The sequence below is a fragment of the Manis javanica genome, chromosome 9, assembly GCF_040802235.1.
Source record: "Manis javanica isolate MJ-LG chromosome 9, MJ_LKY, whole genome shotgun sequence".
Lineage (NCBI taxonomy): Eukaryota > Metazoa > Chordata > Mammalia > Pholidota > Manidae > Manis > Manis javanica.
In genome coordinates this window covers 42,470,608-42,542,696 of record NC_133164.1, presented here as the reverse complement: position 1 = coordinate 42,542,696, position 72,089 = coordinate 42,470,608, and positions in this window count along the sequence as shown.

Here is a 72,089-nt window from a genome sequence, read left to right as displayed (position 1 = left end):
AATGAATTCTATTATGACACACACTGATTTTGCATATGTTCTGATAGAGAATTTCAATAAGAAAGTAGATAAACTGGTATGGTCATGAGAGACATTTTGGCAGACACATAGACTTGAAGTATAGACCAGTAGACTATACATGGAAATAAAACCTGATAGTGAGTAAGATACTAAGAATATAACATTTGAAAATAAAGCAACAAAGTACTCAAAGTTCAAGAAAAAAGGTAAATAAATATTTTTAGGTAACTAGCTGTTTTTGCCAAATATAGTGAAAAGGATGCTTATGCTTATGCTGTTTTGCTTTGTTTTATAATGATAGAGAAGTTACATCATTCATATATTGAAGAAAAATACTTGGGGAGAGAAACAAAATTTGAAAGCAAGGATATAATTCAGAAAGCAAGACTTTGAGAAGTAGAAAGTTAAAACAGATCTAGAGAAATATCACAGGAAACAGCCTTAAAACAGGAGAGAAAACTTTTGTTTATTGAGGAGGAAATGATGCTATAAATGTAAATAAGCTTGTTGAAGGGAGAGTGAGAATTTTGTATTTTCATTTTTCTCCCTGAGGTAAAATGTGGTCACCTACTGAGATAGAACTAGATGTGGTATGATAGGGATACCAGAAACCTGTGGATTTTACAGTCTGCATAATTGGGTGAATATTTTTCAGCTACTCATCAGCTAAAGTATAAACGGGTATCATATATCTTCCATTTTCTTAACATAATATGCTTTTTAGGTAAGTAGCAAACAAAATAAACAGTTTATCAACATGTTAAATTGATGAATTGCTGTGTGAGGGTAAAGGGAACAAATCATAAAAGTATCAGAGGAAAGCATAATTTGTGATTTTGAATAAAGTTCCTATCATGATTTGAGTTCTCTCTAATTTGAAAACCACAGTCATGAGAACTGAAAGGGAGAATAAAATTTTCTTACCTGGACATTCAGTTCAGTTTCAGTTAGAATCAAATGGGGAGTAGATCAGGTTGGGGAGAGTTCTGTTGGACAGACTCTACTCAAGCTTGAACAAAGGATGTCTATACGTGGGAAGTTCCTCAATGGTGCCTAAGTGATTGAGTTCACCAGTAAATGCTAATATTCAGCTACAGCACCCAAGCCATAATAGTGTTTAAGAGTAGGTGCTTGTAAAGAATTTTCACCAGAAAAACTATTTTCTATTTAAAAGAAAATCAAAGAATTATTTGAGAGATAGATCATTATATGATAATTAATGCTAAAGTGGGCTGAGCATCTTCAGTTTTTAAAATATAACTGCAGTTTAAAAAACTCTATGTATTTCAAAAGTGAGTTATGTTAAGTATTCAGAGCTCAAGGAATACACACAGAAATCCAGACCATTGACCACAATTTGTATTGGTCAGTGAAGATATATAATTTCAAAATAAAAAACTGATTTTAGAGGAATGTCACCTGATAGTATGTCTAAATAACTAACGTTCTTACTGGCATACAGGGTAATGTCAAAGGTTCATTTTCATAAGTGAGAGAGAAAGACTTGAAGTTGTAAGTCAGTCTGGCCTAATGGAAGGAATATTTGACTCGAAATTAGAAAAGCTAAATTCACATCCTATTTGTGTCTAACCAGACCATAACCATTTCCCCGTTTTGGACTTGCATTTTATTATTTGCATATTAGAGAAAATAATATTGATCCTATTTTTGCCAAACAGCAGATGCTAGGATCACAGTTCAATAATGAAGGGTTGTAAACTTCTCTCATCACTCTGTGGTCTCAAGGACTTTCCAAACAATTATAGTCAATCCAAGCAGCTTGTTTTGTCCACACATCTGTAGAATCCAAAGGACTTTTGACCTGTAAAAGAACAGCATGGTCTAACCAATCTGAGTAAGATTTCTTCAGATGGTTCTGACTGTAGAGAAACAATCTGAAATCCTTAATCAGAAAGAACAACCCCATTCCCCCATGGCTGTCCTATGGTTAGATTCCTGAAACTGCTTTGTATTTCTTAAGCTGGGTTTCACTCACAATAAATAAATTAGTCCTTAAAATGTTTCTTTCTCATGCTCATAGAAGCTCTACTTTCTTTAAACACATGGCAACTATTTGGGTTTTCATTTTCTCTACACCTCCAGCTGTGAGCACTGCTTCATATTCATTTGGCTTTGTTACATCTGTTGACAGGGCAACTATGCTCAAGACCCTGCTATCCTAAAAAATCTATCTCCTGACTCTCTTTCCCTAAAAGGATACTTTATCAATTTATTTTGTAGAACATCCAATAAATGTAAACACTGATCTAGTCATGATTTTATAGAAGAAAGCATGGCTGTGGTATCAAGAAGTCTAAAAAATATCAATCCTTGCCTAAATAGGTCACTACAACATTAACAGTGATGTGTAAAATTGGTGAAAGTAATTGAGGTCTCTTGATAATATGTTACTAAATACTACATTTATTCATAAACAAGAGGGAAAAACATTCACAGCTGACATTTTCACTTCAGTTTCTGTTCTTAGTCATTATATATATATATATATATACACACACACACATATATGTTTATATGTGTGTATATTATTTGTTTGCATTTATTTATATTTATACATATATGTATGTATTGTTATATATGTTCTTTGAACTAACTACTACACTTGATAGTATTTTCAAGAACCAGCTCAGGGAACATTTATAACTCAAAGAATGTTTACCTGATTACACTGAAAGAATCTGTTTTCAGTGGACATTTATTTTTTACAGTCATCCTTCACCAGTAACCTCAGCCCTGTCAACTTCTTTGCTTATTCCAAGCTTCTCTGCATGGCCAAGCAGCTAGGTAGGTCATTTGTCACAGAACATAAAGGAAAACAATTCACTACCTTTGAAGTGGGGAGACTGAACCTACCAGCCTGTCAGTAATTCTTGCTATAATTCCATCTTTGCATAATCAGGGATATGAGCTGCCAGCAGTCTGCTGATGTGCAAAAGTGCAGTCACATCTTGGAGTTAGTTTTCCCTGGATACCCATAAATTTTTACGAGTGTATATGTTCAGATCAGCAAAATGTATTTAAAGAAAAAAATTAAATATTCCTTTATAAAAATGAACATACTTTATAACAAAAACACAGTTACAACAAGGGTCTTTATTTTGAAGGGCATCTTTTTTAGTGAAGGTTTTGATTCCAGTTTGAGGCCATGTTCTGGATTTTAAAAGAGCTGACACTCTGTTCTCCTTCTGGTCAGACCAGGCCCGGCAGGCTCCATGAGCACTCAGCAGAGACTGAGGGAGAGAGAGGAAAAGAGGAAGGAAGGGGGAGGCTTCAGGGAGTAGGAGCTGGGGGACGCTTCTGTGCCACAGGAAATTTCCAAAGAGCTGATGAAGATAGGTAAACTATCAGAAAGACTGTAGCACTGTTACGCTAGACTAAGATTGGATTAAAGATGGCTGTGTGAGAGTGAGACAGAGACCTCTTCCTAAAACCACATATAATATGAAAATATAATTAATACAAATAATCCTGAAAGAGCAACACAAGAAGGCTACACCAGACTGCATACACCTGGAGAAAAGAGCAGACCTCACAGAACAGGGTAATGTACCAAAGCTGTGAGCTGGTGGGACCCAAGCCCTTCCCCCACTGGTGGGAGGAAGAGAACCAGAGAGGTGAGGGAGTGGAGGCCTGGGACTAGGGAACACCAAGCACTGGAGATCTGCTCTGGGAGCATGAACCTACATTGCATGGTGCCTTGGTGATTTAGTGGGGTCGGAAAGTTAAGACAGGTGGATAAATGAAATAGAATTAGGGAAGAGGAATACAAAGAAGCTGAAGCACAGAGAGAAAAAAGGATCTCTAAGAATGAAAGAATACTGATAGAACTGTGTGACCAATCCAAATGGAACAGTGTTCATATTATAGGGGTACCAGAAGAAGAAGAGAGAGAAAAACAGGTAGAAAGAGTCTTTGAGGAAGTAATTGCTGAAAACTTCCCCAATCTCGAGGAGATAGTTTCTCCATGTAGGTGCACAGACCTCCCAACACAAGGGACCCAAGGAGGACAACACCAAGACATATAATAATTAAAATGGCAAAGGTCAATGATAAGGACAGACTACTAAAAGCAACCAGGGAAAGAAATAAGATCACATACAAAGGAAAACCCATCAGGTTATCGTCAGACTTCTCAGCAGAAACCTTACAGGCCAGAAGGGAGTGGCATGATATATTTAATGCAATGAAGCAGAAGGGCCTTGAACCAAGAATACTTTATCCACCAAGATTATCACTTAAATTTGAAGGAAGGATTAAACAACTTACAGATATGCAAAAGTTGGGAGAATTTAGGACTCACAAATCATCTCTACAGTGTATTTGGAGGGACTGCTATAGATGGTAGTGTTTCTAAGGTTAAATAGCTGTCACCAGAGGTAAAAAAAAAAAAGGGATAGACAAAGAGTAAGAATATGATACCTAATATATAAAGAATGAAGGAGGAAGAAAAGGAGTAAAAAAAAAAGAAGTTTTATACTGTGTTTGTAATAGCATACTAAGTGAGTTAAGTTAGAATATTAGATAGAAGGAAGTTACCCTTGAACCTTTGGTAACCATGAATCTAAAGCCTGCAATGGCAATAAGTACGTGCCTAGTGATAATCACCCTAAATATAAATGGTCTCAATGCACCAATCAAAAGACATAGAGTCACTGGATGGATAAAAAAACAAGACCCAACTATATGTTGCCTACAAGAGACTCACTTCAAACCCAGAGACATACACAGACTAAAATTGAAGAGATGGAAAAAGATATTTCATGCAACTAATAGGGAGAAAAATCAGGTGTTGCCTTACTTGTATCATACAAAATAGACTTCACAACAAAGAAAGTCACAAGAGACAAAGAAGGACATTGCATTATGATAAAGGGGTCAATCTGACAAGAGGATATAAACATTATAAATATCTATGCACCCAACACTGGATCACCTACATATGTGAAACAAATACTGACAGAATTAAAAGAGGAAGTAGAACATAATGTATTAATTCTAGGAGACTTGAACACTCCACTCACTCAAAAAAACAGATCAACCAGACAGAAAATAAGTAAGGAAACAGAGGAAACAACACACTAGAACAGATGGACCTAACAGACATCTATAGAACTCTTCACCAAAAAGTAGCAGGATACACACTCTTCTCAAGAGCACATGGAACATTTTCAACAATAGATCATATACTAGGCCACAAAAGGTGCTTCAGTAAATTCAAAAAGATTGCAATTGTACCAACCAACTTCTCAGATCACAAGGGTATAAAACTAGAAATAAATTGTACAAAAAAAACAAAAAGGCTCACAAACACATGGAGGCTTAACAACATGCTCCTAAATAATCACTGGATCAATGACCAAAATCAAACAGTGATCAAACAATATAATGAGACAAATGAAAACAACAGCACAATGCCCCAACTTCTGTGGAACACAGTGAAGGCATATAAAGAGGGAAGTATATAGCAATTCAGGCCTATTTAAAGAAGGAAAAACAATCCCAAATGAATAGTCTAAATTCACAATTATTGAAACTGGAGAAAGAGAAACAAATGAAGCCCAAACTCAGCAGAAAGAGGGACATAATAAAGATTAAGGCAGAAATAAATAAAATTGAGAGGAATAAAATAATAGAAAAATCAATGAAGCCAAGAGCTGGTTCTTGGAGAAAGTAAACAAAATAGATAAACCACTAACCAGACTTCTCAAGAAAAAAAGAGAATCTACACACATAAGCAGATCAGAAGTGAGAATGGAAAAATCATGACTGACACCGCAGAAATACAAAGAATTATTAGAGAATACTATGAAAACCTATATGCTAACAAGCTGGATAACCTAGAAGAAATGGAAAACTTTCTAGAAAAATACAACCTTCCAAGACTGACTCAGGAAGAAACAGAAAATCTAAACAGACTAAATAACAGCAATGAAATTGAATTGGTAATACAAAAACTACCCGAGAACAAAAGTACCCCAGAGCAGATGGATTCACTGCTGAATTATATCAAACATTTAGAGACTACATAATACCATTCTCCTTAAAGTTTTCCAAAAAACAGAAGAGGAGGGAATACTTCCAAACTCATTCTATGAGGCCAGCATCACTCTAATACCAAAACCAGGCAAAGACACCACAAAAAAAGACAACTACAGACCAATATCCCTGATGAACATAGATGCAATAATACTCAACAAAATATTATCAAATTGAATTAAAAAATATATCAAGAGGATCATACACCATAATCAAGTGGGATTCATCCTAGTGATGCAAGGAAGGTACAACATTTGAAAATCCATCAACATCATCCACCACATCAACAAAAAGGACAAAAACCACATGATCATCTCCATAGATGCTGAAGAAGCATTCAACAAAATTAAACATCCATTCATGATAAAAACTCTCAACAAAATGGTATAGAGAGCAAGTACCTCAATATAATAAAGGCCATTTATGACAAACCCATAGCCAACATCATACTTAGCAGTGAGAAGCTGAAAGCTTTTCCTCTAATATTGGAAACAAGACAAGAATGCCCACTCTCCATGCTTTTATTCAACATAGTTTTGAAGGTCCTAGCCCCAGAAATCAGATAACACAAAGAAATAAAAGGCGTCCAGATTGGTAAGGAAGAAGTCAAACTGTCAGTGTTTGCAGATGACATGATATTGTACATAAATAGCTCTAAAGACTCTACTCCAAAACTACTAGATATAATATCTGAATTCAGCAAAATTGCAGGATAAAAAAATTGATACACAGAAATCTGTTGCATTCCTATACACTAAAGATGAACTAGCAGAAAGAGAAATCAGGAAAACAATTCCATTCACAATAGCATCAAAAAGAATAAAATACCTAGGAATAAACCTAACCAAGGAAGTGAAAGACCTATACCCTGAAAACTAAAAGATACTCCTTAAAGAAATTAAAAAGGCTACTAATAAATGGAAATTCATCCCATGATTTTTGGTAGGAAGAACTAATATTGTTAAAATGTCCATCCTGCCTAAAGCAATCTACAGATTCAATGCAATCCCTATCAAAATACTGACAGCATTCTTCACTGAACTGGAAAAAATAGTTCTAAAATTCATATGGAACCACAAAAGAACCTGAATAGCCAAAGCAATCCTGAGAAGGAAAAATAATGCCGGGAGGATCTTGCTTCCCAACTTCAAACTCTACTACAAAGCAACAGTAATCAAGACAATTTGTTACTGGTGCAAGAACAGACCCATAAACTAGTGGAACAGACTAGATCATCCAGATATTAACCCTAGCATATATGGTCAATTACTATATGATAAAGTAGTCATTGATATACAATGGGGAAATGACAGCCTCTTCAACAACTGGTGTTGGCAAAACTGGGCAGCTACATGTAAGATTATGAAACAGGATTACTGTCTAACTCCATATACAAAAGTAAACTCAAATGGATCAAAGACCTGAATGTAAGTCATGAAACCACAAAACTCTTAGAAGAAAATATAGGCAAAACTCTCTTGAAATATAAACATGATCAACTTTTTCATGAACATATCTCTACAGACACATACATGAACAACATTGTGGTGACTATATTCCCCCCATTATCAAGTTCCCACCACATACCCCATTACATTCACTGTCCATCAGCGTAGTAAGATGCTATAGAATCACTAACTTGTGTTCTCTGTGCTATACTGCCTTCCCCATGCCCATCCCCATCACAAGTGAACAAGTGGGACTATATCAAATTAAAAAGCTTCTACAGTATGGGAGAATATATTCATAAATGACTATATCAAATTAAAAAGACATCCTACAGTATGGGAGAATATATTCATAAATGACATATCCAATAAAGGGTTGACATCCAAAATATACAAAGAGCTCATGAACCTCAACAAACAAAAAGCAAATAACCCAATTAAAAATTGGGAAGAGGATCTGAACAGATACTTCTCCAAAGAAGAAATTCAGATGGCCAACAGGCTCATGAAAAGATACTTCACATTGCTAATCATCAGAGAAATGCAAATTAAAACCACAATGAGATATCACCTCACACCAGTTAGGATGGCTACCATCCAAAAGATAAACAACAAATATTGGCGGGGATGTGGAGAAAGGGGAATCCTCCTACACTGCTGGGGGGAATGTAAATTAGTTCAACCATTGTGGAAAGCAGTATGGAGGTTCCTCAAAAAACTCAAAATAGAAATACCGTTTGACACAGGAATTCCACTCCTAGGAATTTACCCTAAGAATGCAGGAACCCAGTTTCAAAAAAGACATATGCATCCCTATGTTATTCGCAGCACTGTTTATAATAGCCAAGAAGTGGAAGCAACCTAAGTGTCCATCAGTAGATATATGGATAAAGAAGATGTGGTGCACATACACAATGGAATATTATTCAGCCATAAGAAGAAAACAAATCCTACCATTTGCAACAACATGGATGGAGCTAGAGGGTATTATGCTCAGTGAAATAAACCAGGTGGAGAAAGACAAGTATCAGATGATTTTACTCATCTGTGGAGTATAAGAGCAACGAAAAAACTGAAGGAACAAAACAGCAGCAGACTCACAGAACCCAAGAATGGACTAACAGTTACCAAAGGGAAGGGGACTGGGGAGGATGGGTGGGAAGGGAGGCATAAGGGAAAAATGGGGCATTATGATTAGCACACATAATGTAGGGGGATGGGCATGGGGAAGGCAGTATAGCACAGAGAACACAAGTAGTGATTCTATAGCATCTTACTACGCTGATGGACAGTGAATGTAATGGGGTATGTGGTGGGAACTTGATAATGGGGGGAATATAGTCACCACAATGTTGTTCATGTATGTGTATGTTAATTATACCAAAGAAAATATAAGTAAAAGAGCTGACACTGGTAGGGCCTGGCGCACTTGTGCTGCCAAGTCTGTTTGACCTCCTAGGCAACCAAATTCAAGAGTACATAAAAACAGGAACTTGCTGCCTTTAACACTTGATGCTACAGTTGAATTTATTTGATGTAAATAAGCTTCCCTTTTAAAATGATTTAAGTATGTATATCACCAAATTAAACATGCCTACTTTAAGACAGAACTTTTTCCTATGCAATGCTTTCTGAATTGGAACACATATAACAAAACTGAGGAAAGTCCTTGGAGAAATCTGAAATAAATAAGTTTGGTACCATCAATTTCATTGAAATAAGGTAGAACCTGTGATTACTTTTTTAATCTCAGTGCCAAATGCTATCCATAATCTCTCAGCTGTAATGTAGTTAATAGAAATCTGTTATATTAATCAGATGGAAAATAGATTTAATATACAAAATTGACTGGAATTGCTTAAAATAAATACAGCAGGCTTTTAAAAGATAATTTTCCTTTTTTTAACAATCAGAAATATAGTTTTATTTTAAAGGATAATTTCTTTGTAGGGTCTGTTGTTGATTATAAGTGTATGTTGTTTAATTGAAGTAGAGTTGACATACAGTATAATATTAGCTTAAGGTATACACCATGGTGATTCAACACATACACATTATGAAATGCTCACCATGAAAAGTGTAGTTACCATGTGTCACCATACAAATTATTACAATGTTATTGACTGTACTCCCTATGCTATATTTTATATCCCTGTGACTTCTTAATTTTACAACTATAAGTTTGTACCTCTTGATTATCTTCACCTATTTTGGCTATCCCAATTTTCTCTGTATTTATGTCTATTTCTGTTTTGTTCTTTGTTCATTTGTTTTGTTCTTAGATTCCACATAAATGTGAAATCACATGACATTTGTTTTTTTCTGTTTGAGTTATTTCACTTAGCATAATCCCCTCTAGGTGCATCCATGCTTTTGTGGTGGCAAAATTTCATTCTTTTGAATGACTGAGTAATATTCCATTATATATAAATATATTTATTTATTAATACATATTCACATATGTAAGTATATATATGTGTGTGTGTATATATATATATCACATCATCTTTATCAATTCATCTATTGATGGACACTAGTTTCTCCCATATCTTGACATTTTAAATAATGTTTCAGTGAACACAGTGGTGTATACATCTTTTAAAATCAATTTTTTCATTTTCTTTAGGTAAATAGCTAGAATTGGAAATGCTAGATCATATAGCATTTGTATTTTTAATTTTTTGAGGCATTTCCATACCACTTTCCATAGTGGTTGCACCAGTTTACATTTCCATTAGCAGTGCATGAGTGTTCCCTTTTCTCAGCATCCTCAGCAACACTTGCTACTTCTTGTCTTTTTGGTTGTAGACACTCTAACAGGTGTGAGTAGATAACTCACTGTGATGTTGCATTTCCTTGATAACTGATGATGTTGAGCATCTGTTTTATTGTCCCTCTATATGTCTTCTGCAGAAAACTCTGCCCATTTTAGAACTGGATTTGTTGTTGTTACATTGTATGAGTTGTTTTATATTTCTGGATATTTACTTCTTATTGGTTATAATGTTTGCAAATATCTCCTCCTATTCAGTTTGTTGCCTTTTCATTTTGTGGGCAGTTTCCTTTGCTCTGCAGATGCTTTTTTGTTTGACATATAGTCCTACTTGTTTATTTTGGTTGTTTCTCTTGCTTGAGAAGACATCCAGAAAATTTTCTAATACCACTGTGAAAGTGTTTACTGCCTACCTTTTCTTCTAGGAGTGATTTCAGGTCTTACATTTAGGTATTTAATCTATTTTTAGTTTATTTTTGTATATGGTATAAGAAGGTGGTCCGGTTTCATTCTTTTGCATGTAGCTGTCCCAGTTTTCCCAACACCATTTATTGAAAACACTGTCCTTTCCCCGTTGTATGTGCTTGCCTCCTTTGTCACAAATTAACCGAGCATATAAGCATGGGTTTGTTTCTGGGCTGTGTATTCTGTTTCATTGACCCGTGTGTCTGTTTTTGTGACAGAATCATACTGTTCTGATTACTGTAGCTTTGTAATATACCTTGATAGAGGGGAGTGTTATACCTCCAGTTTGGTTCTTGTTTTTTAAGATTGCTTGGGTTATTCAGGATCTTTCATGATTCCATACAAATTTTAGGTTTGTTTTCTGTAGTTCTGTGAAGAATGCTGTTGGTATTTTGATAATGATTGCATTGAATCTGTAGATTGCTTTGGGTAGTATGGACATTTTAACAATAACTCTTCCAATTCATGCATATGGAATATCTTTCCATTTACTTGGGTTGTCTGCAATTTCTTTCATCAATGCTTTATAGTTTTCAGATTACAGGTCTTCATCTCCTTGTTAAATTTATTCCTAGGTATTTTTCTGATGCAATTATAAATGTGATTGCTTTCTTAATTTCTCTTTCTGCTAGTTTGCTATTAGTGTAAAAAATGCAACAGATTTCTGTATATTAATTGTATATCCTTCAACTTTATTGACTTCTAAGTTATTTAGTTCTAATAGCTTCTTCCTGGATTCTTTAGGATTTTCTAGATACAGTATTGTGGCATCTGCAAATAGTGACAGTTTTACTTCTGTTCATCAGCAGTATTTGCCAGTAATTTTGTTTGTAGTGTCTTTGGTTTTGATATCAAGGTAATATTACCATTGTAGAGTGAATTTGGAATCATTCATTCCTCTTCAGCTTTTGGAATAGTTTGAGAAGGACAGGTATTAACTATTTTTAACTCTTGGTAGAACTCACCTGTGAAGCCATCTGACGCTAAACTTTTGCTTGTTCAATGTTTTTAACTTATTGATTCAGTTTCATTTCTATAATAAGTCCATTCTGATTTTCTATTTCTTCCAGATTTAGCCTTGGAAGATTGTATGTTTCTAGGAACTTACCCATTTCTTACTAGGTTGTCCAATTTGTTGGCATAGAATTTGTCATAGTAATCTCTTACATCTGTTGTATTTCTGTGTTGTCAGTGGTAACTTCTCTCTCATTTTGCACTTTATTTTCATATAGTCCTCTTTTTTTCTTGGTGAGTGTGGCTAAAGGTTTATCAATTATGTTTTTGAAGAATTAGCTCATAGTATCTTTTTTTATTTCTCTATTTAATTTATTTCCACTATGATCTTTATTATTTCCTTCCTTCTAGTAAATTTGGGTATTGTTTGTTTTTCATTTTTTTTTAGCTCCTTTAGGTATAAGTTTAGAATGTTTACTTGAGATTTTTCTTGTTTCTTGAAGTAGACCTGTATCGCTATAACTTATTGCTATGTCCACAAGATTTTGAATTTTTGTGTTTCTATTTTCATTTTTCTCCATGTAGTTTTAAAATTTCCTCTGTGATTTATTTGTTGGCCCATTGGTTGTTTAGTAGCATGTTGTTTAGCCTCCACCTATTTGTAGATTTTCCAGTTTTTTTCCTGTCATTGATTTCTAGTTTCATACCATTGTAGTCAGAAGAAGTGCTTGATATTTCTTAAATTTATTGACACTGTTTTGTGGCCTAACATGTATTCTATCCTAGAGAATGTTTTGTGTGTACTTGACAAGAGTGTATTTTGCTGTTTTGGGATGAGTATTCGTGTATATATGTCAGTGCCATCTGTTCTAAGGGTGTGCAAAGCCTCTGTTTCTTTATTAATTTTTCTCTCTAGAATATCTCTCTATTGATATAAGAGGGGCATTAAGTTAACTACTATTACTGTATCACTGTCATTTTCTCCCTTTATGACTGCTAATATTTACTTTGTATATTTACATGCTTGTATTTTGGGTACATATATATATATATATATATGTATATATATATAATCATTATATCATCTTTTTGTATCTATTCCTTTATCATTAGTAATTTTCTTCTTTATCTCTTCTTATAGTCTTTTTTTTGAAGTCTTTTTTGGGTGATCTAAGTATTGCTGATCTAGTTTTCTTGTTTGGGTGTTCCCTTTGCATTGAATATCTCTTTTCTATTTGTTCACTTTCAGTCTGTATTTTTAGGTCTGAAGTGAATCTTTTGTAGGCAGCATTTAAGTATTTTGTTTTGTGTTTTTTTATCCATTTAGTCACCTGATACCTTTTTATAGGAGCATTTATTCTATTTAAATTTAAAGTAATTTTTGATAGGTCTGTACTTTTTGACATTTTGTTAATTATTTTCTGTTTGTTTTTGTAGTTCCTTTCCATTCCTTTCTTTTTCTCTTGCTCTCTTCCCTTGTTATACATTTCACTTTCTAGTGTAATGCTTGGATTCCTTTCTCTTTATATTTTGTGTATTTATATAGGTTTTTGGTTTGTGGTTACTATGAAGTTCATAAATAACACCCTATGTACATAGCACTCTGTTTTAAGTTGATGAGTTCAACCACATTCTAAAAGCAACATTTTTACTACACTCTCCCCATGTTTTATGTATTTGATGTCATATATTACATAAAAGATTTTATGTATTTTTATTTTGTGTACCCTTAACTAATTGCTGTATATATAGTTGATTTTACTATGTTGTCTTTTAACCTTCATAGTAGCATTGTAAGTGATTGATCTACTATCATTACTATATGATGTTTTTACCAGTGAAATTTTTTCTTTAATATTTCTTTGTAAGGCAAGTTTAGTAGTGATGAAATCCTTTAACTTTTGTTTGTCTGGGAAATTGTTTCTCTTTCCTTTAATTATGAATGATAACTTCATCAGAGTATTCTTCATTGTAGGTTTTTCCCTTTTTTCACCTTGTATGTATCATACCATTCCCTTCTGGTCTGCAAAGTTTCTGCTGAAAAATCAGCTGGTAGCCTTATGGGTGTTCCCTTGTATATAACTAATTGCTTTTCTATTACTGTTTTTAAGATTCCTTATTTTTAGTTTTTGACATTTTCATTATTATGTTTCTTGGTATGGATCTCTTTGGGTTCATCTGATTTAGGTCTCACTCTACTTCTTGAACTGGATGCCTATTTCCTTCCCCATGTTAGGGAAGTTTTCATCAATTATTTCTTCAAATATATTTCCTGCCTCTTTCTTTATCTATTCTCTTTCTGGAGCCCTTATAATGCAAATGTTAGTTTGCTTGTTGTTGTCTCAGAGGTCTTTAACCTAGCCTCATTTTTTTTTCATTCTTTTTTCTTTCTTCTGTTCAGCTTGGATTATTTCCAGTACTCTGTCTTCCAGACTGTTGACCTGTTCATTTGCATACTCTTATTTGCTGCTGATTCCCTCTAGTGTATTTCTCATTTCATTTATTATATTCTTCAGCTTTCACTGGCTATTTTTATATTTTCTCCCTCTTTGTTAACATTCTCACTGAGTTTTTCCACTATTATTCCAACTTTAGTATCTTAATGATCATTATTTTGAACACTTTATCAGGTAGATTGCTTATATTAATTTTGTGTAGTTCTTTTTTTGAGGCTTTGCCTTTTTCTTTCATTTGGAACATATTCCTGTGGGTCCTCATTTTGTCTGACTTTGTGTTTTTTTCTATTTTTGGATAGGTCAGCTATATCTCCTGGTCTTGAAGGTAGTGACCTTATGTAGAAGGCATCCTGTAGGCCCAGAAATATAAAACCCCCTGGCCAGCAGAGCAAGTTGCTCCAGGTGTCACCTATATGTGCTGACTGCACCCTCCTTTTGTGCCTAGTCCACAAATACAGTGGGCTTGCTCATGGTGAGGCTCTCCTTCCTACCTCCCCATGCTAGGAATCGTTTTAGGGGAGTGTTAGTTCTGACCAAGGCTGCTCACTGGATCTGGCAGGGAGTGAGCTTCTTTGGAGAGGCATCTGCTGGGGCACGTGGGTTGAGCAGGCTAGTCCACAAAGAAACACCATGGGATGGCAAGTGGTGCTAGAAGGGTAGATGAAGTGTCAGTATTGCACCTGCCAGCATCAGGCAGCTAGACTGAAGGAGGACAAGAAAAATGACAGCCACCAGCACTCCCACTCCTATAGAAAGCTCTGACAGGTCCCTGCCTCTCTAGCACATTCACTAAAATCAATCAGTAATCTTCACATATGCTTTGAGAAGTACATATGCCAGATGTTTTTCAAACTGCTGCCTCTGTGCTGTGTCTCAGAGCAAGTGAGATTGGGCATGGGCCCTTGAAGAGTGGAGTTTCATTTTCCTATAGCCCTTTGGGTCTTCCAGAGTTAACCCTGCTGATTTTCAAAGCCAGCCATATGGGGGCTCATCTTCCTGGTCTAGATCCTCAGTACACTAGTTGCATGATGTGGGACATAAACCCCTCTCTCCTCGTGGGAGAACTCTGTGCCTGTGATATCCCTCTCACTTGTGGTCACCAAGCTAGGGGTTTGGTTCCCAGTCAGACCATCATTCTCTTCCCCTCCTGCCCTTTTTGATGTGGCTTTTTTATTTATACTTTCTGCCGTGGAAGAACAGTCCTGTTAGTCTTTAGGTCATTCTCAGAGAAATTTGCTCTACATGTAGCAGAAGCCTTGGTGGTCCATGGGAAGAAGTGTATTCAGTAGCTTTCTACTGAACCATCTTTCTCTCTCTAAATATATATATATATGTTTTTCAAATAACCCATATTCCTATTTTTATTGAAGTTACTTATAGCAGAGACAACCTTAATAAATAAATTCTCCACAAACTCAAGTTCTCCAATATGTTTTAAGTCAAAATCAAAATTTTTCTGAAATGTAACAAAAAATTCAGTTCAAAATAAAAATGAAGAGAATGAGGATTTCTACTTTTTATTTTTCTTCATCCTCAAATAAGCTTATAAATACTTTTAAAGTTTGTTTTGTTTTCATTTATGATTCCTGTTTTGATTTTGTTTTGTTTCTGATTTCCTAAGGACTACACAAACCAATGAAGTCAACTTTGTTTTTGTGTTTACATTACAATGGCCTCATCCCTATCTGCTCATATAGGTGGGAATCTTGTGAAACCCAACAAAGAATCAGCATTTCAGAGGTATTCCTAAGAGAACAGTTTACATGGGTCTATAATAAAGTCTGCCCTTTTCTGTATCTGCAGTGGTAACCCCATTTTCATCCTCTTCTCTCACCTGCCTTGTCAGGATCTTCTTCCTACTGACTGATTATTAGAACTTTGCCTTTGCTATTGTCAACAATGGTCGGCATCAGGAACAAGCCAGTATCTTGGCAGGGGTATCATCCCCCACTCTTCCCAAAGCCACAGATCCTTCATGAGCCAGAGCTGTACTGGATACTGTACTGGACAGGAAGAATAGCCCTCATCTTTGGCCACCTACTGGTCCCTAGAGTTTCACAAAGCCCTTTATAAAAAGGAGCTCCATTAGTTTCTGGGTATACTTGTAGCTCAGAGTGTGACAGTGCCTTATGAAAAAAAAATCAGAATTTGACACTGACTTCTATGGTGGTTAAATCCAAATCAAATAATTAAAACCCATTTCTAAACACAACCTGAGTGAACTATGGATGTCCAGTCCCCCTTTCTATCACTTTCTCATCTCTGGTGGCTCCTGAGTAGAAAAAACAGTATGCATACATATGATATATGCAAATAGTATGAAGTAAGGACATCTACATGCACAGTATGTAGCACCAGTGTAGCTAGAAGAAAATAACATGTTTTATATATATATATATATAAAGAAACTTCTTTCTATGCTTAACTGAACAAATAATAGCATAAGCAAACAGGTGACTATCATCCCAAAACAGCAGTCCTTCATCAAACATGTGATTAGTATTATATAAAGAACTTTATTACCATTTTATATTGCTATGGAGTAATATAAATAATTGCCTATAAAATTCCTCCTTATATGTTAGACTGGGGATCAAGGATTTCTCATGACTAACTCATTAGAAGAAAAAGTAATTTCTGTAGAAAAGACAGATAGGTTTCTTATTCTGTTTTATCTTTACCACAGATCTAGTTTCTATCCTTTGTGAAGGTTTCTCAAGTTAGTTAATGAGAATTTATATTTGAAACTTCCTCTTATGTTAGAGGGTTTAGGAAAGAGTGTGAATTGTCTTAGGCTGAGACAGAAGAACGCTAAGTCAGCTGAGAAAAGAGCGACACATCAAACCAAAACATAGCTGTGGAAACACAGAACATGGAGCTCAGGATGAAAATATATAGAGAGACAAGAACTGGAAGCAGGGGAGAAGCATTCCCAGGCCAACACAGAAAACTGGGCTTGTCGTCTACTGGCTAGCTGTATTTAAAGGACCAGAGAAAGAGCAAACTGCCTCATATCAACCTCAAGGTGGAATCAGGCCAGGCTTCCTTGCCTCCACCGGTCAATGGTATTGAGGTTCTGTCATTTTCCTGAGGTGGGAAGGGAGTTCCCATGATTACTCTTTTATTTTCTACTCTTACCTAGGTTTTTGAAAAATGACTGTCATATTTCCTCAAAAATGTTTTGAAGCTCTATATCTCGATTGAATTGATGTGACAGGTCACTGGAGTATGGAGATGAAGTTGAGGTTCCTTGTGAGCATGTTTATATTAATACAAATTTAACCTTTTCTGATGTTTCTGAGGTCTTGTGTGAGTACTAAGAATCAAAGGGTTGCTTATCAATTCAAACATTGTCATTGTAGCTTTGTAAATCCAAACCCTAAATATATAAAACACACGTAATTATAGGCATCATCTGAATATTAGCCCATTCTTTTCCCCTTCAACTTTTAATCTGAACCTTGCTTTGATTTAGGGTCTTTTTACCTTTTGGCTTTGCTTCCTGCTTTTGATCTCATAACTGTCCTGTCAATGAGACTGGAAAACCTGTACTCAAAGGTGGACTACAGTAAATGAAGTTTGAACCGCACGCCTTGGCTGGTGTACTACAAAAGGTGTCCATATTTTTAGAGTGTAACTCCAGGGAGAAAATAAATTCCCAGCCTGGGGCGAATTACCTTTGAAACCAAAATCACTCAAAGGGAGAAATAAAGTGGAAGAAACCTATTTATTGCTTACAGTCATCCACTTCTGCTCACCCATGTCTCTTGTGACCTGGCTATAAAAAAGGGACCACACCAAACCTCTCTGGTCCAGATATACCATCATTCCCCCCACCTTTGGAAACACCTATTGGTATGCAGATGCACTAAGGCCAGGCGAGAGATTCTGGAAGTACTGCAATTTTACCCACAAGGAGATAGGATTGATACATTGAATTTGTTATGTAAAAACTCATCAGCCAGTCCCAAACTCTGTTCACAGTATGATTCAGAGGACACTACCCTCATTAAGGAAGGGAGAAATATATTAGTGAGGAGAGCTATACTTTTTTTAAGAGCTCTGGGATGGATATTCTTTGTAGGCCATTGAATAAGATGGAATTACTGCCGTTGAACTAAGCTCCCAAATCATCATAAACTGGGGGTAGGGGGTGGCTATCTGACTTACAAAAGAATGAAGTTGAATAGTATGCACATAACACTCCATCAATAAGTGACCTGGTCTATGAAGAATCAGACTCAGGTATGTCCTGAAGGCATAAGAAAGTTGCATACCTATTTGGCTCAGATGCTTACTTATGTCTCCTACTCCTGCTATGTTGTCTTATCCCTGTCATCCTGCCCCTTTGGCCTCACAGGTAGTTTTCTATGAAAATTTGACTAAGAAAAAAGTAAATGAATCTGGTTGACAGGTGGTTTTTATATGATAAAGCTGGAACTACCTGAAATTGGATAAGTACAAAAATTACAATCCCACTTTAGAGTGTCCTTGAAGGATCACAGTGAAGGAAAATTCTTTTAGTGGGCAGAATATTGAGTAATGCAAATGGCTGTTCATTTTGTTTGGAATAAGAGATGTTCAAAGTTATGGATCTACACTGATTTATAGACAGTAAGTAATGGTTTTGCTGAATAATCAAAGACTTTAAAGTAACAGGTGTGGAAAATTGGTGCAGTGAAGTCTGGAGTAAAGTTATGTGAAAAGACTTTATAAATAGGCAGAGAATATAAAGATACTGGTGACCTATTTGAATGTTTACCAAAAAGTAACCTCAGATTTTGGACATTTTCATAATTTTGCAGGTGAGATAACTGTTTTTGTCACTGTTAGTCAGCCTCTGCCGTCAGAAACCTAGTGTTCAAGTTGGATTAGCAATATGAATTTAACATCTCATCTAGCAACAACCACTGATAAGTGACCAACCTGCTCTGTAATAACAACCATTCCTTGGGGATCATCCTGATGATTAGTATACATATAAAGATTACATAAAGGAAGATATCAACCTCATGTTAGGTTGATCACATTGGAACACACCCCTCATGCAAGAGCAGTACTTTCTTATCACCAGATAAGCACTTTAAATGTGGATTTTCATTTTCTGTTCAAATTCCTTCTGGAAAGACGATATCCATGTACTTGTACAATGCCTTAATCATCATGGTATCCCACACAGTACTTCTTTTGACCAAACAACTCATTTTTTAGCAAATGAAGTATGCCGATTGGGTCATGCTCATAGAATTCATTGGTCTTACCATATTTCCTATCATCGTGAAGCAGTTGGCCTGACAGAAGAGTGGAATGACATTTTGAAGACTCAGAGATGGCCACTCACTTGTTTGGCAATATTTTAAGGGCTTGAGCAATTTCCCCGGAATGTAGCTAATAATCAATGATCAGTATATGGTCCTGCTCCTTCTTAGTCAGTGTTTGTAGATCTGGGAGTCAAGGATAGAAATGGGGATGGTTTCCCTCTTTTGTGTGTCAGTTATCTGCTAAAAAATATTGTGTTTCCAATAATTATGAATTTGGGCTCGTCTGTTCTACTCATCTTAGTTTACAAGGGATGAATATGTCTGTCAGGGCTCACATCTATGGTTCCATTAAATCTGAAGTTGAAGTTTCCATTTAGCCACCTTGGATACTTCATGCTAGTGGATCACGGGACAAAGAAAGTTGGCATTTTGCTGGCTGTGGTGAATAATTCTAACAATCCTGGAGAAATTTAGTTCCTACCAAATAATGGGGCACATGTCTGCAAAGGAGATGATTGCTGGAGGGCTGCTTAGTACATTTATGACAAGTGATAAAAGGCAGTGGAAAACCACAACTCCATTCAGGCAGGATCGCTAATTGACTGGATCATTCAGGAAAGAAAGTTTGGGTCACCCTCCCAGGCAAGAAACTATGACCAGAAAAGTGCTTGCTTAGAGGAACACTTATATGGAATGGATAGTCTATGAAGGTAGTTACAAATAGTGTATGTGAACACCTGAGCCATTGTAGAACTGAGGACTATATTAATTATAAATATTTTTTCCTATGCCAATGTGAATCTATTTGTAAATACATTAACTTATTATCATCTTCTCCTGTCCCCATTCCCCTGTGATCTAATATATAATGCATCAACCTCATATTTCAGCACTTAAGTTACAAATTACCAAAGGGTCAGTGTGATTCATCTAGAAAAGAACATTGCCGAGGCAGAGCCAAGATGGTGGCATGAGTAGGACAGTGGGAATCTCCTCCCAAAAACATATATAATTTTGAAAATACATCAAATACAACTATCCCTAAAAGAGAGAACAGAAGACATAGGACAACAGCCAGACTACATCCACACCTGTGAGAACCCAGCGCTTGGAGAAAGGGGTAAGATACAAGCTGCAGCCCAGCAGGACCTGAGCGCCCCACACCCCAGCTCCTGGATGGAGGAGAGGAGTCAGAGCAGGGAGGGAGAGGGAGACCAGGACTACTAAAAACCCAGCCCTAGCTATCTGTACCAGAGCACAGACAAACAGTGCACGTGTGGGGTGCTGGAAACTAGGGAAGCAGGACAGTAAGACCTGTGAGCAGGTCCCATAGCTGGTGCCCCTGGGACAAAGAAAAACGAGTACTCTTTGAAAGTCTTAAAGGGACAGGGATCCCACTGCTGGATGGAAGCATACAGGGTCACAGTGCAGCAGCTGTAAATTCCAGGGAACTCTGGGTGCACTAACCCCCTGGGCAACAGCTCTGAGACCCCTCATGGAAGTAAACAGCCAAACAGCCCCCTGGTCCATTACCCCTCCGGGGCCCCGCCATAGCAGAGTAGCAGCCTGAGGCTGGACACGCCCACAGCAAGGGAGCTTCCTCCATACCCACCAGGCAAGATAGAGAGACCCAGTCTACATGCAATTGCTCAACACAAGCCACTAAGGGTCGCAGTTGTCCCAGTAAAGAAAGGCCAGGAACAAGTGGAAAGAGTCTTGACTCTCCCAGCTGAAAGATGAGTCAATAGCATACCACTGCACCTATCAACATGAAAAGGCAAAAAAATTTGACCAGACAAGACTAACCAAGACATCTTTGACATCTTCTACATCTTCCCCTGAGAAGGAACCTGGGGAGATAGATTTAACCAATCTTCCTTAAAAAGAATTCAAAACAAAAGTCATAACCATGCTGATAGACTTGCAGAGAAATATGCAAGAACTAAGGAGGGAGAATATGGAAATAAAACAATCTCTGGAAGGACTTCAAAGCAGAATGGACGAGATGCAAGAGACCATTAATGGACTAGAAAACAGAGAACAGGAATGCAGAGAAGCTGACGCAGAGAGAGATAAAAGGATTTCCAGGAATGAAAGAATATTAAGAGAACTGTGTGACCAATTGAAACAGAATAATATCTGCATTATAGGGGTACCAGAAGAAGAGAGAGAAAAAATGATAGAAAGAGTCTTTAGAGAAATAATTGCTGAAAACTTCCCCAAACTAGGGGAGGAAATGGCCTCTCAGACCACAGAGGTACACAGAACTCCCATGACAAGGGATCAAAGGAGGGCAACACCAAGACACATAATAATTAAAATGGCAAAGATCAAAGATAAGGACAGAGTATTAGAGGCAGCCAGAGAGAAAAAAAAGGTCACCTACAAAGGAAAACCTATCATGCTATCATCAGACTTCTCAACAGAAAGCCTATAGGCCAGAAGAGAATGGCATGATATACTTAATGCAATGAAACAGAAGGGCCTCGACCCAAGAATACTGTATCCAGCACGATTATCATTTAAATATGAAGGAGGGATTAAACAATTCCCAGACAAGCAAAAGTTGAGGGAATTTGCCCCCAAAAACCACCTCTACAGGGCATCTTACAGGGACTGCTCTAGATGGGAGCACTCCTAAAAAGAGCACAGAACAAAACACTCAACATATGAAGAAGGGAGGAGGAGGAATAAGAAGGGAGAGAAATAAAGAATCATCAGACCATGTTTATAAAAGCTCAATAAGTGAGTTAAGTTAGACAGTAAGAAAGTAAAGAAGCTAACCTTGAACCTTTGGTAACCACAAACTTAGAGCCTGCAATGGCAGTAAGTACATACCTTTCAATAATCACCCTAAATGTAAATGGACTGAATGCACCAATCAAAAGACAGAGTAATAGAATGGATAAAAAAGTAAGACCCATCCATATGCTGCTTACAAGAGACTCACCTCAAACACAAAGACATGCACAGACTTAAAGTCAAGGGATGGAAAAGGTATTTCATGCAAACAACAGAGAGAAAAAAGCAGGTGTTGCAATACTAGTAGCAGACAAATCAGACTTCAAAATAAAGAAAGTAACAAAAGATAAGGAAGGACATTACATAATGATAAAGGGCTCAGTCCAACAAGAGGATATAACCATTATAAATATATATGTACCCAATACAGGAGCAACAACATATGTGAAACAAATACTAACAGAATTAAAGGAGGAAATACAATGCAATGCATTCATTTTGGGAGACTTCAACTCACTCCAAAGGACAGATCCACCAGACAGAAAATAAGTAAGGACACAGAGGCACTGAACAACACACTAGAACAGATGGACCTAAAAGACATCTACAGAACTCTACATCCAAAAGCAACAGGATACACATTCTTCTCAAGTGCACATGGAACATTCTCTAGAATAGACCACATACTAGGCCACAAAAAGAGCCTCAATAAATTCCAAAAGATTGAAATCCTACCAACCAACTTTTCAGACCACAAAGGCATAAAACTAGAAATAAACTGTACATAGAAAGCAAAAAGGCTCACAGACACATGGAGGCTTAACAACATGCTCCTAAATAATCAATGGATCAATGACCAAATTAAAATGGAGATCCAGCAATATATGGAAACAAATGACAACAACGACACAAAGCCCCAACTACTGTGGGATACAGCAAAAGCAGTCTTAAGAGGAAAGTATATAGCAATCCAGGCATATTTAAAGAAGGAAGAACAATCCCAAATGAATGGTCTAATGTCACAATTATTGAAATTGGAAAAAGAAGAACAAATGAGGCCTAAGGTCAGCAGAAGGAGGGACATAATAAAGATCAGAGAAGAAATAAATAAAATTGAGAAGAAAAAACAATAGCAAAAATCAATGAAACCAAGAGTTGGTTCTTCGAGAAAATAAACAAAATAGATAAGCCTCTAGCCAGACTTATTAAGAGAAAAAGAGAGTCAACACACATCAAGAGAATCAGAAACGAGAAAGGAAAAATCACGACCGACCCCACAGAAATACAAAGAATTAATAGAGAGTACTATGAAAACCTATATGCTAACAAGCTGGAAAACCTAGGAGAAATGGACAACTTCCTAGAAGAATACAACCTTCCAAGACTGACCCAGAAAGAAACAGAGAATCTAAACAGACCAATTACCAGCAACGAAATTGAAGCAGTAATCAAAAAACTACCAAAGAACAAAACCCTGGGCCAGATGGATTTACCTCGGAATTTTATCAGACATACAGAGAAGACATATTACCCATTCTCCTTAAAGTTTTCCAAAAAATAGAAGAGGAGGGAATACTCCCACACTCATTCTATGAAGCCAACATCACCCTAATACCAAAACCAGGCAAAGACCCCACCAAAAAAGAAAACTACAGACCAATATCCCTGATGAATGTAGATGCAAAAATACTCAACAAAATATTAGCAAACCGAATTCAAAAATACATCAAAAGGATAGTACACCATGACCAAGTGGGATTCATCACAGGGGTGCTGACAGTCTCTTCAACAGATGGTGCTGGCAAAACTGGACAGCTACATGTAAGAGAATGAAACTGGATTGCTATCTAACCCCATATACAATAGTAAATTTGAAATGGATTAAAGACTTGAATGTAAGTCATGAAACCATAAAACTCTTAGAAAAAAACATAGGCAAAAATCTCTTAGACATAAACATGAGTGACCTCTTCTTAAACATATCTCCCCAGGCAAGGGAAACAAAAGCAAAAATGAACAAATGGGACTATATCAAGCTGAAAAGCTTCTGTACAGCAAAGGACACCATCAATAGAACAAAAAGGTATCCTACAGTATGGGAGAATATATTCATAAATGACAGAGCTTATAAAGGGTTGACATCCAAAATATATAAAGAGCTCACACACCTCAACAAACAAAAAGCAAATAATCCAATTAAAAAATGGGCAGAGGAGCTGAATAGACAGTTCTATAAAGAAAAAATTCAGATGGCCAACAGACACATGAAAAGATGCTCCACATCACTTGTCATCAGAGAAATGCAAATTAAAACCACAATGAGATATCATCTCACACCAGTAAGGATGGCTACCATCCAAAAGACAAACAACAACAAATGTTGACGAGGTTGTGCAGAAAGGGGAACCCTCCTACACTGCTGGTGGGAATGTAAATTAGTTCAACCATTGTGGAAAGCAGTGTGGAAGTTCCTCAAAATGCTCAAAATAGAAACACCATTTGACCCAGGAATTCCACTTCTAGGAATTTACCCTAAGAATGCAGCACTCCAGTTTGAAAAAGACAGATGCACCCCTATGTTTATTGCTGCACAATTTACAATAGCCAAGATACGGAAGCAACCTAAATGTTCATCAGTAGATGAATGGATAAAGAAGATGTGGTACATATACACAATGGAATATTACTCAGCTATAAGAAAAAAACAGATCCTACCATTTGCAGCAACATGGATGGGGCTAGAGGGTATTATGCTCAGTGAAATAAGCCAGGTGGAGAAAGACAAGTACCAAATGATTTCACTCATATGTGGAGTATAAGAACAAAAGAAAACTGAAGGAACAAAACAGCAGCAGTAGCACAGAACCCAAGAATGGACTAACAGTTACCAAAGGGAAAGGAACTGGGGAGGACGGTTGGGAAGGGAGGGACAAGGGCGGGAAAAAAGAAAGGGGGCATTACGATTAACATCTATAGTGTGTGGGGGGCATGGGGAGGGCTGTGCAGCACAGAGAAGACAAGTAGTGATTTTACAGATCTTACCATGTTGATGGACAGTGACTGTGAACAGGGATGTGGGGGGGACTTGTTGAAGGGGGTAGCCTAGTGAACATAATGTCCTTTATGTAATTGTATATTAATGATACCAAAATAAAATTAAAAAAAAAAAAGAAGAACATTGCCCAGGTTGGACAATTTATATCCTTATAGTTTATATACTTTTGAAAAAAGTTTGTATGTTTTTGGTTGTATAAGAGATACATGTGTAATTTAGGTAGAAGCATGACTTTGCTATTATTTTTACTGAGGAGTTAAGTATTGTTAAAAGAATTGTGTCTGGATGCCACCTTGACAAGGGTTGAATTTTGTGGCTTTCTATTATGCTAATATAGCTAAGTTGGAACTTACCTTCCCTTTATAGGTCCAGATTAAGGTTTGCCACAGTAGAAATGTGTGCAAGATGTGGAAAGAAGTAAATGGGAAGCCATATTCCTGCACTGAGATTAGTATAGGTGGCCTAACACTGTGGTAATCACACATGTTGTCTTTGTTCTGTTAACTCAGAAACTGTGACCATATTCAGGCCTACAGTTCCTTCAGCTCTGGGATATCTTCTGTATCTCTTCTATACCATGGACTATGTGTGTCTTTAGATGTACCTAAGGCCTAACACCATGTCCACCATTAATACATTTTTAATAAATCCTGGCTGACTGGTGATGGTGATGTTACTTGATATTTCATACTATACTCATTTTTTCTTAAGGACGTGATTTACATTTTTGTTCTACTTTTTTTTTTTAACTCATTTTAAGTCTCTTGGACCCCAGCAATTGACATCCCTAAATGGGTCTGTCATACCCACACTTACCTCCAAAGGGAGGAATCAGAAGAAACTGTAATACCTGGGGGGGAGGGGTACACAAAATTTATGTAATAGGGTCACTCAGAAACTCAGAAGTCTTAGAATTGTATTGTTTCTTCAAAAATCAAAAGAACAATAGGCAAACAGTAGCATAGAGAAGTCAAATTAAAAGCAATACTTTGAAAACCTGTGAATACCATTTTAAAATGGTATTAATTTACCATATATCTATGTTACACATCACAATTTCTTCATTTGTTTTCTAATTTTCACAGTTTTTCAGTTTTTGCTTTTTAACTTAATTAGAGGAGTGTTAACCATGACTTCTCAGCAACCCTTATTTTGTTACTTTCTGCCCATATGATCTTATGTACATGTTTTAACAGATATTATTATTACTGAGGTATGGTAATGGCAAGGGATCAGGAGACAATAGTCACAGTTCCCAGGTAGGAATGTGCACATGGGGAAGCACCAGGGTTGACAAGAAAGTGCCAGGGCACAGTTGTCTGGCACTTGGCCCAGGACTGATAAGGGCAGGTGGGTAATGGCCTAAAGGGTGAGAGCCTGATAATAGAGCTTGTGGAGAGTGTGGACTCCAGGTTGGGTGGTTTGCCTTTGAAAAGCATGTTCCTGGGTGAGTTGTTTAGTAACTCTAGGAATTGGCTAACCCCGGCAGAGGTGACCCCTCCAGCATCAGCAAGACCCCAGATGTCAAGGTTCAGAACATAATAAATAAAAGACATGGTTAATACAGTATTGACAGTATAAGTGGCTGATTAAATAGTTGTTTTTACACCAGTGATTAGAGAATAGACTAATTTTCAACTAAGGACTATCACAGTTTAAGAATTAGGCTGTTTTTTATATGTGCTGAAAAATATATTTTGTATTGCCAACCTAAATTTGAGCTACGGAAAAACAGTACAGCCTAGCACCTAGGTCTTTCCATTTTATCTAAAAAGAAGACCGTACTGAAGAGTTTATATGCAATATTATTTTCGTGTTTTGAGTTGGGTAACTGTAGATGTGAAATGAGTGTCAGGAAAGGCCTTGCGGTCTTTGTACTTTTAAATGCTTGTGGATTTTACTGTAATTTAATGTCATGTAAACAGAGGGAAGAAAAAAATCACAGTTTTGAAATTGCGAAACATTCATCAAGCAAACATTGCCGGGAGCCAGTTTTTCAGTGGAATAGGAGGTAGACAGGGCATTTGGAGCCTTGCACTGCCCAAGCCTAAGTCACGTTCTCTCTGCTCCACAGTAACAACTGTTTAAAGATTTCTTTTAATCACTCAAAGAAGAAACTCTAACTTAATTTACAAAATGGAAAATTATTAAAGTGTTAAGATGAAGGAAGATATCTCATGCAAATGTATTTAAGATTAGCTTGTTGAACCCAACTGACTATTACCAAGGAATAGTACTTTCCTTATTATTTGAATAGAAAAATACGTTCTACTTCTTATCAAGAATACCATAAAACAAACTGAGAAAATACTGGTGTTTTGAAAGCCAATCATTTATTTAGTCATTCAGTCATTTATTCAACAAATATTCATTGACTGCCTACTGTGAGCCAGGCTCTGTTCTATTTAGTTTAGTGCTCAAGATGACAAGCACAGTCCCTGTTATAATCTCAAGAGAGTAGATGGAGATAAACAAATAAAGAAACAATTAAGCAAAAATATTTTCAGACTAGTGATAATAGCTATGAAGGAAGTAAACAGTGATAAATCTGAATTGAAGGAGGAGATGGTTTTAAGCAGGGCAGAAAGGTAAAGCCTCTCAGAGGAGGTGGCATTTGTAGTGATATCTGAAGTGTAAGAAAGTGGTTCCTTACACTTGAGGTCAAAGTAATTGGAAAGTTAGGTAGGAACCCTGGTTAGAAAAGTGTGTTTTAAGGGCAATGAGATTCCATTGAATGCATTTAGCCAGGAAGTAACACAATCTGTACTTCTGACAAATTAAGAAAAAAAAAATTTTGCTATTGTGTGACTCAGAGTAGCATTATGCCTATTTTTCTAATTAATTTTTGTTTAGAATAATGTTTTTAATTAACTACATAAATATTTTTTATTTAAGTATTTTATTTAATTGGGTTATTGATGATGTATTACAATTTTTATTTGAATTTCTTTTTCTTGAATGCAAACTAAAATGGTGTAAAGATTTTAGGATGCAGTTTATGTTGTACAAGTATTAGGTACTTATTCTAAAAGCCAGCTTGTATTTTATTAACCAAACCATATATCTGTATCACTTGGGATGCTCTCAAATATAAGGACTGGAAACTGGGGTTTAAACTGTGGTTTAAGAAACATTCTTATTTCTAAGAAGGAGACACAGCAGGAGTTAGTCCAGGAGCAGGGTGCTCAAGGCGCAGGCTCTGTTTCTCGATTGATTCTCTTGACTCTAGCCACCCTATGTCAGTTTCATCTTTAGACTGACTTCTGTTGTGTTCACACGGCAGCCAGCCCCATAGGGCAACAGGATTCCTTTTCATTCCTTTTCTAAATCTGAAAGGGACGGAGAAAAGCCTATCCTCTGAATATGAAAGAAAAGTCCTATCCTGTATGTGATTGTATTACCCACCTATAGATGGATAACAATCATTTCGTTCTGTAAAAATCCCCTAACATTCGGATTACTGAAATAATTACAGAAAAGAAATAGTGAGATTTTAATGATTAATCTAATTTAAAAAATATTTCTCTGGATCTAGGCATATTCTGAGTTTCTGTGCATGGGGTAGAGGTGGATTCCACCTACTTTTCACCCCTAAAACAATCACTGTCCCAAAAAGAAGTAAAAATGAAACAGAAATTTTGGTTGAGCAACAAAAAAGTATTTAGTAATTATAAGGAAAAGTTTTTACACTGTTCATGAATTTGAAATACATGGGTTGCATGACTAAGTATGTGCAAGGCACAGTGTGGGGTGACCAAAGTGTAAAGACAAATGAAGTAAAGTCTAATAAAAAAGTACAGATTTGAAAATGATGGAATTGACATCTGAGAAAGCTAAGAATACAACTGTGGCTCATCTTCCATTAGGCTGCTTTGCCTAAATATAACTGAACATGTGAAAAAATTTGTACCTTGTTAGAAAAACCACATCATTTTTCTTCCACAAGTATTTTTCTGTAGATATTAATATGAATCTTGGAATTTCATTTCTTTTTCTTCAGTCATATATATGGAATATTACATTAAAAATATGGATTTTAAAGTCAAATAATACCACTTCAAAAATTTGTTCTACCTACCATATAAGAACGGTGCCACCTTGGTTGAGTAAATTACTTAGCCACTCAGCCTCTGCTGAGATAAATGTTTGTAAAATACATACTTATAATATAAACACAATATATTATTGCTGTATGAATTATCTTCTATAATACTGGATTTCTTTCACAGCTTGACATACTGTGATAACATTTCTCACCATACCTGATTCTGACATAGCTGGATGTTTGAGATTCAAAGGTACATTATTAATAGGTGACTTTGAAGACAACTATATCAAAATATACTGTTCTATTTATATATTTGCTGGTTGCCCATAGTTACATTAGATTATGTACTTGATTTACTAGTGATTCTGCAAAGACCTGGAACACCTTTAGATAAGTTCAGCATTTGCTTGCAACTTTTTTAAAGAGTTGTCTCTGGGCTTTCTGGTGATAATACTGTTTGTCCATTACAGTTGTTTTTAGACCTTTTCTTGTTTTCCCATTGTGCTTTCTTAATTTTTTAATTTTATGATGAGAGTTAATTCTGTTAATTATACTTCAAGGCCTCAGGCTCTCATGACATGCAAGGCTTCTGATGTTAATAATACCTAGCTTTATGTTCCTTAACCATTCGACTTTTAAAGACAACACATTTAAGCAGAACATTGTTTAAAAGCTTTTATTAATACGCAGCTGCTAAAAGTTTTTTACAATGTCTTCCTGAGTCTTTCCAGGATTGGGATTCACTAAAAGCAGCCCCACTGTGCCAGCACAGTGTAGGCTCAGATAATCATAAGCATCAGGAATATTTCAAAATTCTCCCTTGGAGAATTTATTCTTGAATTGTTTTAATGACTCATTCTCAGTGTCCTTGCCAATACTTATTTTTAGTGCTACATGATCTGGGAATCGATATTATGAATACTAAAAGCTTATTTTCCTTTTTACAATGCTAAAAAACTTATTCTCTCACATTAAGGGAGGTAAGAGAACATGCTCTAGAAATTTTAACTCTTTCATGTATTTAATCTGCTTCTAGAAAGCCACTTAGAGAATGTCTCCAAATCTCTATCCATATGAATAATCTCATATTTTCTGTGCTGAGTGTTATTTTCCCTGTGGAAATAGTAGAGACATAATATAGATTTAAAAATGCTCTGTATATTACCTAGGTATCTGCCACTGAGAATCACAGTTTGGAGAAGGGAGTAGGTAGCCCCCATCTAAAAAAAAATGAAAAGAACTAACAATTTGTGGCCACAACTTACTTAACTGGTTCCTGGGGGGTTCTTGCCTTCAAAATAATTCAACTTGAAATTATGGTGATTGTTATTAAGATCTGCCTTGATACCCCATTTATTCATTTACTCACTCAGCAAATATTATTATTAAGATTTCTCCCAATATATAGGCAGAGTGCTAGGCACTAGAGACAAAATGATGTGAAAAATACACATGGTCTTTACATGTAGCCTATGCACTAATGTTGTTGGGGGCATTATATAGAGGAACTTGCTTCTGTGAATTTGATAGTGGAGAATTGACTTGGTTCACTAATTTAAAGAAGTAATGATTGTGCTAATGGAAGGATAAGGATTAGCTAAAGATAGAAGGAAAGAGCCTCCTAAGAAGGTGAAACCATTTATATAACCGACCTTAGACTCAAGAGAGCATGAGGAATTGAAGACAAGCTGTGGGGCTGAAAGAGAGAGTATGAATCTGAGAAGCCTGGTAGGGATGAGCCTGTAGGATTAGGTGGGAGCCAGGTCATGTGTAGCTTTTGGTTTCATGTTAAGATATTTTGTATCTTTTATAAGAAGAAAGGCCACTAAAGAGTTCTTTAAGGGGAAATGGCATAACTGGATTCATATTTTGAGAGGATCGCTCTGGCTGTGTTTCTGAACTATAGATATTGATCTAAATCAAAGTGCTACCTTTTTCAAGTACTTTTATATATTTCATTTTCTTATCCATTGTTTCACTTTTCCCAAACATATATCTTGATTTATTTTTACAAATGATTAAATTGATTCACCATTTGGTCAAAGCCTCTACTTTGAAAATTAGAAGGTCACTTATTTTAGTCTTGAGATGATAAAGCTTGACTTGGCCACAAAGAACCACAAGTACTTTTCTAGGGAAAAAACTGGCTCTACGTGCTGTTGCTATGACATTTGATTCACTGCCATTTTCCCCCCTTTTGGCTGTTATTGATATTTGAAACATTTTACAGATTTGCTCTTTATAATAACATCTTGCCTATTGGCTTCTTTTAATACTGAGATTTATGTGGCCAACTCCTCCTGAAATCAGTGACAGCTCTGGGAACCAGTCCAAGAGCAGAGTTGGCTCAGAGTCTGCAGTGGTCTGTGGGGTGACTTCATTTACTCTTTCAGTTTGATACATATTGACTATTCTTTAAATTTATTGATTGAAGATATCAATATCCCTAAAAGTTAATGAAAAGTGTATTTTGTTATGTTTACATGTCACTACATACTGGATGTTAACTTCTTACCTCCTTTCCCCCTAATATAAATCTTTGTCCATCTGAATTGTTTTCATTCAAATCGATAGAATGAGATAGTTCCAACAAGTGACGTAGGATGAGATTTCTTCCATTTGCTAAGATCCTACTGTCTGTCAAAGTCCACATCAACCATACATTCCTTTTTAGAATCTGATGAAAGAGTTCATCATTCTTTCTTTCTGTACCTGCTGTATTTCTGTATTTTCTTCATAACCACACAGAGTAACACATATTTACATGCAAGGCTGTGTCCTTTATGAAACTGACTTTCTTCCTCTTGACTTATGAGAATTTTTTTCCCTTCATATTTGTGTCTCCAGCCTTCAATACATTAAGCCTTCAAGGAGTGTTTATTGAATGTGTTGAGGGAGGCTGGACTATCAAGGAAAAAAGTATCTATTGGGTCTTGCAGAAATTACTGTGCACACATTAAGAAAGAAAGACTTTCTACCTGCAGATGTCATTTATCACTGACTGGTGGTGCCTACAGTAAATAGACAAGTGGATAAATAGATAGGTAGATGATAGATGACATATGGATAGCTACCAAGATAAGAGGAACACTTGAAAAAGAAGAAGAACTTTCTGTATCTGTTTTAGTAATTTTTAGCTAAAAAAGTACTACTTAGAAATGTGTGTTTTCTACCTCATTATTCTAATTCAAAAATATGTTTAAAAAAATAAGGATTGTTCACTAATGAACAGTTGGTAGCTCACAATGTGATTCCTTGATTTGATTTTTCTGGTGAGGTGTGTCAGTATGACCACACAAACATTTTCACAGCTAGTCACCTTAAAACAAGAAACGAAACACTGACCAACCAGAATCAAATCCCAAACTCAGACACTTTAAAACAAATAGTTAGATTTGGAAATAGAAAGACAAATAAGAGTAAGTTTAAATCTCTCTGATGATCTCAAAATGACAGGTTTCTCTAGTCTATGCCACTTGTCTAGTCTCTGTTCTTCCCTCCTTGGGCAAGTGCCTCACAAGAACTGTACGTATTTTGCCTGTTCCTACTTCCTCCAGTGCCTTCCTTTTCCAAACCCTGGAGCAATAGCAAACTTTCAGAGTGCAAATCTGTTTTTGTCCACAGTGTGTTTCTGTATTTTGTATACCTGGTTTCAGGATTTGGGTTCATTTAGGTAGAGTGCAAGGCTATCCAGCTGGGGTGGGTAGAAGCCTTCCTGGACCAGAGGCACTTCTTTAAGTTAAGATGGAACCTTTTCCACAATAAGTTGGCACCATAAAGGGCCACCATCCCTTGGGTAAGTGTTGACAATAATTAACCCAACCATCATGTGAAACACTGGAGAAAGCTTCTTTGGGGCTGAGCAAAATAATGAAAGAAAGAAGGCAAGGGAAATACAACCTATTCTTATAAATGCTGGGGCACAGTTAGGCCTTCACACAGTGCACACCCTACATTCAAGGATTGTTTGACCAAAAAACCCTGAAGCTGTAAAATTGGTTTGAAGTGATCCCTGATATGCTCCAAAACAAAATAAAGCCAGGAAAGAAAAAGAGAACTAGAAAAAACTGAACATATTTGGACAGTAAGAAATATAGTTCTAGGTAGTTCTGATGAGTCACTTCCTACCTTTGTGCTGTGGGGCGTTGGGGTCTGGTTGGTTAGGGAAGAGGACAGGAGGGGAAACTCAATGTGGGAAATGGAGCTGGGAGTGAGTTTGGCTAGTGGCAGAGCTGTGGGGATGGCTTGATAGGGGTGGACCAGCCTCATCTACAGACTCTCCCCAGAGGATGAACTGCACCACTGCCAGTGGGAAGTCAGGTGGGTGTGAGGTCACGCAGTTGTGAAGCAAGCAGGCCTCCCGTAGTAGGAGTTTAGCATCATAAGGCAAGACGGGTTCTCAAAGGCCTGCCGTGAAACAGGAGGCTAAGGTCTTGAAACCACAGCAAATGCTTCAGAAAAAAAAAATAATATGAGAAAGATGTGTACATGTACAGAAAGAGAATCGTGAAATGATAAATAAAGCAATAAGTTAACACTTGTAGAATCTGATTAAAGGATACCAGGTTTGTACACTTCACACAATTTTTATACGTTTTTGAAATTATATCAAAATCAAAAGCTAAGTAAAGAAGTACACTTCTAAATAACATATAGTTAGTGGAAAGAATCACAATGGGAGTTAAAATATAGTTTAATCTGACTGATAAAAATAATGCTCATACAATGTAGGTGAAAAAGAACATGGAGGGAGATTTTCATCTTTGAATGCATAGCCTTGAGCAGCTATCTCAAGAAGTTAGAAAAAGAATGCTCACCCCTTCAGAAGGTACACAATTGAGGGATAAAATAATAAAGAAAAGAACATAAATTAATAAAAGAGACCATGGATAAGAATAAAGAGAATCAACGAAGCCACAAGTTATTTCTTTGAAAGGGCAAATATAATTGACGACTTCTGGCTAGATTCATCTAGTGAAAAAAGACAACAATAAGCAAGTCAGAAATAAAGAGCTATCAGGAGAGATGTTGCAGACTTAGATATATATAATAAGAACAAAAGGTTCTCATGAAAAGTTTGACAAAGCATTAAATGAGGAAGTATTTCTAAGCTTACCAAACTTTTCTGGAGGGAGCTGGGAAAAAATGACCCTGAATTTATTTTATGGGACTTGCAAAAATGGCATTTCAAAATCTGGTAACAATACCATGATAGAAAACTACAGGTCAAACACACTTATGAACATATACATACATCCTAAATAAAATACTGGAGGAATGAGTGCAGCCATATGAAAGTGCTCCATAAAATTAGCAATCAACAACTTCGGTTATCCAATAAATCGGAGAAAACTTCCTCAATCTGATGAAGGCTGTCTACAAATTACCTACTGTACTGACAACTTGAAGTCTTTCCCTTTGAGGTCAGGAGCTAGACAAATTATCTACCATCAACACTTCTTTTTAACATTGTGCTGGAGTAAGTCTTAGCCTGCACACTGAGATAAGGAAACAAATTGAAGAAAGCAGCATTCTGCCCTCAGTATGACATGACGATCTATATGACAAATCCAGGGAAATAACAGGCCTGATTTGAAGACTTAGCAAGTTTTCTGGAAACAAAATAAATATCAAATAATCTATTCCACTTCTGAATATGAGGAGGTGGACACAGAATGAGCGTACTGTGCTGACCCTGGCTGATGGTTCTCTTCCAGAGGAGTTCTCTCACCTTGCCTCTCCTTCCTCCTAGCTTTCAGGAGAATTAGCAGAAGCTTCTGCAGCCTCCTGAGACCATAAAATGGAAGCTGTGTGGTAAGAATGGCAGAGCAGCTAGGTGGGAAGGGTGTGGGCTTCTCACACCATGAAGCCACTACTTACAATCAGTCTATTATGGGAAATATATCACTATTTCTCTTTTAAGCCAGAATTATTAAGTACTTTGCAACAGGAGGAAAACCAATATTATTATTAATATAGCTAGGAAAAATTAAGAGAAATTAGAAAATATATTATTGGAGAACCAGGGATATCCATGATAAGCTGGGTCAAAGGAATGGTCTCTACAAAGTTTAAAAGACTAAATCTGAAGGCACTTTAAGTATAAATATCCTCTGATTACAAAAAGAGTGAACTTTGAATCTAAAAATGTAGCTGTTTCCTATTCCTACATACCCTGAGTACATCAATGTATATTATGAGAATACACAAACTAAAATAATACTGAAGGTTTCTAAATAGCTAAATCCTTAGATGCCATGATTGGTGCACATCAGGTGTAAAGAGATAAGATTTAGCCTCACAGCTAAAGTGGAAGGCTGATTCTTTAGTCCTCACAGGACAGAGGGACCCAAGTGGTAGATGGAGCCCCTCAGAAATGCTTCTGAAGCATTTGCTCTCAGCCTGCAATGACTTCATGTTGAGTGCGTGTTGTGTGTGGGACTGCACACCCGTGTGCTTAGCAAGTTTGTGTGTGTGTGTATTCAGTTCATTTACAAATGTATGGTTCATCCATCTAAATAAATTATGGTGAAAAATGCAATTCATCAAGGCATAAGTTGCAATAAACTATGTTTTGTTTTCTTCCTGCCTTTCAGTTTTTCTTCTTAGTTGTTATCTATTTCCCGTTCACAGTATATCAGCAGCTACAGCATTATCAGGCCAGTAGCTTAGGATGTATGTTTATCACACATATATGTGTGATATGACATCATCTTTACATTGAGCCAATACGTACATTGGGAGAACCTTTGCATTTAGATTTGATTTCAGTTTTCAAGCGGTTACATTCTAATTTTGACTTAGAACAAATAACTTAATCTTCTAAAACCTCAATCCCTCATTAATAAAATGAAGATGCTGTCTGTCATGCCTATTTCAAAGGAGAAGCAACAGAGCACATTATGAAATTAAAAAAACCTTGATCTGAATCTTGACTTTGCCACTATCTAACCATATATTCTTGGGCATATCAGCAAAATTTTCTAGCCTTACCATTTTCATCTTGCAAAATCATAATAAACATACACAGATGAAAGAATTTTTATTAATATTAAATTAGTCAGTGGAAGTGAAAGTATACAGCGCAAGGCCTCACACTAGTGAATCCTTAAAAAATGTTGATTTAATTAAGACATCCTCATTTAGAACTATATGTCATACAAACTGAGATAAAAATGAGAAAATATTTTATGATTCAAAACAATATACAACTGTCTTAGAATGGTATATTTTTTAATAATTATTTTCCTTAGAAAGATTACCTCTAGAGAGTGCATTATTTTAGAATACAGGTGTTAATAATATCAAGAATGGGCTATGCCTTGGACAAATATCAGCTTACATAAATTATGCTTTTTAAAAAATGTGATTGGCTCCTTTAGTATAACAAAGTTTAAAACAAGTTTGAACTGAAGATTTTCTTCTAGTGTCAAGTTCATGTTTTATGACAGTTGCCCACATGGTCATATAAACCTTATTTGTGTTCAAACATCAATTGGATTTGCTTTAGTATTGGAAAGATATTCGATGTGTTTTAATACTCATGATCAGAGATTCTCAGATTGCTTAAAAGCCTAGTCAAGCCAACTGAGAAAAAAAGGTTAAGAAATTATTTACATCCTCTAAGTGAGCTGATGCTACACACTTACAGTAAAATATGAATGTCATGTTTTCTCAGGAAGAGATTTAAGAAAACTATGTACCTCACAAGAAAACAAGACTTGTTCTTTTTTAGGTTTTTTTGAAAGTTTAATTATTTAAAAAAATATTTAAAACAATTCTATGAAGGATTTCTATAGTGATTGCTTTCAACAATGAAAAATTGTCTCATAAATAATTTATATTTTCTAATTTCCAGTGAACTATTTTAGCATTAGATTTCCTTAGATAAAGACCTTTATATCTGAATTACATAAGATGGAAACATTCTAATACATTTTTTAAGGTTTACTGTTTATAGTTCTTCCTTGTGTTCTTTTAACAATCAATTAAAATCATTTTTTAGAATTAAATATCACAGTATTGGAAGATGTGGGATCATACATCTGTGAAAAAATTTAAAACAAACATTCTTTCTGAACACATAAAATAGGAAGAATACAGTGATGTCAGCGAGAATGAAGATGTCAGTTACAGTTTGTGGCACAAGAACAAGAGGAGTTCAGAGAGAGCTCTGGCCTTCATGGTGGAAGCTAATTTAATTTGGACCTTAAAGAATGGAGCAAACTTGGGTTAGTGTTACAAGGCAAGACAATAATTTATTTTGGGAAAAAAATATGAAGACGTAGTTGTGATATGCAAGTTTAGTGAAGAATAAGCACATTACTTTAACATAACCACGGGATTGAGAAGTAATCCTGAGAAGTAATGAGAGACAATGACAGAAAAAATATGGTTACGTAATTGGACAGTCTTAAATAGTAAGCAAGATAAATTAATCTGATGGATGATAGAATAAGCAATTTACTGCCAATGAAACATTGAATAGTACTAGAATGATAACATTCTTCTACTAAGTAAATGGGTTTTAATTATATTAGAATATGTACTTATATATTCAAAAAGTTTGAAAATTTTCTTGTTTCCTTAAAGTCAGGGTACAAAATATATTACATAAAATAATTACAGTAATGATAACAAAATAATAACAGTAATCACTAATTGAGGACTTATAGAATTTTAGATATTGTTCTAAATACTATTAATGTATTGTTTATTCCTAACAAAAATCCTTTTTATTGATGTGAGAATGGCTCTATAGCCCCCATTTTTTATCTCTAAAATTCAGTGCAATTATAAGAGATTTATAAATAATCTTCATACTTTCTAAAATAGAAAAAATCGAAATTCCCACTTTCAATATTTTTCTCTCCATAATTTCTCATTATTTGAAAACAATTATTTTCTTACTCACTGGTCAAAAGTCATGTTTATTGTAAAGAGACCTTTATCTTAACTGTTTATGTAATCAAAAATACTTACTAGGTGTGATATATCAGAGAACCAACCACCTGTCACCTATAAAAAATGCCATTTTGAGTAACTGGTTTACTTCTTTCTTTCTTTGAAAAAGAAAAATGTATAACTCACCTTAAAATTGAATAAAGCCTTTAAGCTCATTACTGTAAGATAACTGGAAAATTTAATGTGCTACAAAAGATGTCACCCACTACAATATATTTTAAAATTCTTATTCATTTCAATGTCTTCTTCATGTGAGTTTAGCGACATGAAAAAGAACCTGTGCTTAAACTGGCTTCAGTGTTTTTGCAACAATAGTTTGCCCATGAATGTTGTATCAAGTGAATTCCTCTGACACCTTGCTCCTCAATCTATAAAAATATTTTAATTGAATCATTATTGTGGTTCAATTGGTAACAATTGTTTCCATATAAATTTCAGAATTTTTTAACCACTTATGGAAAAATATTTCTTCAATAATATGTAGCTTTTTGTTCTCTGGTAGGTAAGATATCTTAAAACATGTTTCTAAACATTTACCATTAAATAAAGTGAAATTTATTATACTTTTTATTAAATTTATTGCATGATTTTGAATATTTTGGAAAAAATTTATAAATAGCTTCCTAGTTTGGGTATTTACTGTTGAGATGTCTCATTTCTCATCATAGCATGATGTTTTCATTATCTAGTACCTCATTTTATCCTATGCCTTGTGACCAAAATCATAGCCACCATGAATATTTATAAATCCATAATTCATAAAGGCTTCTTGAAAATTTTGAATTATGGTGACTGAATTAAAAAGAAATACACTTTCCAATTTATTTAATTATAGTGAAATATATACAACATAAATTGTACCTTTTTAATCATTTTTAACTGTACTTTAGTGGCATCAAGAACATTCACATTGTTGTTCAGTCATCATCACTATATCCAGAAGGATTTTTTTTGCCTTTTTGTTTATTTTTATTGATATGATTGACATACAACATTATACTAGTCTTGGATGTACAACAAAAAATTTGAATTTTTTATACACTGTGAATTTTTTATACACAGTAAGCCTAGTTACCATCTGTCACCACACAGTTACAAAATTTTTTTCTCCAGTGATAATTTTTAAGATTTACTCTCTTAGCATATATGCAATATATGCAATAGAGTATTTGCAATATACATATATGCAGTAGAGTATTGTTAACTATGGTCACCATGCTATTCATTACATCCCTATAACATAATTATTTTATAAATGGAAGATTGTACCTGTTGACCCCCTTCACCCAAATTGACCTCTTCTCCACACTTCCTTTCCTCTGGAAAGCACCAATCTATTCTCTATATTTATGGGCTTAGTTTTTGCTTTGTTTTGTTTTGATTTGACTTGATTTGTTTGGTTTGTTCTTTTAGATTCCCCATAAAAGTGAAATCATATATTATTTGTCTTTCTCTGACTTATTTCACTTAGCACTACCATCAAAGTCCAAGCATGTTGCTACAAATGGCAAAATTCCATTCTTTTTTATGATTGAATAGTATTCATTGTGTATATATATATATATATGTATATGTATATACATATATGTATATACACATACCACATTTCTTTATCCATTTGTCCATCAGTAGATACTGAAGTTGTTTCCATATCATGACTATTATAAATAATATTGCAATGAATATAGGGGTGCATGCATCTTTTCAAATTAGTGTTTTCCTTTTGTTCAGATAAATACAGAAGTAGAATTCCTGGATCATATGACATTTCTATTTTTAATTTTGGAAGGATCTTCCATACTGTGTTCCCTAGTGGCCACACAAATTTACATTTTAACTAATGAGGGTTCCCTTTTTTCCACATCCTCACTAATGCTTGTTATTTCTTGTCTTACTGATAACAGTCATTCTTACTAGTGTGAGGTGATATCTCATTGTAGTTTTGATTTGCATTTCCCTGATGATTAGTAATGTTGAATATCCTTTTATGTGCCTATTGTCCATCAATATGTCTTTTTTTGGAAAAATGTCGCTTCAAATCTTCTACCAGTTTTTTAATTGACTTGCTTATTTGTCATTGAGTTTTGTTATTTAGTCTTCTATGTATTTTGGATATTAACTCCTTATTGGGTACATGACCTGCAAGTATTTTCTCCCATTTAGTAGGTTGCCTTTTCATTTTGTTAGTGGTTTCCTTTGTTGAGCAGAATCTTTTTAGTTTGATATAGTCCTACTTTTTAATTTTTTGTTGTTGTGGCCTTTGCTTTTGGAGTCAAATCAAAAACAACAACATTGCCAAAACTGATGTCAAGGAGTTTACTACCTATGCTTTTCCTTAGGAGTTTTACGTTTCAGGTTTTACATTCAAGTCTTTAATCAATTCTGAGTAAATTTTTGGGTACGGTGTAAGTAGTAGCTTAGTTCCATTATTTTGCATATGGCTGTAAAATTATTCCCAGCAGTTATTGCAGTGACTCTCCTTTCCCCATTGTTTATTCTTGCCTCCTTTGTCACAAATTAATTGACTACATATTCATGGCTTTATTTCTGGGCTCTCTGTTGATCTACATTCCTGTTTTTATGACAATACCATACTGTTTTGAATACTATAGATTCATAATATAATCAGGAAGTGTGATGTCTCCAACTTTGTTCTTCTTCCAGATGGCTTTGGCTATTGAGGGTCTTCTGTGGTTTGATACAAATTTTAGGATTGTTTGTTAAGTTTTTTTGAAAAATGCCATTGGAATTTTGATAGGGATTGCACTGTATCTGTAGATTGTTTTGGGTAGCATGGACTTCTAGCAATATTCATTCTTCCAGTCTATGAGTTTGGAATATCTTTCCATTTATTTGTGTGTTCTTTGATATCTGTCATTAATGTCTTATAGTTTTCAGTATACAGGTCTTTCATCTCCTCAGTTAATTTACTCATAGGCATTTTATTCTTTCTGATGCAACTTTAAATGGGATTTTTCTCTTAATTTCTCTTTGTGATGGTTCATTGCCAGTGTATAGAAACACCATGGATATTTGCATACTGATTTTGTATCTTGCAGCTTTACTAAATTTATTAGTTCTGTTTTTTGATGAGGTCTTTAGGTTTTTCTGTGTATATATATATATATAAAATGTCATCCACAAAGTATTCGTTTTACATTTTCTTTTACATTTAGATGACTTTTATTTATTTTTCTTGCCTTATTGCCCTTGCTACAACTTCCAATACTATGTTGAGTAAAAGCACTGATGAGTATGATGTTAACTGAAAATTTGTCATGTATGGCCTTTATTGGGTTGAAGTATGTTCCCTCTATACTCACATTGTTGAGAATTATTATAAATGCATATTAAAGTTTGTAATATGACTGAATTTTTGTCACATTGATTAGATCATGTTTATTTTTATCTCATAATCTGTCCAATGAAGAACATGTACTATGAATAGAAAAGCAAGTTATTCATTGTTCACTTGTATTTGCATAAGTGGTATTACTTTCAACCTGCAATTTTCCTTGTAGAATTCTTTTAAAGCTACTGGTTCATTTGCTGAGAATATTTACTTCAAAAACATAGAATCCATAATCTCATTAAGCAAGTACATGTAAACTATAACTAATGAAAGAGAGTACTACTGTCAACCTCCTTGCTACATAGGATTTCCATGTTTCCTAATATTTTCCCTGGCCATATGTGCATAGAACTATCCATCCTTTAACCGAGGTGGGCCTTCATTGCCAATTCATACACTTAAAAATAGGAAAATCTTAATCATTGTATCTTTAAAACAGAACAAAAATGCTGTATACTTTTTTAATATAATTAATTGTTTTTTTGTCATTTGTATATTATCATCCATTCTTTAAAGCAACAGACTTTCTCAATGCATAGTATGAATTGAAGCTGAAAGAGATTATCAGTAGAGGAGAATTAGAATGTGAGAATCTCAGTGAAAAATGGTGAGGACATGGAGACCACTATGACAGGTCCAATGGTCAATCTAGATCACTAAGAATTATTTTCTTAGTTTAATTTTACAAACCATCCACAAAACACCTGAAAAATATATCACATGTTTTTATTATTTTTAAATTTAGTTTACCTCTTTTCTTTAGTATTGAACTACTAGGTCATTTGTCCTTTAATTAATTTGAAGAATTTGTTTACTCATCCCTCAAACAGATATTTATTGAGCACAATATGTATGGCAGGTATTCTTTTCTTCTACAAACTGGGTATACATACAACATCAAGCAATTTAAACAAAATTTGTGTCTTATAGAGCTCATATTACCAATCTATGGACAGTCTTTTTCATCTACCAGGCACTATGCTTCTTCTTATACTTATTCTTATACTTATACTATAAGTTCAGGCACTATGCTTATTCTTACACTTATTCTTATTCTTATACTATAAGTTCATAATATTATCAGGAAGGGTGATGCCTCCAACTTTGTTCTTCTTTCTCCGGATGGCTTTGGCTATTCAGGGTCTTTTATGGTTCGATCCAAATTTTAGGATTGTTTGTTATATTTTTTTGAAAAATGCCATTGGAATTTTGATAGAGATAAAACAGGTAAATAAGTTAGGTCCTTAAGACCTCACATTTAACTGGGGAGTCAAAAGGTTAAAAATAAACAGTTTAAATGATAGAGCAATAAATTAATACAATAAGTCAGATTTTCATATTACCTGTTATGTGAACAAAAGAACTATATTTCTTTTAGTGATTGTAGTGAAAAAAAACAGGAATAATTAACTAGCTAGTACACTATAAAGGGGATGGATATTTGTGCATGGAAACTGAGCTACAATTGAGCTAGTTAATAAGGTCATGGCGAGCAAATTAACCAGGCCTTATTACATGCATATAACTCCATTTAAAATTTCATATCATTGGTTGTTAACATGTCAGAGATTTTCCTGAATGCTAAATCATGTTTTCACATTGTTTTGTAATGATTTTCCAAAATCTTTCTGAGTAGATCAAGAAGTTATGAAGCTCAAGATAAGGTCAATGCATATATAGCAAAAGAGTATCAGTTAGGCTTTAAGTACAATTAATAAAAGTTCCTCAAAACTTTTAAATTCAAGTAATATACTTAATTTAAGAAGGCATGAAAGAAAGGGAAAGTATGAACTTAACCAAGAAAAAATTAACATGAAAATACAATATTTTTCAAAATGCCACAAAATGATACTATTTATTTTAAAATTGGTGAAGAAGTTGAGATGACTGATAACAGTTGTGCATAGTGATGCATCCCTGGGATGATATACATTTTTGCTAATGGCATCATTGTTCATAAGAATGGATTCTGGGTTTGAAGCAGATTTGACTTGGACTCAAATAGTAAGTATAAAAAAAATGATATACAATTTTGTGTATAAAGGTGTACTATATGGTAAAGAACATTTTGTATGCATATGCATATACAACATAGGGTTTGGGAGACTGTTTTTCCCACAAGAACTATCATACCTTTAATGCTCTAAAGTTAAGGAAATACAGTATTTTTATAGTATGTCACTTTATTTCCCCTCTATTCAAAATGTGGGAAAACACACTACAGAATTTTTACTGAGTTTCATTTCGTATCCTAGTAATTTCAGATTGGTAATATAATTAAGTATTCAAGTTTTTCAAGTGCTACTTTTCCTTAGGAAGCTATTTAAAATCCTGGCCATATCCGTTTTCTATTTCATGAGATTTCTGCACAATGAAGGCAGTCTGTAAATAATAAATGACAAATAATTACAGAATCATAAATTCAGCAGCGAGTGACTGAGCCTTACTGGGTGCTACTGTACTGAAATAGTAGTGTTTTCACACAAAAGGAAGAAAAAGAAAATAACATTTGGAAAAGGCATCATAGAAGAAATCTTTTCTGGTTTAGTTCTTTTTTTTTAAAATTATTTATCAACATATTTTAAAGCCTCTTACACAACTTTTAAATAAATAAATGGATATTTCAGTATTTTTGTGTGATCTATTTATGTACTAAGTGAATTTAGAGTCTATTGAGGTGGTGCAAAATGGGAGAGGAAAGCCACTGGATGAGAACTTAGGTCAAAACAGAGACTTATAGATACCTTTTCTCTAATTATTTGTAAAAATAGCTTACAAGTGTAAGATGGGGAATAATTTTTCATATATTTCTTAAGTTTTGATTAACATGACTTGAGATTTTGGAGCACATAAAGAGAACCACAGTGTGATCCATACTATTTGCAACTATTTTTCTGTGGAACACCAGGTTTCAACTCAGAAAAGAAGCTGGGACTTAAATTGTCTGTGTAATCTTAGAATTTTGTATATCATTTATAACACTGATGAGATATTGGAGGGGACAAAATCTAGACAGCAATTGGATTTGAGAGAACAACTTTTAGTTGAGTAAATTGGTTATGTGGCCTCACAGTGGAAGATAAAATTATCATGCTCAAAATTAGGTCATACTCAGAATAGGTGAAGCTTCAGAATGAGCTGTTGCTACTAAGTTTTGTTTAAATTCAGAAGATGTCAATGATTACTAATCATTAGCCTCAAACCACTTATAACAAACAATACTTATACAAACTGTGTCATATCTCTTAAATTAATTGCAGCAACTGAATTTTAGGAATATTAGTAGTTTGTTCCACAAGTTTTGGACTAAGGATATATTCCCCTGAATAAACACAACAGGTAACAACATTGTGTACCTGCGATATTTTAAAAATCTGTTTTCTAAATCTTTTTAAAGTCAATCACCTTAGTTCTATTTTCTGACACAAAATGAGTAAAATCTCTCTACTTTATTATACTGATTACTATAATAAAAAATTACATGGCCTAACAAATTTATTTAGGTAGGGAAAAAACTACATTGAGTTTTATCACCTACAACATAACTATTCATTCAAGGAGTATTAAAATTCTCCATTCCAAATTCAGCAATCAGGAGTTATTAAAATAATGGAAAGAACTCGGACAGGGAAAACTGACAAACCTCTCATTTACCACTACATAATTTAACTTGGGTTTTTTGAATACGTAGATTTGCTATTCACTCTTCATTTTAAGAAGTTAACTTGCCATTTCGTTTAAAGGCAGAGGTTCTTAAAACTAGATGCATATTATAATGACCTGAACAGATTTTAAATTTATGGGTGCTGAGGACCCACCTGCAGAGATTCTGTTTTAATTGGCCTGGAGCACGAGTATCATGTGGTTCAAGAGCTTCCCCGGTGATGCTAATGTGAAGTTTGGTTTGAGACAGATTTCTCCAAAGCTTCTTCAGCTCTTCCAGAAATGGTAAGCTGCTCCATCCCTCAGGGTTTTGTGGATCTGTTCATAATTCTGACAGCATTTTTCATGAAGTACTGTAATATATGTATTTATGCATCAATCTCCTGGATCTGGTTCTGGGAAAGTCTCCAAAATAGAAACTCCTTATGAGGTTTCCAGCATCTACCAGAGTGTCTGAACTGCTATGGGTTCTCATTGCATTGGGTGGGGGGGCCCTACGTGGTCTATTAAATTAAGAATAGGCAGATTATGACCTGCTGAATGAGGAAGAATCAGCTATCCACATGAGGTTGGCAGGTAGCTCCCTCAGCATCCAAGTTCACGCTTTCAAGAAGAGGAAAACCCCCTGGGTTGTTGTGATTGAAGGTGTGGTATCAGTACACTCACACAAAGGAAGTAAAGTCACAAGATTATGCATAAATCCCCAAAAAGGTGGGGAGTGGGGCAAAACGAGCCAGGGGAAGGGTAGTCACCCATCCTAGGTCATAGGTTGCAAGCACCTGTTGCTTATAAGGTGTTGTGGGTTGAGGTCACTAATTTTTTGCCAGCTCAACTCTAAGCTGTTATTTTAAAAGGTACCCCGGGAAAAGCAAAGAGAGAATTTGTGGTGGGAATCCTAAAGTTGGGCATTTATCTAAATATCCAGACTCTGGGTGTGAGCAGGGTTGTCATACTGAGAAATGCCTAGGCAGCAACTTGAAATAGCTGTTTTCTCATCATTCTCATCAATGAATGAGTATCAAAAGATGTGAGGTGTGGATGCTCATGTGAGGAGATCTGTAAAGATTGGTGCAAATGTCATGGGAGTGGTAGCATAGACCATGGGTATGGGAGAAGATAAGTTTAGGTAGAACAGTACTTGATTTTGGTGTTGCAGTGCTTTTTAACTTACTCCAGTTTGCCACAAAGATAAAAGGTCATTAGACTTATGGTTTACTGTCTTTAGAAAAGTAAGAAGGAGATTATATCAATAAATTAAATATTCTCCTTATTTAAGGAAGAACTAACATGCATTCAGATGCATGGTTATATTTCCTTTTCAATTTACTGCTATGATTGGAAGTTAACCTCCTTAGAGTATTAGTTGATAGGCTTTAAACTATTACCTATGCTAAGAATGAGTACAATCTAATTGAGATCAGTAGCATTTTAAAGTAAATATAGTAGTTTGTGTGCATTTTAGAAAATTTAGAGAATGTATTCAGCATCCTAAATGAGTGGACATTCTAAATGAGTGTACATTTCTCATTGGCTGTCACAGAAAAGGAAGCAAAGCTCCAGTCTTAGTCCATGAGAAAGAGGGTTATGATTGGTTAGAACAGACTAGTGATGAATTCTTCCTGTGAGTAGCTAAAGAAGAGGTGAAATCAGTATTCAAAGTCTACCATTCCTATTGGGTGAGAACTTTCTTGCCATGCCTCAGGTCCTTGCAATCTGTTTCTTACTGTTAGATCAGACCTGCTCAAGTTTCAAGACATTAAGCCTTGCTGTGTCCTCACATGCTGAGAGATGAAAGGAGCATCAAAAGAAATCAATTTTGCTATAAATATTTCTCCCTTACAATTTTGTACTTTATATAAATGTGGAAATGGAAGGAAGAACATGCAATCAATACAATATACTACATATTTGTTATAGTTTTACTGTGTACAAGGTTCTGTTTACTGTCAGGTGAAAGATAAAATAAAGCAGAGTCCTCATGTACTAATTATCCAGGAAATCGCAGAACAAGGGGATACTCTGTAGCATTCAGGAGGAAACTCCAAAATAATCCTGGTAAAATACAAGTTTTAGAAAAGAGGCACTTGAATGGACCCAAAAGTATCTTCTGTCTAAATGCACACTTTTTTTTTAATAGCAGCTGTATTCATTATTGCCAGAATTTGGAAACTACCAAGATGTCTTGCAGTAGGTGAATGAGTAAATAAACTGTAGTACATATAGACAATGGGATATTAATCAGGACTAAAAAGAAATGAGTTACCAAGGCATGAAAAGACATAGTGGGGGCTTAAATGAATATTAAAAGTAATACTGACTTTTGTATTGACTACAGTAATACTGACTCCTAAGTAAAAGAAGTCAATCTGAAAAGACAGTTTACTCTGATTCCAACTATAGGACATTGGTGGGAAAGCAAAATGATCAAGACAATAAAAAGACCAGTGGTTGCAAGGATTGGGGTGGAGGGGAGGGATGAATAGGTGGAGCACCAAGGATTTTAAAGGCAGTGAAAATACCTGTATGATAATATGAAATAAATATATTTTTCCAAACCCACAGAATGTACAATACTAAGAGTGAGCATAAGGTAAACAATGGACTTTTGATGCTAATGATGTGTCAGTGTGGGTTCATCCATTGTAACATGTAGGAGATACTAGTAATGGTAGGGGCTGTTGGTAGGGAATATTTTGGTAGGCAATGTTGCTAATAGGAGAGGTTATGCATGTGTGGGAATGGTGGCCACATGGGAAATCTCTGTACATTCCATTCAATTTTACTGTGAATCTAGAACTGCTCTAAAATGGCAAAATCCTTAAGAAAAAGAAATAGAGTCCTTTCTCTGGTTGATAGAAAGGGAAGTCAGCCAGATTGAGAGTATGAGAATGGGCACATCATTTCTGTTTTGAAGATGAATGGGGCCATGTGAGAAGAAATGTGGTCTTCAGGGAGCTGATGATGGCAGCCCCAGGCTATCAGCCAGCAGGGAAGCGTAGACCTCAGACCTACAATGTACAGTTTAGAACTGGGTTCTGCCAACAAGCTGAATGAAATTTAAGGTAGATTATTCCCCAGATCCTCCCAATGAGAGCCCAGCCCAGCCAACACAGGAAATGTGAGATGCTGACGGGAGAGCCCAGGCTAGCCCAACCCAATACCTTAGGTAATAAATGGGTGGTGTTTTTAAGCCTCTGCATTTGTGGTAATTTGCTACACATGAACAGAAAACTAGTTCTGTATGCTTTTTCTCTTTGAGGAAGTTTTTATCACTAATGAATGCTGAATTTTAATGTTTGTATCTATTGAGGTAACCATAGTTTTCATTCTCGTCTGTTTATAAGGGGAGTTACTTTCAATGATTTATAAATGTTAGACTAACCTTGCATTTCTGGGATATATCCCACTTGGTCATAATGCACCAATCTTTTTATAAATCTTATAAATTGTTGGATTGGATTAGCTAAAATTTGTTAAGGATTTCCTCATAATGTAGGAGGGATATCAGTCTTTAGTTTTCTGTTTTGTAATTTGTGTCTGATTTTGAAGTAATAATAATGCTGACCTCAAAGCATGAATGAAGTATTCTCTCCTCTTGAGGTTTCTGGAAGAAGTTGGTTAGAATGGGAATTATTTCTTCCTTAAATGTTTGATAGAATTTGCCAGTTAAACATTCTGGCACTGGAATTTTCTTTGTGGGAATATGTTGAAAATATCTTAACTACAAATTCAATTTCTTTAATATAAATAGGGCTACATAGATTGTCTATATTGTCTATATCTTGTGTAAGTTTTGGGTTTTGTCTCTCAAGAAATTTTTTCCATTTCACCTACGTTGTCTAATTTATTGCAATAAATTTTTCGTATTACTGCCTTCCTTTCCTTTTAATGTGAAATCACCACTCTTAATTCTTCCTTTCATTGGTAAATTATGTTTTCTCTTTTCCTGACTAGTCTAGCAAGAGGTTTATCAGTTTTACTGCTATTCTCAGAGAACCAGCTATTAATTATATTTATTTTCTTCATAGTTTTTCTTTTTCTTCTTTCACTTTTCTGCACTATCTTTCTCACTTCTCTTCTTTCTTCCTTGCTCACTTGGGTTTGATTTGCTCTTCTTTTTCTAGCTTTTTAAGCTCATTGATTTGAGACTTGCACTCTTTTAAAATACGGGTGTTTTGTGCTATACAGTTCCCTCTCAGTGCTGCTTGCACATCATCTCACAAATTTTGATATATTTTATTTTTATTTTCATTCAGCCCAAAATACTTCCTAGTTTCCTTTTTGGCTTTTTTTCTTTAATTCATAGATTAGTTAGAAGTGTGTTATTTAATTTCCTAATATTTATGTGTTTTCCCAGATATTTTCTGGCTTTAGTTCATAATATAATTCCTTTATCATCATTTAGAATCTTCTTGGATTTACTTATATTAGCTCTATGTCCCAGACACACTTTTTTCTTAAGGTCTACAAATTATAAGATGGTAGGACAGGCCCTGGATGATGGAGCTGCACCACTTCTCTCTGACACTGACATCGCCGGGCAGGGCCCTCCAAAACAAAAGAACTGTGCTTCTCAATTCCGGAACACAGCATCCTGCCTTTGAACCACCTGAGATACTTGCTAACATGAAGATTCATGGACCCTACCCACTGAATTAGAATCTTCAGCAGCAGACCTCTGGAATCTGCATTTTAACAACTCCCAGGGAGATTCTTCTCTATATTAAACATGAGAATGATTCTCCTATTGTGCAGTGGCAAATATGACTTTGGAATAGGAACTAGGAGATCTGGATTGTAATATAAATTCATCCATTAATGAAGTCTCCCACAAGGCCAATTCTGCATCATATTTGTCTTTGTATTCCCTTTATTGCTTGCAAAAGAGCATTCAGTGATGTTTGTTGAGCTGAAGATAAACATAGGTAAACCACTTAATGCTTAGATCTCAGTTTCCTCACCTATAATTTGGCTATTCTGGACTAGATGATTTTAAGGATCCTCTACCTCTAACACTCCATGTTCCTAGGTCTTTCTGGAGAGAAGGGGTAGAGTTAGTGTCAAACAAAACAACTACCTCTTCATTCTGATGCAGTGTCTCAGTGTGCTTGGGCTGCTGTAACAAAATTCCAAAAGACCTAGTGACTCATAAACAACAGAAATTTATTTCTGAGTCTGGGAATCCAGGATCAGGGTGCCAGCACGGTCAGGTTCACGTGAAGGCCCTCTTCCAGGTGACAGGCTGCTGACTTCTTGCTGTGCCCTCACATGGCGGAAGGGTTAGAGGAGCTCTCTGGGGTCTCTTTTATAAGTGCACTTTTCTCATTACCTCATTTATCAGCCCTCATGACCTAATTGCCTCCAAAAGGCCCTAATTTCTAATACCGCCATTTTAGGGTTAGGTTTCAACATATGATTTTAGGGTAGATGCAAACATTCAAATCATAGTTAGCAGCTTGGAGAATCCTGAACCTTCACTTCCCCTGTAATGTGTTCTCTGGAGTTTGGGGGAACTCACGACATTTGCATTGTCCTGCAGTTGAAAAATCTAAAAGAGTGAGAGCACATGATCAGTTAGCTAGTTTAAAGAGCAACAATACTATGTTTGCTGCATTAGACACACCCACACATGCAGATTACAGTGAAGGAGAGAATGCTTGAGGGCTTCTGCATGGATTGTGTCCACTCCTATCTGGGAAGTCACCTAGTGATATAAGTAGTCATTAGTAGGAAGAAGCTGGAGGTAGATTAACTGCAAGAAAAATATACCAGCTTTAAACCTGTGTCAAGCCAAGAGTCACCAAGTTAAATCACAACAATCATGGTCAGTAAGACTTACCTGGCCCTTCCCATATTTTCATCTAAGGAGCCACCTGAGATAGGTTAGTGATGGGAGAGCAGAAGAACCCATGTTTCTAGGTCTTTCCATACCCCTCTGCCTAGCTTCAGGCACCAGCCTGAAGTAATCCTGGGCCAGAGCAGGGGAGCAGATTTACTTACACATGAAGTAGAAGTTAGATTGTTTTAGGGATAAATGAGAACAGAGGATTTACCCTGGATTTCAAAGACGTACAAAGGGAAAAAAAGTAGCCCTACTGGAGGATTTGAATAAGTCATGAAAAAAAACCATAGCATTGGGTTTTAAAAATTATATCATAGTTCCAAATTCTTAAATTATTATTTTAACAGCAAAACTGCGAAGATAAGTTAAATATTAGTATGTGAAGAGAATTCTTCCTGGTCTTGCGGGGAATGAAAAGATGTGTATGACATTGCTCCCAGCCTCAGAGGGATTCTGTTACTGGTTGAGTTTGTTCTCCTCAGTCCTTGTCCCCGCTGCAACAACGAATTGAAAGACAGAGACACAGAGCGAAGCAGAGCAAAAATTTAATCTGAATACACTCTGGGAAAAACTGCAGTATTTCCAGAATCTCTCGCCTGGCTTTAGTGCATCTCCATATCAATAGGTGTTTCCAAGGGGTGGAGAGAAGTAGCCCATCTCCACATCTTTTCCCAAAATGCACACAAAAATGCCCATGGGGAGGGGGAGAGCAAAACTGCAATTTTATTTTAATGAGATTATGCCAAGTGGTGATTTAGGTGGTTCTTAGTTTTGTTCGATTGTGCCAGTGTTGGAACCTGATTGGGACCAGTTTGGCCCTCTGGCCTTCCCAATAGACAAGAACTTACCTTCCTGCAAAGCCTTTGTTGTCTTCAATGGGACCCCCTACCTGGGCAGAGTTGGGGCAGTTATTTTTTCCTTGAACCTTATTTTACTCTTCTCCACTGCTAATGTCAATCTACTTAATAATTCTACTTTATATGTGGAGGATAGTATGTCAGTAATTATGCTTCAAGGCATGATAACATAAATTCATACAAAGTGAAGTTATGAATTTTAACTGGAAAGATTTGGCATATTTTCATAAAGAAAGGGCATTATCAAAGTATCTTGGAGAAAGGGTAGGTTTTTTCTTTAACAGAGGAACAAAAAATTAATAGCTTCATAAGAATGGCAGAGTAGTAAAAGTACAGGGTGTTTAGGAAGGGAGACTTGGCTAGTATGGAGTTAGACTATGGTGGAGAGAGGAATGTCAAAACATTGTCTTGGGAAGGTATTTTTGAATAAGAACATAAATGGTTTTTTAAATGAAAAAAGATTGCACTACATCTGTTGAAAATAAAATGTTATTTGGGGGCAAAAGTGAGAGAAGATAAAATTTTATGAGGTTGTAAACATTTGCACTCTGCAAAAATATAGAATGCACATTTTATAAATAAAATATACACTGTCTTTGTAGATGTTAAATTATTAACTGTATTCTAGAAAAAATTACTATCCAAGTGTTCCCATGTTTACTGTAGATGACTACCAATAAAATGCTGGTATCTTTTGGAAAGAGTATTATAAATGAAAAGGAAAGTATTAATTGTCCTTGGAAAACTATTGGCTATCGACCTAAAGAAAATTGTGAGTCAAGAGAATTGCATTTCAAGAAAAACTTTATGAAACTGGAGATTTAGATAATCAAAATAGCATATTTCAGATGATAGTATTGGGAGAGACTAAAGTTGACCTTGAAAAGCAAATGAGCTAGTTATTTTACCAGTAAAATGAGTTTATTTGGGAATAGCAGAAGCAATGCAATTCAGGACAAGCAGCAGTATGGCCACCCATAGGCAAGGCCAGAGGACAGAGCAGAGGGGCTTGCTTTTATAAGGGAAGGGAGAAAGCTGGGTGGGTAGTTTTGCTGAGTCCTCATTGGCTGAGCTGTTGCTGGTTGAGGAGAAATTCTTTCCTTCTGCTGGGTATGTAAAATAAGCGTCCTCCTGTTGAGAATGCCAGCTATGCTCCTTAAAGAGAGCCCCCTACTTCAGGGCTTTTTAAAACCTCATTTTAATTGAGGTTTCCTTTATTTATTTCACACTACATAAATTAGAAAATTTTAGTTGGGAAATCTAAAAAGTAAATGATAGCAATTATTAACACCCTCTCTAAAAACAAGAGAAGAAGGCTTCTTCAACAACACCCATTATGAGTGACCCCCTTTGTGACATTTCTGTTATATATGAATGAACACCAATTAAAATATACATTGAAATGACGGATAGAGGATGAAAATTTTGCAAAATGTTGTCATGCAAATACATGGTTGTGGACCCTCTGTACCAGGCTGTAAGTATAAAGTAGATTTTATTGGGAAATAATTTACTAGCTGAGAAGTAGCACAGCACCAATTCCCTGAGCTTTTCTTCATATTGAGTGGCAAGTCAGGGCAGAGATGGGCTTCATGCACTGTGCCCACAGTCCCAGGAGATGGGGTTCTGGCTCATAACAGTGGACCCATTCTTACAGGTAACAGGAGCATCTATCTGGTTGTCTGGCAAGGGGCCTTTCAGAAGATGAGAGTTCCAGAGTTAATAGCCTCATTTCCTACTGAGCTAACAGACCTGCTGAGCTGCTTAAAAAAGAAATGATCCCTCAAATTTAGCAAATAAATACAGGATTCAAATTATACTTGAAGTTCAGATTTTTAAAAAAGAATTTTCAGTATAAGTATGTATGCAATATCTAGGAGACATACTAAAAAAAAATTGGGGCTATGTCTGGAGTTAAAATTTAATGGAGTGTCTGTATTTAATCTGGCAATGCTATGCCAGATTTGTCTTTCTTCACAGCCACAGCAAATGGACGGCACAGTGGGTGGACTAGGCACTTGAGGTGGCAGCTCCAGAGATTATTATATATAAGCGTCTCAGAGCAATGCTGACACAATCTTTTCTACTATACCATTCTCTCTTTTCTGTTTTCTTGAAATCAATCCACATGATCCCAGGATTCCCAAAGTAGAATCCAAAGTGGAGTGATTCAGAGCATATTCTTTGAAACTGGACAGCTTGGGCGTTTTAGCTTCATTTTGCTGTCATAGACAAATTGTTTCACCTTCTTCAAGCTCTATTTTCTCATCTGTAGAGTCGATTTGTATAATATCTGACATAGATGCTGTTAAAGTATAATACAGTACATATAAGTGTATAGCACTGGTGAACACTAAATGAAAGAGTTCATCAATATGCCATGTCCTAGAAATATATTTTCTCAGTTTATGAAAACAAAGAGCCACATTATAAAGCTTGAAATACATAAATTTAAAAACAAATGTGATACAATGATATTTCACATATTAGATGGAATAATCTGAAATTGCAGCTCCCCTGAATGGAATAGGTTTTCAGAGAAGAGATTTGTAATGGAATTATAATGAAGTACTCCCCACCCCCACAAAAAAGGATTATACCCATATGTCTATGCTTAATATTATCTAAAATATTATGGTCTTCTGGAGCACATCATTTTTATAGAACCATGTAAAAGAAAACACTTAACTGTCCCTTTTTATTTTTATAAATATAGAGGGTCATGCAAATATTAACACTACTTAAATGAAAAATTTTCATTCTTCCTCTTGTCATTTCCCTCACCTCCACCTTCTTTAATCATTTTGGATAGATTTTGATAAATATTTACATCAATCAAACTTTTAAAATGTAATTTTAAAAACCCTGAATTATTTGAATATAAAAGCTTTCCTCTGATGAGACAGATGCTAAAATGTGTAATATTAAGGTTTCAGGTACAATATTGAAATTCATTCAGATTTAAATAAATATCGTCATTTCTTTAACAATAATGGCTTCCCATTGAAGGTATGAATGCACTTGAAGATTCCTGCTGCAGTTCATAAACTACTCAAGTGCTGTGGCCATCTTCTGAATTTTGGCATTACAGTCATTTGATGATGATTTATTATCCTATATAGTATAAGCTTCCATGTCTAGGCTTTGAATGCATAATTGGAATAATATGTTGGTGTTACATTATTAGAAATACAAATCTTTAAGTTATCCCCCTCACAGAATTTAGAGAAAACTTATTAGTTTTATGTCTCACTAAAATGAGGGAATTCACAAATACAACTTACATATATATCATTTTTAAGTACAGTTTTCCCAATTTATTTTTATCATCTGATTTGAGGAAATGTCTTTTTTTCAAGGATTAAATAAGTGAGCTGTGAAATTAGTTGTTGTTGACTATATATATCTGATGAAAGTAGAATGGGCAGAGGCTAGTGAAAGTAACTCTTCCTTGCAACTTCAGTGAGCCAGTTCCTGGGGAATGCTTAGTGAAAAACAATAAATTAAAGTGAGTTGAAGCAAGTGCCTTTTATGCAACTCATAATTAACCCTTGGAATTCTGCCATAATATATTATGAAGGCAAATAACTTAGCAAGATTCAACAAGAACTTAGATACGATAACTGAATGACAATGCCATTTGCAGTTAATCTGCTCTCATGAAAATTATAAAGGTTATCAATTGCTAACTTTAAACAGTTCAAAGAGCAATTTTATTCAAGTAAAAAAATGAGTTTATTTGGGAATAGTAAAGGAATTGTAACCCAGGATAAGCAAGCTATGGTAAACCATAGACAAGTCTGGAGAAGCATAAGGGAAGGTCAACTCTTACTAGGTTTTAGGGGGAAATTAGAGTGGGTTGCTTTGAACAAAAGTTTATTGGAGAAGAACAAGAGTTTGAGGTTGTAGCAATTTCTCATTGGCTGCAAGCAGTGATTAGTATGTTGTTGTTGGGGCAGGAAGGGAGCTTTCTGCCTTTTCTTAAAAGCAGGAGATAAAATTCCTCTGTGAGAAATGTCCTCCCCTCCTCCTGCTGGTTATGCAGGCTCCAAGGAGTGGTCGGTGGGTGAGAGCTCCTCCTTCAGGGCCTCCTGGCTCCATTGTAAATACAGGTTTCCTTTTTTATATTTACACACAGTGATTATGCTTAATTGTAAATGGTCACAAACTAAGGCCAGAGGATTAATGTTCTTTGTGGTACAGCACCAGAAGCTGAGGCCACTGTTTTGGAGGTTGGCTAGATCGTGGCCTCACCAAATTTTTGGTTCTCACAGATTTTATTCTTTTGAAGCCTGTGGTAGTGTGTAAAATTAAGTACCATATATTGTGTTCTTTCTGGACATTAGGTTTTTCTTTCACCCTCCCCTAGCCCTACCCTCACTCACATTTAGTGTTACGGGACCAATATTTTCAGTGTCCCTAAACCCTGGATAATAAAGACAACAAATAAAGATTAAATAGATGAAGTGAATAGATTAAAAGAGTCTCTGAATTATTGTCAGTGTTGAATGTGCATGAAATCCTCATTTCAGATGTTCAGTTAACAAATGGACAGGAGCCTTTTCACTCGGCTTGGCAGGCCTATTAGCATGCCACCTCTTCTTAGGAGATTGAGCTGCTGTAGGAAAATGAGCTGTGTAAGTACTCCACCAAATGAAGTAGATCATGATTTTTTTGAAGATTAAATTCAATCAGAACTTACAAAAATATAAAGTTAGACATTCTTTTGAGATATATGTAGGTGTGAAGAAAATCTGAGCATTTTGTATTATCCCAAGACTAAATAGGAATTTTGGACTGATGGCTTTTTTCTGCCACTAGTCTGTCATAGTGGTATTGGCTCTTATTTTCAGTATTTTATATTCATTTCAGTGTGTGACTTGCCATGTGATTTTACTGATGACAAGAGAGAGAAGGCAATGATGTAGGGAAAATCAAAACACAGCACCGAAGTGTCAAAGTGAGAAACTGTCAACTGGTGTCATTTGAATACCATGTCTCCGTTTCAGCTATATCATCTTGGCCGTTTTTTTCCTACTTGGGAAAAATATCATATTCTTATTTATTATTAAGCTCCTTACCATTTATTTTCCTTAAAGGTATTAACTATGAAAAAGCAAGATATTTTGACAGAATAAATTTGGTAACAAATCATATCAACAAAATTTTTTAGAAATTAGTATTTGGAAGAGCAGTTTTTGTTGAAATTGGGCTACTTTTTTTGTTATGTTTGGCCCAGGACTGCTACTCATAAAATTTGACCTAAAAGACTACTGTGCATAAACTAATAGGAAGTGAAACTTCCTTTTATAGAGCCATAAGTTAGATGATTGTAGTAATAACTTTAGAATAGTTTACATATAATCCTCAAAGTGTTTTCACTTTAGCTGCAATAGCACAAATCATTTCAACTGTTAATCTTCTCTGAGTGCAGCTGTAATATTCTATAACACTCTTGTATATGAGCAGATGAACTTGGCCCCAATTTAATTGGCAGAGTAATTAATACCAATACTTTGTGTATATATCTTATTTGAAAGGTTAGTTTCTAACCTGTTCAAGTGATCACAGCTACAAGAAAATCTACTTTCTGGATACATGGCTCATTAAGAAACAAATTCTAGTTACCTTAGAATTTTTCATGAAAAATTGCACTAATGTATTATGAATATATTAATGATTATGGATTAATATATTATGGATATAATTAATATGCATGGTCCTCAGCTTACTGTGTAGCCCCCAGGACTTGTAAGTAATAAACCTTGACCTTCAGAGTTTCCTGATGGTTATTGCTGAAGGCATCTTGCAATCATAGTGAGAACCACAGTTGCCAGGCCAGCCACAACATTGGTGTTGAAATGGCAGATGCCTGTGGAGAGCTTGCTGGGCCCCAGTAGTGATAGCATTGCTATCCACAGGCTGAGACTAGCACAAAATAATAGCACACCTCTTTAAATTGTTTGGGTTCAAATTTATGAGTCTTGCTTACAGAGCTTTCTGGATAAAGGCACAAAGGAGGAAGGCAGGGAGTGAAAGAAATTTTGACTATTATGAGCAAAGAATGTTACTAGGTCTTTTATTCTCTCCATTTAAGGTTCACACAAACTCTTTTGAAAGTTAACCTCATTTACTTCATGTGTAAATTAAGATATTAAGGTGCATCTTAACTCAAGAAGTTTTGTGGTATGCACAGAGAAATTATCTTTTCCTTACTGATACACCTGAAGGTTCACCTGGTGGTTGAGAGCCCATCCTGTGGTATATGCATTGGGCTTACTGAATCCTAGATTTGCCCTTTTTGCCAAGTATAGGATCTTGGGAAAAATATTTAACTTTTCTTAGGTTAAGTATTTCCTGGTTTTTCTCTAAAGAATAATAATAAAACCTGCTTTGTTCCAAATGATTATTACTTGGGGATTAAATGAGATAAAATATGGAAGCACTGTGCACATTTCCTGGCACATCAGATCTTAAATTCTTATCAAAGTTAATTGTTATCATTTAAATTCATAAGTGCTCAACTACATCATTGCTCAAATATATTATTTCTCTAATCCCATACCTATAATTATTATGGTAATTACCAGAGCCAGAATTCAGTCCAGAGCTTTCATTTCTATTTTTTCTGTTTTCTCTTTTTAAATTTTATAGTATGAAATATATAAAAATATGATGAAACCTGGAGCAAATACTGTGAATAAGAAGTAAATGATAACATGTTGTTTCATTTATTTTGCATATTTGCGAGAATGTTATAATTATTGCCTAAGTCTCCTTGAATCCCATTTTTACACAGACACTCCATCCCATTCCCTCTTGATTCCTGGAATAAACCACTACTCTGCAGCTTGTGTGGCTCTTTCCCACTCAAGTTTTTAAAAATTCCCCATATGTATATGTATTCAAAAACAATGTAATGGTATTGTTTTGTGTGTTTTTAAATTTTGTGTAAATGGTATGCCATTTGTATCATTCTTCAAATTGCTTTGGATTTCAGTATTGTATTTCTTCCACTTATTTATGGTAAATTATAAAGATACAGTTGGTTTATTTTAACTGTTCTAGAACATTACCTGTATGTCTATATTCATTCCCCTATTGATAATATTTCAGTTGTTTCCAATTTTCTCTATTACAAAAATTGCAGCAACAAACAGCTTTATTCATATCTAATTGTACAAAAGTGCAAAAGTTTCTCAAAAGCTTATATTCAGAAGTAGAATTGCTGGCTGATAGGATATGCATCTTTCTAGTTCTATTCATTTTCTATTGATGCTATAACAAATTACCACAAACTAAGTGGCTTAAAACAGCATATATTTATTATCTTATAGTTCTGTATATAATAAGTCTGACACATATCTCACTGAGCTAACATTAGTGTGTTAACAAGGTCACATTCCTTTCTGGAGGCTGTAGGGAGAATATGTTTCCTTGCCTTTTCTTGGATCCAGAGGCTGCCTGCATTGTTTGGCTCATGTCTCCTGCCCTCCATATTCAAAACCAGCAATGGCAAATCAAGTCCTTTTCACATCTTTTGTCTCTGACCTATTCCATAGGCACATCTGCTTCTGACCACAGCTAGAAAAGTTTATCCACTTATTATTACATTGGGTTCAGCCAGGTAATTCAGAATAATCTCCCTTTAAATATCAGCTGATTAATAACCTTAATTCCACCTGCAAGCTTAATCCCCCTTTATATGTAACCCAACTTATTCACAGGTTCTGGGAATTAGGACAATGACATCTTTGAAGTTTTTTTCTACCTACCACATCAACTTTATGCAATATTGACTAATAGCTCTCTGAAATGTTTATACCAGTTACATTCCCAAAAACAGTGGATGAGAGTTCCCTTCCCTCTACTTCTGGTTAACATTAAGTGTCATTGGATATTCACATTTTTGAGAACCTGAAGTCTCTCATTGTTGATTTAATTTTTATTATCTCAGTGAATAGTGAAATTAAACTTTATATATTCATTGATTATTTTGACTATCTTTTGAGAATTACTTTCACATCAATTGTTCCTTTTGGTAGCTGCATTGCTTTTTATTTTCATATTATTTTAAGAGTTATTTTCATGATATGTATTAATTCTTGGTAGGTTAATTGGGTTCTCTCATGCTATTGCTTTACTGAAAAGTGCAGTTACCTGATTTTTGTATGAGAATTAAAATTTTAATTGAACAAAATTAATCAATCTTTTATAGTTTGTGTATTTTTTGTCTTATTTAAGAAACCTTTCCTAAAGTGAGGTTAAAGATATTTCCCTGCATTTTTTTATCCTCTAATTCATTTTTTCTTGGAAACATTTTAAGTTTTTAATGCACCTGGAATTTTCAATGTATTATCAGGTAGAGATCCAATTTTATTTTACTTTCCATATGGATAAATAATTGTTCAATTCCATATACTGAATTTTCAATCTTTCCCCCACTCCTCTTCTCAAAGCTTGCTATTATAACTTGTGTGTGTCTTGATTTCTATCCAATGCACAGTCCTCTTTCTTTAACCCCTGATCTTTATTTTATCCTACAATCCTACCTCTACAAACCTTTAAGGAATGGTAATCTGCTCTATCTTAACCTGGGTTTTGAGTATATTGATGTATTAATTAGCTTAACTCCAGTAATAAATGTCACCTAATCTTTTTTGATTTTTAACACAAAAGGTTTTCTTGTCATTTTTGTTACATGTTGACTACTTGTCAGTTGCCCCACATGTCTTTTCATTTCTGAATCCAGGCTAAAGCAGGAAAAGCTCCCCTCTGGGATGTGCCATCCACATGGCGCAGGAAAAAGAAGAAGAGAATTGGTGGAGTCGTGCAGTAGCTCTCAGAGTATTGGATTGGATTCGGACTGCATCATACCCACTCACTTCCATTTGCCAACGCATGTCACATGGTTAAGCTCTGTGCTAATGAGATCGGAAAATACACTCCTTCAATAGGAGGTACCACAAGTCACAACACAAAGAGCCAAGGAAGTAGGATTAACTTTTAGGATGAGAGAGTGAATAATTGGAAAAAATTAATATACCAGAATGAGTAGGATTTTATACTTCTATATGTTAATTGTACATGTTTTAGATATTTACATATTTTATATATTTTACATGGAAAATAGTTAATTAATAATCTATACATCCCAGGTAAAGCAGTCTCACTGAATGCAGTAACATATAGAAGGTATGAAACAAAACATTAAGAAAGGCATGCAGATTACATTCAGAATATCCAGCTGAGCTCATGGTGACGTGAAGTTCAAAGATACAATAAAGGATATTTTCGAGAAATAAAGAATGTTCAGTGTACAGATTGAAGCAGCTCATAGAGTGCCAGCCAAGGTGAATAAAAGACAAAGGAAGATTTTCATAAAAAGGAGGAATTGGCTGAACCTGTTATTAGTACGGTGTTAATGAATTTTGGGGTTCAAGGCTAAAGATGTAACGTGTTAGATTCACCCTTTTATGATTCATCCTAAATTCATTTTCATAGATTATACCAGTTCCCTCTCTATTCTTCTTTAGATCTTGACTCGCTGTTCCAGGCATACTGAATTTTTCATCATTTCTCTAGATAGTCCTGCTCTTTCATTCCTGCCCATGTTGTTCTCCCTGCCTGGACTTCCCTTTGTCTTCCACTATGCCAACAGTTAATCACTCCATCCTCTGCTTTACTGACTTTATAGGTACTTTTGTTGTAATGCTTACACTCAAGGTGTGCTGTGTTTCTGTATTTCCACTTGCCCATTAATATCTTTAAGAGTCTTGTGTATAGGAGCAACTTATAGAATGCGTGATTAGTGAGTGAATTGTGTCCCTAACTTTTTCTTAGTACTTTTCTCCAACTTTTCTGCTGAGACAACCTGTCATTCAGTGCAGTACTTTTCAGTGGTGATATCATACCAGTCAGGTAGTACTAACGAGAGAGGAATAGAAATAACTTTGGAAAAGTGCAGGAATTTTTGGCCCGAAGTTAGAAATTTTGTCTTCGTTGTGATGGTCTGAGTGGTTATTTTAGTCCTAGTCATCAAGAAAGCAATCAAAACCTTTAATTACTTGAAGGTATTGAAGACAACTTTAGGTGACCATTTTTAACTTGTTATGAAAATAGTATTACAGTTACTTTAAGCATAAGCAACATAACTGATCACTTGGCTAATGATAAAGATTTTAAAAATTATGATGAAACCTATGTTCTTTAATTATAAGATGAAAATTTGGGTATTATTTCCTCATGGTATTTCCCTATGGTGTGAACTCAGACTCTATTTTTATTATGACAAAAATAAAAGATCGGCAAGTGAGCCAAATACTGTTACAAATATTAGAGAAGTACACAATGATAACAATTGTAGGTACTTTTATAATTACCAATGGAAAAGAGTGCTGTATAAGAGTGTCAATTCAGTGCAGTTTACACCAGGTTATAGGAAAAAGCAAGGTAAAAGACAATATCATAGATTTATTTTCTGGAGGTACCTAATTATTTGGCTTACTCTTTTATTTTAGAGTGTTTAGAGTGTTTATTTAGAGTGTTCAATATATGATCTGATTGAATTTGATATTTGATTTTGAGGGTTGTGTTTGTAAATCGGGTAACTGAATGAAAATCTGTAGCATAGGCTACTATATGTTTGGACATTTGTATGTTTATTTTTGAGGAATCTAGAAAAAAATTAATGCATTTATTGTTGTAGTGGTGGGGATGCTTAGAAAGGAAATCAAGCTATTAAGCCCAAGGAAGAAAAGTATACCAGAGGTAGTAATGAGGATGGCAATATCAAGAAACAAGATAATGTATAAATATGGGATATATTACACATAGAAACTGACAAATGGTAAAACTCCTTATATAAATTGTTTATAAGGTACTAGAATTCATGGACATATTGGTGGACTATCTAACTTTAGTTCACTTCTTTCCTTTTCTTCTTACATTAATGTGCTAATGAATTTCTTTTTGGTTGCCTGATACCTAAACCCACTCCAATTTAGAAGTATTACATGAATCTTTGGAAGGTGAAGTCTTTATCTTCCCAATGGTAGTTGAGTAGAGTTAGCCATTCTGTCTTTTCAAATGATTTCACACCATGACGAATCAAAGAATTGTGTGCTAGAGTCAACCCAAAGATTTGGGGCTATAAATTTCTTTGACTTAAAAAAATTCAATAAAGAAATTACTAAATGAATAGGGATTGCCATTATACTTAAGATAATCATTTAACAGTCAATTTGGGATTCGTGAATGGTCTGAGATTTTACCACTGCCAAGTTAATAATTTAGCCTGTAACATAGTTTCATAGATGCTGGTAGAAGACACAAGACTTCTGGGTAAGGGACAAAGGACAATTTATTCCTCACAGCAACAGGCACATTTATTGCTCACAGCAATAGCAGCCAAATACTAGCATTTTTGCACCAATTTCCTGAATTTGTGCAGTGTTATATAAAGAATGTAGATGACATGCATACTCAGTGAGACTCATGGCAGGATATGGGCTTTGGGACTCTGAACCTTGTATGGACAATAAGCATACCCTTTCTTTGCTCCAAAGGGGGCAGTATCTAACTCTTGTTTTCTAAGGTGGTTCACTATACAAGCATCCTTAAACAAAGGCCAGTCAGTGCCTTGCTTACAAGACCTTCAGAAATTCAGTAGACCCATAGAAACTTTTAAAATCTCCCAACACTTACGGGCCATGAGTCATTCCATGTTACAAGATCCATGCCTGAGAATATTACAGTCTTAGGATATAACAAAAAGAAAACTTTAATCTGGAATGTTTTTATGATTTTGTATTAATTCTACTATCCGTTATGATTTTTATTAATTCTACTATCCTTAAGTAGAGAATAGTTATCTTACATAAAGAATATGAAAATTAAATCCCATTTATAGTTCTGTTATCAGGATGAAAAAATTGTAAAGTGCTCTGAGTATAGTTTTATACTTCTTAACACATATATTATCACATAGATTATCACATATATATGTTCAGTTGTTCTATGGCTATGAAAGCTGAAGACAGTGACAGCAAAAGGTCAAATCTAACTTCAGCTTCAAAGACTTGTTATTGGCTAACTTATGCCTTGTGATTTAGTAAGATTTTTTTGTTTATGTTCACTGATTTTACAGCTGGGCTTATCATAAGAAAACATACTTGTTGAAAATTAATTTTCAATTTTTCTCCATATTCATTGGGTATCCTGTTTTTACAATATATCCATTTGTTTCAAATGCACACACAGAATTATTTCTTAAATTTCCTATTTTCCCCTAAATGATGCCATTTCTATGGCATTAGCAACTGAATGCTATTTTTGTTTTGGCTTCTTTTTTCATGAATGATACTGACAATGACCTGAGTAACAAATATACAAGCAGAGCTGAAAATACATAATCTGACCTTTATCTCTAATATGATCAGCGTGGGCCGCCACTCTTCACGGTATTACATAACAGCTGTTTTGATAGTGGACTGCATCAATCATTTGCACTTGCCTGATTCAGCAAAGCTGAATTACTTTGAGCCTTTCTTTCAAAGAGGACTGATTTCACTCTGGGAATTGGGTAATAGTTGTCTTCCTCTATATGGCTTTTGAGGGAATCAGATAAACTTGTGAATAAAGCAGAATTACAATCTATGTGCAAATCTAGCTTAAATAAATATGTGTTTAAAATTATGCTGTGAACCAAAATTAAGTTTAGTCAGTTGGGTGTTAGAGATTTAAATGAGTGTCTTAGGCATCAAAGTTAGAAAAGAAACTCTAATGTCCTTTCATATGCTTGTTAGAGTTTAATATTAGTCTTATTAAACTCATAATAAAACAGAAAGCAGTGTTTTCCAAGACCTAAAATTAAAGCAAAGGTATACATTTTGAATAAAAATACTTTGTTTACCTTTACTTTTGTTTGTGAAAAATGTTTTAGAGAACTATGAGAATCTGAGAGATCATTATATCCTTGCTCATTGTTCTTTGGCTTTGAAAGCTACAGCAGAAAGTTTCCAACATCAATAGTGGTACCAGAGAAGGGAGTCTTTGGTCAGTAAGTGATCAGAAAAAGAGATGTGGCAGAAGTCCACTCAGAGAGTTAGGAAAGGACGTGCGTGAGGGCCTCTAAGAACCAGCTCTCAAGGCAGTATTGTATAAATATCATTGAACTCACCACTAGGTGGGGATTTAAATGACTTATCTGTCCAAATATCCAATATGTTGATTTATTTATGACTGCTTGTACCTCTGTATACACTGTCAAATCGGAACCTAGTGATGTTTGTGGTGCCAGGACAATCACAAATTTCTAGTACTCCCATGGCAGTTTATTTCACTTTGGTTTTTTGCTATTATACTTTAAACTGTTGGTCATCTCGTGACTCAGTATGCTTTTAAAATGCTGAATAGGGAAAATTTTTTTAAATGTTGAACAGGGAAATTTTAGCTAATGTTTTTTCTCTTTCCCTCAGCAGTTTTCCTTATAGCAAGTAGATGCATTTAAAATCATTTCTCTGACCCTAGGACTACTCAAAGTACAATAGCAACTGATCAATGCTTTTATGTCATTGATGATATAATGATATTAGTGTTTCTTCAGCTGAAAAACCAATTATTTAGCTACTCTCTTCATCACAAGGCAAGTTGTCTCCTCCCAGCTCAGCTGAAATAGTTTACTGATATTTCTCCATATATCTAGGCTCCTCTTGACATCGTTTGACATTACTTTTACCCGCTAAGCCCCATGTACGTACAAATGTATATAGAAAAAGTACAAATGGATGGATGCATATATTTGTTCCATGCATTGATATGAAGGGAGGCTATTAATCCTGTTGGTCTAGAATTAATAAATGAGGTGACAGGAGAAAGTGTTAGTTTGCTATGATGTTATACGTGTACATATCACTCATACACATTTGCATTGATGATATATTACATCATGTCCTTAAGCCTATACTTATTTTCCCTCTGCTTATGCTTTAAGAACATAGACCATCTTCTGGTACTTAAATTGCCATCTCAACATTGTACTCTGTTACTATGACCAATGTATACATTATTTTGACATTTACTACAAAATATGACTGCACCTGTTCTCTCAAATTATGCTTGTACAAACTATAAGTTGTACTTTGTTGAGCTAATGATGAAAAAGTTTACCTAAATTTCTTTATTTGATTTTGACTTTCAAGTGTTTTGAGTTAATAAGCACCAGGTTTAGAATACACTTAATATTATTTTCTTCTCTCTCCTCTATACCGCTCCACTTTTTTTGTTTTTGTTTTTAGTCACAATATTTGTTGTTGGTAAGGTGTATTCACTGCCAACAGTAATTTGGTAAGCATTAACAATATTTAAAACCATTGACCAAGGGATTCCTCTTCCAGAATTTTATCCACAGAATTTAATTATATGTGTATGCAGGAATCTTCATAGCAATATTGCTGATGATAGTGAAAAAAACTGTAAACAACCATTTCAGTTAACTAAATTCTTGTGTATCCATAAAAAAGAATTCCACATAACATCTCTTAAAATTATTATTGAGATAAAACTGGTATATTACATATAAATGTCAGGTGTGCATTTAAATCAACATCTGTATGCACTACAAAGTGATCACCATTAAAGATCTTATCATCCATTACCACACAATCGACACCCTTCACCCATTTTGCTCAATCTCTACCCACTTTTCCCTCTGGTAACCACCAGTCTATTCTTTGTATCTGTGTGTTTGTTTTGTTTTGATTGATTGTTTTATTTTCTAAGATTTCATACATAAATGAAATCATATAGCATTTATATTTGACTTGTTTCACTTAACACAATACCTTCAAGGTTCATCCACATCGTTACAAATAACAAGATTTCATTTGCTTTTCTGACTGAGTACTATTACATCTTGTGTGTGTGTGTGTGTGTATTTAACATATCTTCTTTATCCATTCATCCATTGATAGACATTTAGGTTGTTTCCATTTCTTAGCTATTATAAGTAATGCTGCAATTAACACAGCGATGCATATATTTTTTGAAATGAGCATTTTTGTATTCCTTTGATACATACTCAGAAGTAGAATTGCTGGATCATATGTTCTCTTTTTAATTTTGGGGGGAATCTCCATACTGTTTTCCAAAATGGTTACACCAGTTACATTCCCACCAACAATGTAGGAGAGTTCCCTTTTATCTACATCCTCACCAAAACTTGTTATTTCTTGTCTTTTTTATAATAACCATTCTCATTGGAGTGGGGTGGTATTTAATTGTGCTTTTCATTCACATTTCCCTGATAATTAGTGACGTTGAGCATCTTTCATGTCTCTTTGGGAAAATGTTTATTCAGATCCTCTGCCCATTGTTTAATTGAGTTTTTTTGTTGTTGTTGAGTTTTTTAATGTATTTTGGATACTTATCCCTTGTCAGATACATGATTTACAAAAATACGATCCACTTCAATTGGTTGCCTTTTCATTTCTTGTTCCATGTATAGACCTTTCAGTTTTATATAGTAACATTTGTTATTGTCTTTGCTTTCCCTGCCTTTGGAATCATATCCAAAAAAATACCACTGAGAAACGTCAGGGAGCTTACTGCTTATGTTACTGCTCATGTTTTCTTCTAGGAATTGTATGGTGTCAGGTCACACATTCATGTCTTTAGACCATTTCTAATATTTTGTGTATTGTAACACAATGGTCTAATTTCATTCTTTTGCCTATGGCTGTCTGGTTTTCCCAGCACCATTTATTGAAAAGATTGTCCTTTCCTCTTTATATGTTCTTGGCTCTCTTATCATAAATTAATTGTCCATTTAAGTGTGGGTTTAATTCTGGGCTTTCAGTTCTGTTCCATTAATCTGTTCCATTGTTTTTATGCAAATGCAATACTGTTTTATTACTATAGTTTTGTAGTTTCATCTGAAATGAGGGAGTATAATACCTCCAGCTTTATTCTTCTTTCTCAAGATTGCTTTGGCTATTTGGCTATTTGCGGTTCCAAACAAATTTTTGAATAACTTATTCCAGTTCTGTTAAAATTGCCATTGGAAGTTCTCACTGAGTTTATCCACTGTGCTCCAAAATTTGCTGAGTATCTTTATGATTATTACTTTGAAATTGTAACATTTCTGTATTTTTTCCCTACATATATGTAAAATAATAACAATATTATACATAGCAGTAATAGTAGTATAGCCTCATTAGGTTACCCAGACCCAATTCCAATGTGTTTAAATATGTGGGAGATGGTCTTCCCACACGTATTAATACCAAACAATTTTTGAACACCAGCAGGGTGTTGGAGAACTTAATTCTGATGCTATCTGCCTGGAGACAGCACCACATTCCCAGGTTACAGGCTCCATCCTACAAGACTGGCCACCACTCCCGACACCAGTCACAAGCCTCAGGCAATTATGTGTTCTTCTGACCTACCAGCTACAGAGTGGAGGTTCCCACAACCACCCCCTTAGGTTCGATTAATTTGCTAGAGCAGCTCACAGAATTCAGGAAAACACTTACTTTAGCAGTTTAATAAAGGATACCATACATAACAGCCTTAAGCCAGATGAAGAGGGACATACATATTTATCCCAAATAAAGGAGCTTCTATTCTCCTGAAACTTGGGGCCTGGCTTGGTGGCATATGGAGGTGCTCTATTTCCCAAGCATAGAAGCTCTCTCTGACCAAGAAGCAGGATCCAACCCAGCAGAGCAGACAATTCAGAGCAGAGAGAGAGAGAAAAAGAGAGTGCTCTTCTCACGGGTTTTGTGAGGGCTTCATTGCATAGTCATGATTGACTAAATTATTAGCCATTGACCAGCCCTGCCCTTAGGTGGGGGGGTCCAAAAGTCTCTCCTTAACATGACAGAGCATCTGTTTCACCTTTAAGACTCTGCAGTGTTTTCAGGAACTGTGGATGAAGACCAAATATAAGAAGGACCGAATATGTATTTCTTATAACTCATTACATGTTGATTACTTATCTTTGGTTCATTAATTTTTATATTTTCCACCTTGATTGTGATATTATTGACATGCATAGTGTTGTAAGTTTAAGGTTTACAATGTGATGATTTGATATATGCATATATTGAGATATTATTACATTAAGTTTGATTAATACATCTATCATCACATACTTATTTTTTTTGTGTGTGCTGATAATTTGAGATTTAGTCTCTTAACAACTTCTGAATATACAGTATAGTATTGCTTTCTATAGTTTCCATGCTGTATATTACATCTCCAGAACTTATTCATATTATAACTGGATGTTTGTAACCATTTGACCACCTTCACCCCTTTGGCAACCAGCAATCTACTGTTTGTACAATTCATGTGAGACCATCCAGTACTAGGTTTTCTTTACTGGGAAGTGTTTGACTACTAATTCAATCTCTTTTCTTATGACTGGCCTGTTCAGAATTTCTCTTTCTTCATGATCATTCTTGGTCAGTTGTATGTTTCTAGGAATTTATCCATTTTTGCTAGGCTGTGCAATTTTTTGGTGCATATTTTTTCATTGTGGTCTCATTGTCCTTTGTATTTTTGTGATACCTGTTTTAACGTCTCTTCGTTAATAATTTTATTCATTTGAGTCCTCTGTTTTTTTCCTCGATTAGTCTAAAGTTTTGTCAATTTTGTCTATCTTTAAAAGAACTCTAATTTTGTAAATCCTTTCTGTTGTTTTCCTATTCTCTATTTCATTTATTTCTGCTCTAATCTTTGCTTTTTCCATTCTTCTGCTAACTTTTTTGGCTTATTTTGTTCTCATTTTTCTAGTTCCTTGAGATGTAAAGTTAGGTTGTTTATTGGAGATCTTTCTTTATTCTTGATATGTGCATTTATCACTATAAACTTTCCTATTAGAACTGTTTTGGCTGCAACGCATAAGTTTTGTATGTTGTGTTTGCATTTTCATTTGTTTCAAGATATTTTCTGATTTCCCAATTGATTTACTCTTTGACCCATTGGTTGTTCAGATGTATGTTTCTGAATTTCTGTATATTGGAGAATTTCCAGTTTTCCTCTTGTTATTGATTTCAAGTTTTGTATCATTGTGATTGGAAAAATAATTGATATAGTTTCTGTTGTCTTAAATTTGTTGAAACTTGTTTCGTGATATAACATATGATCTATCCTGGAAAATGTTTTGTATTTGCTTTAGAAGAATGCCTAAAAACTGCTGCTATTGGATGGAATATTCTGTATATTAGGTCATTTTAGTATATTGTAAAATATGCTGTCTCCATGTTAATTTTCTGTGTTGATCAATCCATTGTTGAGAGTGGTGTATTAAAGTCCCATTTATTATATTGCTGTTTATTTCTCCCTTCAGTTCACTTAGTATTTGCTTTATACATTATGTCCTGTTATTTTAGGTGTATAAATATTTACATTTGTTTTAACTTCACAATGAATTGATTCCACTATCGTTGTATAATGACTTTCAATTTTTGATCTCTTGTGACTGTGTTTATGTTAAAATCTGTTTTTCTGTATATTTATAGCTACCCCTGCTTTCATTAGGTTGCCACTTGCTTGTGATATCTTTTTCCATCTATTACACTCATTTCTTGTGTATTCCTAAAGCTAAAATGAGTCTCTTATAGGAAGCATATTGTTGGATATTGTTTTTCATCCATTTCAACATTCTATGTCTTCTGTTTGGAGAATTTAATCTATTTATCTTTGAAGTAATTACTGATAGATAAAGAGTTATGATTGTCATTTTGTTGTTTTCTGACTGTTTTGCAGATTTTCTTTCCCTTGCATCCTCTCTTGCTGTCTTCTTCTGTAATTTGATGATGTTTTGTGGCTATCTGATTTGACTCCTTTTGTGTATCTATTACAGGTTTTACCGTTCTGGTTACCATGATGCTTATATAACATAATTTGTAACATTCTATTGAAAGTTGATAGCAATTTAACTTGGATGACATACAGAAAGTTTATATTTTTACTTCTCCTTCACAGTTTAGGTTATTTATGTTACAGTTTATATTTGTTTAATATTTTGTATCCAATAACAAATTATTGTAGTTATAGTTATTTATAATACATTTTTAAACTTTTAATCTAGAGTTGTGATTGATATACCATCATTATATAGAGAATCTGACTTTGACTATAAACTTTTACTGACAAGTTTTTACATTTATATGTTTTAATTATATTTATTAGCATCCTTTCATTTCAGTTTGAAGTTCACCATTTAGCATTTCTTGGAAGATATATCTAGTTGTGAAGAAGTCCCTCAGTTTTTGTCTAGGAAAGTACCTTTCCTTCATTTCGTAAGAGCAAATTTCTTTCATTCTTTATGGGCAATTTTGGCATTCTTGGGCCATAGTTTTTTTCTTCTAGTATTGAATATATAAGCCTATTTTCTACTGGCCTGCAAAGCTTTTCCTGAGAAACCCATATAGTTTTATTTGGGTTCTCTTGTATGTTTTCAGTCTCTTTTCTCTTGCTGCTTTCAAAATTCTTTGTCTTTGACTTTTGACTCTTCAATTATAATGTGTTGTTACCCTTTTCAGGTTCAATCTACTTGGTTTCTTTTGGGCTTCAGGAATCTGATGTCAATTTCTCTCCACAAGTTTTTGTAGTTTTCAGCCATTGATGCTTTAAATAGATTTCTGTCCCTTGTCTTTCTCTTCTCCTTTGAATGTTATCATAATGCATTCATTGTTATTTTCAATCCAGTTTCACATATCTCACAGGCTTTCTCACTCTATTTGACTCTTTTTTCTTTTTGTAACTCTGACTGGATTATTTCAAATGATTTGTGTTCTAGTTCACTGATTCTTCCTTCTGTTTGGTTGAGTTGAATGTTGAAGTTCTCTATTGAATTCTTCAGTTCAGTCATTGCATTCTTCAGCTCTAGGATTCTGTTTTCTTTTGGCGGTTTCTACTTATTTTTTGAACATCTTATTTTGTTTATGAAGTGTTTTCCTAATTTTTTCTAGTTGTCTGACTGTGTTCTTGTAGTTTGCTGAAATTATTTAGGAGGATTATTTTGAATTCTCTGTGAGACAGTTCATAGATCCCATTTCTTCCAGGTCAGTTATTGCAGCCTGGGGGAAGCCCCTCTTGGTAACAGCACTGTGCCATCCTG